Source organism: Electrona antarctica, assembly GCF_951216825.1.
Source record: "Electrona antarctica genome assembly, chromosome: 10".
In the NCBI taxonomy this organism is placed as follows: Eukaryota; Metazoa; Chordata; class Actinopteri; order Myctophiformes; family Myctophidae; genus Electrona; species Electrona antarctica.
The window spans coordinates 43,744,183-43,816,271 of NC_136791.1; the positions used below are offsets into that span (position 1 = coordinate 43,744,183).

The window sequence follows — 72,089 nt, forward strand, 5'->3', positions numbered from 1 at the left end:
GAGAATGCTTGTAAAAACAAAAATACCTTTTACAGGAAATTCATAAAATAATAACAAAGGATGCTGAGACAAGATACAAGACATACAAAAATAAACTAACTAATATTATAAGATCCAGTAAAAAAGACTATTATCAAAAACAATTAGAACAACAAAGAGGAAATATCAAAGCCACATTGAAAACCCTTAACAGCATAATTAGAAAAGGTATGGGAAAAGGTGAGTATCCAAACTACTTCAATAAAGACAACATAACCTTAGATAACAACAAAACAATAGCTAACAAATTCAATGATTCCTTTGTTAATGTTGGTCCAACTTTAGCTAACAAGATAGTAGACCTAGGAAAAAACGGTTTGGACTACAGAATTATACACCAGAATCCACATTCTATCTTTGTCAAATGTGTACAGGAACATGAGATACTGATATGGTAAAATCATTTAAAAATAAAAAGTCCATCGATAGTTCCAACATTGACATGAGACTAATCAAAAATATAATTGATATAATACTCAAACCGTTCACTCACATTTGTAACCTATCATTCTCTACAGGCATCTTCCCCACAACCATGAAAATACAAAATAGCAAAGTCATTCCCATCTACAAAAGTGGCGACAAACATCATTTCACCAACTACAGACCTATCCCCCTGCTATCTCAATTCTCAAAAATATTAGAAAAACTATTTGTTAGTATTAGACAGCTTTATTAATAAACACCAGTTACTGGGTCTTTCTTGACTTGAAGAAGGCATTCGACACAATGGATCACAATATTTGATTAAACAAAATGGAGACGTATGGTATTAAATAGAGATGTCCCGATACTGTATCGGTATCGAGAAAAGGAGTCGCTCATGCATGGTTAAGAAGCTACCTGGACGACCGACAGCAAGTTCCGCAGGGATCTGTTTTGGGTCCTAAATTATTCATAATGTACATTAACGATTATATGTAAAGCACTGACACTTCTAAATTGTGTACTTTTTGCTGATGACACAAGTCTATATAGCTCCGGGAAAGATCTCAGACAGCTCCTGCATGCAGTGGCAAGGGAACTAGAGACCCTTAAGATCTGGTTTGATGTCGACAAATTATCACTGAATATATCCAAAACAAAATATATCATTTTCTCCAACAGGAAAATCAGTTCATCGGTCAACTTAAAAATGAATGAGGTTGAAATTGTGTATATGAATACAAATTCTTGGGAATTACAATAGACAATAGACTCTGCTGGAAATCAATACCAAAACAAATCTCTAAATCTATTGCAATATTAAATAAAATGAAACACACAAACAAAATTCACTTCACATATTATTGTAGGCCTACGCCTCCCTTTAGCCCCTCCCGCTAAGTCTGTTCCACTTAAAATGGCCTTAATCAATGTGAGGTCAGTTTGCAACAAGCCTTTTGTTTTAAGATACTTTTTTAACTCTCACCACCTTGATTTTCTGTTTTTAACAGAGACGTGGCTGAAAGAAAAAGATAATGTCACAGTAAACAAGCTCTGTCCCACTGCCTGCAACATCATTAACTCCCCTAGGACCTCCAGCCGTGGAGGCAGTTTAGCCGCTGTATTCTCCAAACGGTTTACTTGTCGCTCTGTGGACATAGGTACTTTCAAAACCTTTGAAGCACTTCTACTTAGAATTGGCTCCACAAAATCCCTCTTTGTTTTATTGTGTTACCGTCCACCAGTCTCTAAAAGCGAGTTTTTAATTGAGTTCTCAGAATTGTTATCCTCGGTTGTTGTGAAAGTGGATAATTTGTCACTGATTGGTGATTTTAACTTTCATATTGACAATCCCGACGACAACTCAGCTACTGAGTTCATGAGCATCACACAATCACTCAATCTAAGTCAGCATGTTTCCGGGCCGACACATAACCAAGGCCATACACTTGACCTTGTTTTTTCACTAGGCCTGAACCTCAACATCCTAAGTGTAGGTGAGTTTTTCCTCTCTGACCACAAGTATATTGTTTTTAACATTGATTATATTGCTGAGACCCAACCCATCACACGTTTAACCTGCTCTTGTCATCTAAACAACTCCTCTGCCACAAAGTTTTCCTCTGTTTTCTTAGACCTCTCTAATGACACTTTAATTCCAACCAACACTAATGACCTCGTCTCCCACTTTAACAATCTTTGTTCATCTGCCCTAGACTTAGTTGCCCCGCTTAAAACAAAAAAGAAATGTGTTAGCTCTGTCAATTCTTCCCCATGGATCAATGACGACATCCGCAGCCTTAAAAGGGAATGTAGACGGGCAGAACGGCAATGGAAAAAATCCAGGGACACTACTCATTTTACTCATATGAAGGAACTCCTGACTGCCTTCAATCAGAAGATCGAAGATACAAGAACCTCATATTTCTCTAATTTGATCAACATTAATAAACACAAACCAAAAGCCTTTTTTCCGTCATCAACACCTTGGTCAACCGAGCCCCTCCTCCAGTTCCTGTCTTCTCTGATGAGGACTGTGAACAATTTTTAAAAATTTTCTTAGACAAAGTTGATACCATAAGGTCCAACATCATACCACCTGGCATCAACATAGCCATCCACCCTCCCCCTGTTCCCTCTCTTTCCCAGTTTAACTTGATATCATTAGATGATCTCTCACCCATTATATCGCATATGCACCCCTCCTCCAGCCCTGTAGACCCCATCCCCACTACACTTTTAAAGGATGTTTTTAGCTGCATTAGTCCCTTTATTCTGTCTATCATCAATAGCTCACTAGCCTCAGGCTGTGTCCCTGACCACTTTAAGCATGCAATTATTCAACCTTTATTAAAAAAATCACACCCGTGTGAACTAAGTGGTGCAATGTCTTATATAGCCTGATCAGCTGTGGTCTGACGTAATGTCAGTTACCATAGCAACCATGCTCGTTTTTATGGTACGAACAAACACGGGTACAAAGCCAGTTGTTGGAGTGGTTTGCACCACTCAAAAAACCAAGTCTAGATCCGTTAGTCCTCAGTAATTATAGACCTATCTCCAAACTCACCTTCATCTCCAAAGTATTAGAAAAAATTGTCAGTAACCAACTCCTGCATTTTCTCAATAACAATAACTCTTTCGATAAATTCGACACGATCGACCACTCGCTGCTGCTCGACCGGTTACAGCAGTGGTGGGTTTAACCGGGTCGGCACTAGACTGGTTTGCCTCCTATTTGTCAGGGAGAAGTGTGGCTGTCGCCCTGGACAATTATACCTCCTCCCCAGCTCCTTTGCTCTGTGGGGTCCCCCTTGGTCCAATCCTCTTCTCACTCTACATGCTCCCCCTTGGTTCCCTTATTAACAGTTTTGAAGGTATCTCATATCATTGCTACGCTGATGATACACAGCTCTATATTTCGTTCAAGCAAGACGACCTCTGTAAACTTTCAATTATGCACGACTGCCTTTCCGCTATCAACACTTGGATGGCACATAACTTTCTACAGCTCAACCCAGACAAAACTGAAATCCTCATCATTGGCCCAGAGGCTAGTTACCACACCATTCGGCAGTCCCTTGGCCCACTGGCAGCAAATGTCAAATCGACAGCCAAAAACCTGGGTGTACTTTTTGACAGTAGGATGACCCTTGAGTCCCATGCCAAAAAAGTTACCCAGGCATGTTTTTATCACTTACGCAACATTTCCAAAATAAAGTCTATTCTCACTCCCACTGACCTAGAAAAAATTATGCACGCCTTTGTCTCTTCCCGCCTTGATTATTGTAACGGACTCTATACCACTCTAAGCAGCTCCTCATTATCCAAACTTCAACTTGTACAGAACACAGCAGCCAGAATTCTCACCAACACCAACCGTCGAGCACATATCACCCCAGTGTTAGCCACACTCCATTGGCTGCCCATCAAGGCTAGAATAGATTTTAAAATCCTTTTAACTACTTTTAAAGCCCTACATGGACTGGCCCCACCCTACATTACTGATCTTCTGCCCCCTAAGGTCAATGTGAGATCCCTGCGGTCCTCTGACAAAGGCCTCCTAATAGTTCCTGGGACTAAGCGAAAGACAAAGGGTGACCGTGCTTTTGCAGTAGTTGCACCCACATTATGGAACGCCCTACCTTGCACTTTAAAAAACGCTGAGTCTGTCAAAGAGTTTGTTGAAAACGTTTTTATTTCGTAAACATTTTCCTGATTTTATTTGACCTTCTTGATTATGTGTTCTTATTGTTTGTTGTTGTACACTGACCTGTTGTAATTTTGATTGATTTTATTGTGTTCATTTTACAGCACTTTGTAACCTTGTTAAGAAAGGTGCTTTATAAATAAAATGTTACTTACTTACTTACTGCTCCCTCATACTCCCATACTTAACCTATTGTGTGGAAGTGGGGGAACACTTATAAAACCATTATCAACCCAATTTACATGCTACAGAAAAAAGCTATAAGAATTGTTAACCAAAGCGACTACCTCACACCAACCAACCCACTTTTCATGAACTCAAAAACTCTTAAATTAAATGATCTAGTGGACTTAAACACTGCAGTAATTATGTATAAGGCACACAACAAATTACTCCCTCCCTGCATGCAGGAGCTGTTCGAACCTATAGGGAGTCCAAATATCCTCTCAGTTGGGTGGCCCTATTTAAAAAAATCACACCCGTGTGAACTGAGTGGTGTAAGGTTTTATATAGCATGATCAGCTGTGGTCTGACGTAATGTCTGACGTAATGAAATAAGGTAAGGTATTATGTAGCCTGATCAGCTCTGATCTGACGTAATGAAATCACACCTGGATGTGATTTCACAACTGGCTTTTTCTGCGCAGAGAAAATGACCACGGTTGCTACGGTCATCCAGTTCACCCGGGTGTGATTTAATTACGTCAGAAATTATTTTGAACATAGCAACCATGGTCATTTTTTTATGCACACAAAAGCCAGTTGTAGGAGTGGTTTACACCACTCAAAAAAATAGGCATTAGGACTAACACTAAAGGCCTATCTGTAACAGGGGTTAACCTGTGGAACAATTTAGATAGCGAATTAAAAATGTGCTCAACGGTTACTAAATTCAAAAAAGTTGTTAAAAAATGTCTACACACATATATATATATATATATATAACCTAGAAATGTATGTATACCATATCCTGTGGTCAAATAGCCACAGGTTATGAGGCGTTGAATATGTATCTCCCCCTCTTCTTTATCTGTTCACGGCCTGTCTTTGTTTAGTTCCCTTGTGATTTACCCAAAATCATATGTTTAGTTAAACCTATGTTAGGTCTTTTTGTTTTTTCAAAATGTAGGCAAAATCTAAGCCCGGCTTCTAGAATCTAGATCTATCTGTCAGTGGAGTGGGATGTTTTGAAGCCAGATTGGAATTCGTACATTAATTTTTTTGTTGCAAGATACTTTTCAACCTGTTCATATATAGACTATCACTTTCGACATGGAGCTTAGAATAGAAATAGGGCGGTAGTTGTCGGGGTCTAATTTGCTCCCTTTCTTGTGCAGGGGGGTTTACTTTGGCCAGTTTGAAATCTTGGAAGCGACCTGTCCCTGTTTGATGGTTAGGTTTATTATGTGGGTGATGATTGAGCTATAGAGATGGCTGAGTCTCTGAGAAATTTGGAGGGAATAATGTCATGGCCAGTGGCCTTGTGGGGTTGAAGGGTACTCAGTTTTTTAAGTACCTCCTCAGTTGTTACCATTGCCAGTTTAAAATCATCTTTAAAAACACCTATGTTTTTGTAGAAGGCTTTGATATGCTCTACACCAAAAGCCCAGAGTGGGAGGGCAGTTTGTTAACCAGCGCTGCGATGTTTGTAAAGAAGATGTTTAAGTAGTTGGCGACACGACACATCTTGCCTGACCAAAATGCAATTCCTGGAAACGCCACTGCCGCAGCTATAAAACTGTTAAAAATAAGAAACAGCTTGCTCATTGATTTGGATTGGAATTTTGATTAGTTTCTGTGATTATATGTTGATATGGTGAAAGGCAGGACGTCTGCCTGCAAAGTCCATATTTGGGCAACGGTTTGTACTGCCTCTGTGTTACAGCACGCCCAAGACATGAGCCTATATAATTAAATCCAGCAGCGAGTAGAATAATGTTTACAGTGTTAATGATTATATAATTGATATACAAAAAAATATTTCTATTTAATAGTTTAGACGTTCTGTATTTTTGTATTTCAAAAAATACTAAGAGCAAATGATGGAACACTCTTTAGGTGTGAAGGTTGGAAACAAGAAAAACGACTTAACCAATAATGATGAGGTCCGTTGTGTAGACTGTGGTGAAAAGACAATAATAGACCGCTCTTTAGGTTTGGACATTGGGAGTACTCAGAGGAAAATCTATCCTTTTACCAATGATGATGTCCGTCGTATAGACTGTGAAAGGCAAATGGAGCCCTCTTCAGGTGTGAAGTTTGGAAGTACTCTCAGAAGAAACTACTCCTTTACCAATGAGGAAGTCCGTCGTATAGACAGTGAAAACCAGCGGCTGCTTACAAAATTGTCAAGCATGTCTCCCAAGTCCCCCAAACTTATGCCACGTATTTCGGGTCGGAGGACAGCACCTCCAAAAAAAGATGACAGTGAGCTATCACAGTTGATCAAGGTCCCCCAAACTGAGGACGGTACCAAGGCTTTACACGAAGAGAGCCCCACAGACGAGACAATAGAGTCTCGATCAAAAGAGCCACAAGACGGAGCAGAACCAGAGTATAAGGAAACACTGGAGAAGAGGCCTGTGAAAAGAGAAATTAAAGAAGAGGGTGAAGAGCCTATCTGGACTGACGAGAAAGACAGAATGTTACAAGAAGTGGAAGATGCGATGCATAAGATGAATGAGAAGGAAATAGCAATGCAAGAGAAAATGGACTCAACAAGAGCTGAATTAGAGTCTAGAAATTCAAAAAATAAAGAAAAGGTGAAAGACCTGAAAAGCGAGGTGGCAGATTTGAAGTCACAGCATCAGGAGGAGCTAATCAAAATGAGAGAAGAGTTCAATATCAATACGGGGGACAGCGTAGATGAGAAAGCCCAAATGCAGAAAGATTTTAAAAATAAACTGGCTAAGCAGAAGAAGAAATTGGTGGAAGACTTGTACACTGCAGAGCAAAAGATTAAACTCTTGGAGAAAGACAAAGCGGCCCTCAAAGAAACCAAACAGACATTGGCCGAGAGGGAAGAAGAGATTGCGGCCCTCAAAAACAGTATGGCTGAGCAGGAAGAAGCAAACACCACCCTCAATAAAGAGAACAAGGACCTCAAAGGGAATCTGACTAAGAGGGAGGAAGAGATCAAAGACCTTGAAGCAAATCTGGCTGAGAAGGAAGAAGAAAACACTGCCCTCACTTTAGAAGTTGCTGACCTCAATGAGAGTCTGACGAAAAAGGAGGAAGAGAACACTGAGCTCAAAGAGACTCTGTCTAAGAACAAGGTAGAAATCACCGGCCTCAAAGAGACTGTTTCTGAGAGGGACGCAGAGATCGCTTCCCTCAAAGAGTCATCTTCTAAGAAGGATGAAGAGATTCTAAAACTCAGGAAGTCTATGGATGAGAAGAAAAAGAAATGGGAACAGCACAGGAAGGAGTGGCTTGAACAGGAAAAGTTGTTGAAGGATGAGCACAAGAGGGTCCTCAGTGATAGCTATCAGAAAGAAAGGTCGCTCCAGGACGAAGTGGACCAAACCCATAATGAGCTGGGCAAAAGTAGAAAGTTAAATGAAGATTTTACTAACAGGTGTTCAGAACTCTCGAAACACCTGATGCACATCAAGGAAGTTCACAATACCCAGGCTTCGATCAGGAGAAAACAGGATGAGGAAATGAGTAACGTTTGCGAAGACGAAAAAGACGAAGAAGACATAGAAGAAGAAGAAGAAGAAGAACACGAGGATGGCGACGATTGCCCATGCTGTGTGGGAAAGCCGGCGCGGGACAAGGAACATGGACATGAGCAGGAGCAGCTAGCCTGAAAACGACAGAGGAACACGATGAGGAAAAAGACTGTCCATGCTGTCATTAGACCAAGGAAGTCCCTCCATTTATTCTTTTCCTGCATGTTTTATATTTTTTGAGGGGTGCTAGTCCGTCCCTCCAGTGCATGGCTTTGGAAGATTACGTCATATGGCAGCCAAGTCTATAGGATTTTTAAGGGGCGCTAGCCCCTCCTATGCCCAGCTTTCCCGGTTTGTGTAAAAAACATATATATATAATGGCTTGTGATTGGCTGATCACCCCATAGCGATTATTTGATTGGCTGAGCAATATTGAAGATATAAGTGAGGGCAGAAAGGTGAAGACGGAAATGTGATTGGCCAGAATGAGATGATGTATGATGATGTATGATGATAAGAGTGCGCCTCACTTCACACGTGCGATTTTTAATGTTAGTTGAGAGCACTTATGACTTAAATCGTTTGCCAGCCAAGTCTATGGACTTTGAGGTTATTACAATATTTGTTTAGAGCACTAAGTCTATGGACTTTAATGTTTGTTTAGAGCACTTAGAGTGCCAGCCAAGTCTATGGACTTTAATGTTTGTTTAGAGCACTTAGAGTGCCAGCCAAGTCTATGGACTTTAATGTTTGTTTAGAACACTTAGAGTGCCAGCCAAGTCTATGGACTTTAATGTTTGTTTAGAGCACTTAGAGTGCCAGCCAAGTCTATGGACTTTAATGTTTGTTTAGAGCACTTATGACTTTAATCGTTTGCCATCCAAGTCTATGGACTGTAATGTTTGTTTAGAGCACTAAATGACGATGTAAGATGTCATGTAGCTGATATAAATACAGTGGGTGCCCCTCACTTCACACAAGTGTGATTCTTTTAAATGTGTCACTTTATAATCTATACCAGACCTGTGCCCGTCGGCCACCGGCCTACTTGGGAACGATGCAAACTAGATGCGAGGGGCGCGTAGCAGAAGGAACCTCTAGTTTTACACAATGGAAGTCAGTTGGGAACTCACAATCGGGACCAAAATGGGAGTCATATACTGTAGATACATCACTGGCTGGCCTCATGAAGTCATATAGATACATCACTGGCTGGCCTCATGAAGTCATATAGATACATCACTGGCTGGCCTCATGAAGTCATATAGATACATCACTGGCTGGCCTCATGAAGTCATAGATACATCACTGGCTGGCCTCATGAAGTCATAGATACATCACTGGCTGGCCTCATGAAGTCCCAGATCCAAATGGGAACGACATCGTTAGATTCTATATATTAGACTCTATCTTGTTTTGTTTGTTTATTTGTTTGTTTATTATTATTAGTGTGGTTAACCGAACTATAGTTATTTGTCACACTTTATTCTCTTTCTGGAGTAACTTACCTAACTTCCGCTGTGATTGGCTGAGCTTTGCATAACGTTTGTAGTAGCTAATTGGCTGTTGTTGGTTACGTAACCAATCTGTTTTACAATCGTTTATAAAGACATAAATTCCCTTGCAGGGGCAGAAGACCAAACTATTCAAGCGTTCTCAAATGAGGGAGGGACCTATGTAAGCGACTGCGGCACAACCACACTTTTCTAGTTATTATTATTGAGATATAGAGGTTTTGTCCACACACCATTTATGTCACGTCATGTCTGTCAGTGTGTCTCTGTCTGTCCGTCCGTCAGTCCGTCCGAGCAGCTAATCTACGGCACCGTTGGCCAGATCAACGTGAAACTGTACACACCTCTGCCCGATGATATCGGCCTGTTATGGCGCCACCATGAGGCCAATATTATTCCTATGGATTTTGTCCAAACATCATGCAAATCGGTGTACAGTATCTCTGTAGTCATGTGATCAATACAGATCTGTCCGATTTCTCCTATGCCCAGTTTTGTGTGTCTGTGTGTACCCCATAGTGATGATTTGATTGGCTGAGCACGGAATTTGTTGTATGATTATAAGAGCGCCCCTAACTTCAAACAAGTATGATTTTCTAGCCCCTCCTACAGTATATACAGCTTTTGTCCACACACATCTCATATTTGCCATTGATAATGAATTGGAGAAATTAGGTCATTTTCAAATTTTCTAAATATGACATAAGTTTGTGGCAAACCAAACATTAAATGCCATTGACAATGAAGGGAAAATTTAGGTCATATTCAAATTTACGTCGTAGACGAGCAAAATCGGCTAACCAATCACATACATTCAGTTGTTCATGAGCTGATGTATGATTATGTATAATAAGAGCGCCCCTCACTTTACACATATTCCATCCTGATTGGCTAAGATTGTGCCTGTGCTTCGAGGAGCACTTTTTCTAGTTTTGGATGTTCTGTCTCATGTTATTGGTAGTATAGAACTTTGTGTCATACAAGAAACAAGCCAAGATGGATAGAGGAAAGAAACAAAGACAAAAAGGCACCCCTCACTTCACACAAGTGTGATGTTTATTATTAGATTAGAATAGATAGTATAGAGTATGGACAGGAAACCAAGGTTGAGAGAAGGGAGAGACATAATGGAATCCAGATTTGAACAGGTGTCCTGGCTGAACCACGCTTGAGTGGCTCCTCGTACTGTTAACAACAGCACTGACCTCACCTGTGTCAATATCCTCTGGACCGAAGAACGTTCTTTTCAATGGAACCATACTGCAACATCCACCGTCAGCATTTCACACAGCACCTTTCTAGTCCAGGAGAATCACTGTCCCCCCAGATTAGATTTTTTTAGATATTGTACTCATTACTCTAGCTACTAACAATATCTCTATCGACTCTATCCAATAATACATACAATTGCCTTTCCTTGTCACTTTGTGCTGTGATCGGCTGAGCTTTGTATAACGTTTTTGCCACATGAGCCTATATACTGTTAGCCATTTTGATTGTTCAAAAGAGGTGTTACTAGATGTGACCTCTAGTTGATGTCAATTGGATCTTTCCAATGCACAACATACGCAGGCTGTTCAAAGCGCATACACATGCACTTACGGCCGAGCTACACCAGGCTTTTCAAAGCGCGTGTAACTTACACACATTTAGATCCAGTCCTATTTTAAAGTCTGCTAACGGTCAAGCTACTGTACACCAGGCTTTTCAAAGCACATGTGCGTGTATAACATAGGATATACGCACACATGCACTTTCAGATCAGTCCTATTGTAAAGCCTGTGTATGCAGGGCTCGCACATCCGCACACCTGGTGTAGCTGGTATCATTGATATCAATGGAATCTTTCCAAACGCACTGTACGCGCGCAACTTATATGCACACTTTGAAAAGCCTGGTGTAGTTTGGTCGGTATGCAGGGCTTATCGACACACCTGGTCAATTCAATCAATTGGATCTTTCCATACGCACACAACATACACATGCTTTGAAATGGCTGGTGTCTCGGCTGTTAAAACCTGATTATTACATTATATAATTGAAAATGAATGGGATATGTCCGATGACGTACCTGGTGTGATCGCAGCAGGTGTGTGTGTGTGTGTGTGTGTGTGTGTGTGTGTGTGTGCACGCGCTCACATGTGTGTGTGAGAGAGACTGGGTGCAAATGTGTTTGTGTGTTCGCTCACGCGCGCGTGGGTGTGTGTGTGTGTGTGTGTGTGTGTGTGCGTGCGCGCACATGTGTGTGTGTGTGTGTGCGCATGCGGGTGTGTGTGGGTGCATGCGGGTGTGTGTGGGTGCATGCGTGTGTGTGTGTGCGCGTGCACATGTACACAACGCTGCTACTCCCCCTCCCCCACCTGCCCCGCTAATGGCCCTGCTGTAGAAGGCTTTGTCTCTGCCCAGGTGCGGAATGTTGTCACTGATGGGCTTGTTAACAGTCTATTCAACTACTAGTTGAGTTGTTGTGGATTACTCTCCTCACACTCTGATACAGCAGGACATGGAGAGGCTAACCATAGTTGTTACAGCTCAGTAGAGTTTCATTTCCCTTACCAAGTGAGGAATATAGTCTACTTACACACGATAGTCAAAGCAAAGAGATGCAAAGTGTCAGATTTCATGATGGCTACATGTCAATTTGCCATTTTGGATATTTTTGATAAAATAATGATTTTCGAGTGGTTTATTGGGTCTTTTTCCACATCTCATACCAAACGTCTTGTAGCCTGCAACTGTAATACAAATAAAGTCAATTTATGTCAATAAACAGTCTAGAAAACAAAGCCAAGTGACAACTGTGTAAGTCAACGCACGTAAGCTGCAACTGGCCGCGGCCCTCATCAAGTCACCTTTCGCGCAATGTGGCCCTTGCCCCAAAATTAGTTTGACACCCCTGCTCTAGACGCTCCAACAGAGCAGCAGTGGATGCTGACCGTGAGGACAGTAAGGACAGGGTCTGCAGAGTAGCAGTGTATCTGGACCGTCCCGCTGGGACTCTGTCCTTCTCTGACCCACCTGTACACCTTCCAGAACACGTCCACTGAACCTCTCTGTGTTGGGTTCTGGTTGGTGGACTTTGGCTCCTCAGTGTTTCTGTGTGAGCAGAGATAGAGTCTCGATGCGAGCGAGGGTCACATCAGGTCGCCACTCCACATGTCTCAGTGAGTCCAGGTTGTCATGGTTACCAACGTCGTCAGTACGTCTGACATCATGGACTCCATATTTGGAGTGACTCATCATGACATCATCCTGATGATGTTAGCCGATTCGACAGTTAACAATCTTATGGGCCCAGTATGTCCGTTTATCATGCATCTTATGGGCCCAGTATGGCCATACTGGCATACTCACCATAGCCTGGTCAAGGTTTCCCCCTGGTGGACGTGTCATTTCCAACTATTGACGGAAACTATGGGGCTACTAATATATACTATTCTCTGCCTATCGGGACGTAACTCGGACGGCGCTGAGTCGGGTCTGGTGGCCTTCGCAACGCTCGGCACGGCGACTCGCTCGGCTAGCGCCTCGCTCGGCGGTGCCTCACGTAGCTCAAGGCCACCAGACACGGCGCGCCTCCGTCAGGACATCAGTGATAATCAAGCGAAATAATCACGGAGAACTACCGACTGAGCCGTTGGGTCGGCAGAGCATGCCCATACTAGCTCGAAACAATCGTACTGATCCTAACTGATAACTGCGGTCTTGTCCATTGATACCAGTCGAAACGGGTGATGATGTATATAAGAAGCACAGTGACAATCTGTCAATCAAACCTTTATGTTCTAAAGACCTCCAGATTGATAGGGTTTGACCCCTGACCTCCAGATTGATATAGGGTTTGACCTCTGACCTCCAGATTGATGGGGTTTGACCCCTGACCTCCAGCTGAACATATTTTGTTCCAGTAGAATTGTTTCTCGCTCCAGTCCAGGGAAACAAATATATATCCTATAATAAATGCACCACGTCTCTGTGTGTGCATGTGTGTACGCACGTCTACGTCTCTGTGTGTGCACGTGTGTACGCACGTCTGTAATCCACGTAACTCGAGAACTCTTCGCCCCACTGACTTCTAATTTTGACACAGGCGTTCCACACACCCCCACAGGGAGTGCAGTGTCCGGCCTTGAGTCGGACACTGCAAATTCCGAGGCTAGGTTAGATTATTCTAGACAGATTTCCACAAACCTCCACTCCACACATTGATAATTATGTATCATAAATGACTTTCCATCAAGACTGATGATGATGATGTTTTTGATTCTTGTTTTTTTATATACTTGATTATTGTATTCTATAATTTGGCAGTTATCATACAGTCTTATTCTATTTTTCTGACGGGCGCTAGCCCCTCCCATATCCAGCGTTTGGCTTGTGTGCAATAACTTTGTCAACACAAACATTACATTCACATCGACAATGAAGGGTGAATTTAGAGTGTTTGTGTAAACACACACACTGATGACGAAGGTTAGGACGCAGATTGTGATTGGTCGGGATGAGATGATGTCCGATGATAAGAGCGCCCCTCACTTCGCACGGGTGTGATTTTTACTGTATGTATTTTTTTCATGTACTCTTTTTTATGACATGTGTAACAGATGTTCCTGTTACAGGCTGGGCCAATGATGTATTTTATTGTAGGGTGTATTGTATTCTATGGTGTATTTTATTGTAGGGTGTATTTTATTGTAGGGTGTATTTTATTTCATGGTGTATTTTATTTTAAAGTCACCGTACCAACTTTGTGGTGTTCTGAAAACGTTGTTTACTGTAAGGGCCGATTCATACTCCTAATTTAGAGCCGAATAAAAGTCGGTTTGGCTCTGTAGAGCCTACCAGAGTAATCGAATAAGAGAGTAATGACACTCCCGTTGACTCTCATTGTAACAATGGAATGCGGAAGTGCTCATTCTATCTCAATGTAATAGTTCCAGCCATAGGAGCAATGTTTGGAACTATCGCCCATAGGCACCCGCTTTGCGGCGAGATCAAAGCGTGTCACCACTCTCTTACTAGATTACTCTGGAGCCTACACTGTGACGTCATTTGAGGTTCGGGGGGGCAGACGTACTACAGACGTACTACACTGTGGGACAGTTTTCTATTAGATACAGACGTACTACACTGTGGGACATTTTTCTATTAGATACAGACGTACTACACTGTGGGACAGTTTTATATTGCTCAGATCAGAGCAATAGAATCAGTTAAATCAGTCAAATCAGTTAAATTGGATCAGTTTCTGGAGCACACGTCATAACAACATTGTGTTTTACTGATTGTTTCTCTGCCACAGCTTCTTAGTATTGTCCAACTAATTGTTTGTTTTCTTGTATTTTAATTACTTTTTTGTATTGTTTTAAAGTTTCCTGTTCTGTGTGATGTTTTACTATTATTGTTTATTTTGTAAAGCACTTTGTAACGCTGTTTTGAAAGGTGCTATATAAATAAAGCTTTATTATTATTATTATTATCATCATCAAGCTGGCTGTCGGTAACCAGTAACGTCTAATATATATGGTTTCGACGTTACAATGGATATAAATAAAGCTTTATTATTATTATTATTATCATGCTGGCTGTCGGTAACCAGTAACGTCTAATATATATGGTTTCGACGTTACAATGGATATAAATAAGTAAACATGGTGATTTTCTGGCAAACACAGACATTATATTTGAACACATACTAGAAAAACCCGTATCTTGACATGAACACATTTATCGTTAGACCAAGTGTAGCGATATTGAATGGAAAAGTACCAGCCTAATTAAATCAGATTGAATACTTATAGTGTATAGCAAAGTAGAGTCAAGTTCAATACAATACAAGATTACAGGATTTAAAACCCAATAAAGCACTATGGCTTGTTGTTTCCATTGCGGTCCTTCATATTCAATTCATCAGAACATTAATAAAGCCATACAAATGTACAGTACTAGTATTTGGATGCACTTATCATTGTGTCCAGCAGATGGTGTCAGTGAGTTGGCTCCATGGAGTTATAATATTGTAGTTCTGTTCTGGAGACTTAATTCTCTGATCTACAATAATATAATAATATAAATTAAAAACTCTAGTAGTAACTAGTTTTCAAATAATTGTAGTGGAGTAAAAAATACAAATTCAGGCACTGAGATGTAGTGGAGTAGAAGTAAGTAAGTATTTGGGAATGTTTTAAGTACAAACACCTCCAAATAGAGGGTATGTGCGTGACATCATCATCAAACCTGGAGGTTATGCAGGAATGCCTACTGAGTGGCAAAAAACTACTTTCTGGCCTTGACAAATGACAACCCATGCATCCAAACAGAAAAGTCTGATTGCATTAAACAACATTAAACAATGTTAAACTCACTTTGCATGTTGCTTTGCCACTCGATTTGCCACTCGATGTGACATTCACTTTAAGCATGCGCATACCCTCTATTGTACTTAAGTAGACCTAGGCCCTTTCTGAAACCAGTCCCTTGACTTGAAGTGCTCTTGGGAGGTTCCCTCTTCAGGAAGTGTCCCTTCCAGCTGAATCAAGTTCCCTTGATTAGGGTGCTGGGTATAAAAAACTGTTTGGAAATACACTCGCCCTCCTTGTAGAAACAGGAAACAGACACCATCCGTTGCCATGGTTACCATCATGCCATTGTGTTATGTGGATTTCATTAATATGGAAAAAGGAAATACAGCGTGACTGTCAAAAATGACATGTCATATACATCCATGGTGTTTATAAATCATTGTGTTAAAAGTTGTTTTGTTTGTGTGGTTTCATTTATAGTTTTTTCACGGTGGGGTAAATAAAGAGCCCTTGTGAACATCAGTTGGAGCGTTGTTTATTCTGCATCAGATGAAGATTGTTTAGGAGGAGTTTATTTATCATTTATTTGTGGTGGTACTTACATTTGTAGGTCACGGTTTCCATGCAGACAGAGAGCAGGGCTGCACAAGGCAATCGAGTCTAGATCGACACAGACTCGCTCTTGAGGGCTTTATAAGCCACTTCCACTCAAGGCTGCTTGGTTTCGGACGACACTTAATATGGCGCAGCATCGCGTGAACGCGCATATCAAGGGCAAGTGTGTAGGGCGAGTGGCGAGGAGCTGGTTTCAGAAAGGGGGCTACAGTGCGTGAGTAAATGCACTTAGTTAATTTACCACTGGAGCACCAATGCAGCTGGTCAGGCCGTCGTCATGGCAACGGCCCAGGTGACCAATCCGTGGTGGTTGATCAGATCCCCACGGTCAGAAGGACACGCCCACGAGACGATCAAGGTGATTACTGGCAATCAGCCCACAGCCAGATTGCATCAGGACCAAAAAGGAACACAAAGCAATAAGCAACACAATACTATGTGGCTCAGGAGGTAGAGCAGGTCATCCAATTAACCGTGGGTCGGCGGTTCGAATCCCGGCTCCTCCTGTCTACATGTCCTTGGGCAAGATACTGAACCCCTAATTGCTCCTGATGTGCTGGTTGGTGACCTGCCGTCTTACATTTCATCCAAATTCAACTTGGTCCAAAACGGCCTAAACCTCAGGTCAAATGCTTGGCTGCGGTGTGTAGTACCAGCATTCAAATCCGAGGGGGGTAAAAAATTTCTGGCCTTTTTTGGCCCCTGGTCGTGGAATGATCTACAGTCCAGACTAAAATTGGCTTTGAAAGTTCCCTTGAGAAGTTTCAAAAGGATCATCTTTGATGTACAGTCCAACACCTGCACATGTTTGGATATGTACTAGCCTATGTTCATGCCTATTTATTTATTGGTTCAGATAGTGTAGATTGTGTATTTTGCCCTGCTACTAAATAGTAGGACTGGGGACTTTTTGTATTTATTCATAGGTACTGTAAGATGTATTCTGGATGTTGTATTTGCTGGTCCAAAATGTAACATTGACGATGTGGTATTGAAGTGTAATTTTATTTCTGCCTCTTGGCCAGTTCCCACTTGTAAAAGAGATGCAGTCTCAATGTGTTTTTACTGGTTAAATAAAGGTTAAATAAAAATAAAATATTTTACTATTTTCACTACTATGTTTTGAGGAGCACACTTGTCTTTTCTACACTTTTATAATCCACCACTCCTGAATGAAGTGCCTGGTGCTGGGAATCTGGTGCAGGTCCTGGGCCTGGTGAGAGCAGGAGTGGACCTGGTGAGACGTAGGAGGGGCCGGACAGGACTCAACCCACAGAGCCTATAGTCCTTCCACGCGCCAGAATGGTACCTCCCAGTCCTGGCAGAGTAGTTCCGGAGCAACGGATTGTGTGGCCTTGCTCATTCCCTGATGGACTGATCGAGGGTAGCTACTGAGACGTAAATCGGGATTTGATCAACCCCGGCTGGGTCGCCTGAGTGAGGGATATGATGTTGGTAGACCCGAAACCCTGTTGACCTCAGGATACATCACTGAGGATACGTCCCAGGTGCATCCATGCGATGTATTTTTAGTTATAGTTCTAGTTTTGAAATAAAATAATTGACAATTGATTGATTTATTGACTGAATACTTTATTAACAGATTTGTAAATAGTACGGTCAGATATAGTACAATGGTTGTTAAAAGGATAGCCCCCAGCTGGGACTTGTTTCCATTGTGGTCCTGGGTATTAAATTCATCAACACATTTCAAGACATACATACAATAATATGAACGTACAAAAAAAACAGTTGGGGGGGGGGGGGGGGGGGGATATATACAGAACAAACAGTTGGGAATGGGACAGGGGTTTATTTCTGGGGCTCATCCTTAGTGGACATTCCTAGGTTTAGTTACAAATTGCAGACATCCCACTGACCAATTTCCGGCTCGTCTAAATGACCGTCTAAAAAATGGGGTAAAAAGTCTAAAAATGAAAGTTTTTTAGCAGTCTAGGCCAGGGGTCTGCAACCTTTTTTTAAATGAAGTGCCATGTTTTTATTTTCTAGATCGTCAGTGTGCCATATCAACATTAATTAATTGTAATGACACCACGTGAAAAGTAATTTTCTTTCACGTTGTTATAATGATCATTAGACTCGGGGCAATAACAGAGTTCAGTTTTAATGAATGTAGAATGCAGGATGTAATTTACACACAAATGTGAGGGACTTCATTTATTTTATTTTTTTAAATAGTTTATTTAAAACCAAAAATACTCTCTCACACACTTGCCGGTGTGCCAGTGATCACCCTCCTTTGTGCCAATGTTGGCACTGGTGCCTAAGGTTGCCTAACCCTGGTCTAGGCTTAGATTAGACGTTGAAACAACGTCGTGTCAACGTCTATATATAGACGGTCTACATTTAGACCTTGCTTAGCCTGGCTCAAGGTCTAAATGTAGACCGTCTATATATAGACGTTGAAACGTTGTTTAATTAGATTAGACGTTGTTTCAACGTCTAATCTAAGCCTAGAATGCTAAAAAAAAACTTTCATTTTAGACTATTTTTACCCTCGTTTTTAGACAGATTTTTTAGCCATTTAGACATCTATTAGACCACAAAAATGCTCAGTGGGATGTGCTCTTTGATGGCGATTTCGAAGGAGGATAAGGCCAGCGCTGTCACCAGCATCAACCCTTTTTGATCAATGAAGGTTGCTCCACTACTCGCGTTGCATTGTGCTACGTTCAGGGGTCAGGGGTCATCGGCATATTGGTTTGTGCTTTGTGGTGGACAATTTTGTCACGGACAAAATCATTATCATTGTCACAGACAAAAGGAGTGGACAATAATATTAACAGGCTTGATAAGCACAAACCTTATTGATAACGTTGTTTTCTTTTCACCGACCGCTCGGTGAGGAGGTTCTCGTGTTCTTGTGTGTTTTTGAGTGGTGTAAACCACTCCTACGACTGGCTTTGTTAGTCTGTCTGTCTGTCTGTCTGTCTGTCTGTCTGTCTGTGCGTAAAAAATGAGCATGGTTGCTACGGTCACCCAGTTCACCCGGGTGTGATTTCATTACGTCAGACATTACGTCAGACCACAGCTGATCAGGCTATATAAGACCTTACACCACTCAGTTCACACGGGTGTGATTTTTTTTTTACTGAGAATAAGGTTTAGGAATAAGTTTAGGGTTAGGCAGTTTTACTGGGGTATATGTTTATGAATATGGTTAGGTTCACAGGCATAGTTTTACTGAAGTTTACGACGTTTAGGAATAAGGTTCGGTTTAACCTTTTAACCCATTTTGGGCGGGAACCCCTTTTGGTATACTTTAGCTATATACTTTAGCTATTGAAAAATAGCAGACCTACAAGTGCCGCGCTACAAGCTTGTAGGTCTGCTATTTTTTTTATCGTGAAAATGTGGCCCAAATGTTTGAATATATTATTTCAGAGCGAACGTTTTAACTCAAATCTTTGCTTCTGGGGGGCTGATGGGGGTCGGCAGCCAAATACATTTTTGGGGGTCCTTGACATGAAAATGTTTGAGAACCACTGACATAGAAACATAGGGGTTTTCAGAAAACTGTCAGGATTTAGGAGACATTTGTAGAATCGACGTCAGGCCTAAATGGGTTAAGCTTAGTTTTCTTAGGTTACGTTTGGGAAATTCCAGGTTGAGCAGTTCCGCCCGGGGCGACCGTGTTTGAAGGTGAGCTGTCCAGTACTCGTCTTGACAACAAGATGAATTCCAGATCTGAGCACTCGGCAGGAGAGAGTTGGTGTCCTGAACTCTGGTACTGTTGGACCTCTTTCACTACAAAAGGATCATTCATCTCATTCAGACAGTGGAGCAGATTGATTATTTTCTCCGGAGAGAGATTCTCACGGATCTTCTTCTTGATGTGCCTGACCGTTTCCTGGTTTGTGTCGATGCTCTCTGCAGAGGGATTCTCACCGTCGTTCCCACTGGTGTACCTGACCGTTTCCTGGTTCGTGTCCAACAAATGGATGCTCTCTGGAGAGGAATTCTCACCGACGTTCCCATTGGTTTCCTGATTGGTTGGCTGGATAGGAATCAGTCTCTGTTGTAGGAGCCTCTGATTGGCCTCCAGTGAGAGGCCCAGCAGGAAACGGAGGAACCAGTGTCCAGTGTCCCAGTGTCCATTTGGACTCTGTAAGGCCTTGTCTACAGCACTCCGGAGGAACTGACCCACATCGGACGACACGGAGGGTGTTTGTGGTTCTGACAGCAGGTCGGTGCCGTCTCGGATGAATGAGACAAAGACGTAAAGAGCTGCCAGAAAGCCCTGGACGCTCTGATGGACAAAGCTGAACAAGCCGTTGTTTTCACGCATCGAGTACCCTTCTGCATCTCTGTCGATTTGAAACCTTGCCAGGTCCGTTTCGCGGATCGGTTTAGGCTCCTTCAGCCGCTCAAAAGCCAGTTTCCCCAGAGACAGAATGGCCTGGTCTGGTGCCTGAGGCGGCGCCTGGGCTCTGGCATGGTGCTTGTTCTTCTTGGGTTTGTGTTGTGACTGAACGACCATGAAGTGGATGAACATCGCCGTCGTCTTTGGCAGTGCTGCTTCCTCGTGTGTTGCCTTTGTTCTTTGCGTTTTTTGGGGGGGCGCCGAGTCTTGCAACACTTTAGCAATGGTCCAACAGAAGACTGGCATGTGACACATGAAGTGGAGGCTTTCCGATGCCTTGATGTACGAGGTCAACGAGGTGTCGCGGGCCTCGTTCTCATCGTCCCTGAACGTCTTGTCGAAGAACGCGTCTTTCTGGGCGTCGGTGAATCCCGTCACTTCTGTCACTCTGTCGACTCTGTCGTACTTGGAAAGGATCTTATTGGCCGCCGCAGGTCGTGTGATGATCCAGATCCGAGCTAAGGGAAGCAGCTCTCCCATGATGAGGTTGGTCAGCAGCCGGTCCACCGAGGTCCGCTTGGTGACATCGGTCCATTTCCGATTGTTCCGGAAGTCTAGAGAAAACCGTTCTGAGAAATGATCTAATCCATCAAGGATGAAGACGACGTTAGGACTGCAGATCGCTGCTTCGTCGATACCATCCTTGATGCCATCAACGAAGAAATTAACAAGTTCCACCATGCTGTAATTGTCATTCTCCAAATGCTTATCTCGGAAGGTGAATGGAAACACAAAGAGGACGTCATCGAATTTGTTTTCTGCCCATTCCAGAATGTACTTCTGAGCTAAGACTGTTTTACCAATGCCGGCCACTCCCGTTGTCATCACTGTTCTGATCGGGCGTTCTCCACCCTGTGATGTACCCTTAAAGATGTCTTGCCTCTTGATGTCCGTCTCTCCACTGCCGTCTTTCCACTGCCTGCCTCGGATGCAGAGGCAGAGCTCTATGAAAATACCTCCCAGATCTGTAGTCTGTCCTTGATCTGTGATCCACTCAGACAAACAAACAAACTTCTTCTTCAGTATTAACTTCAGTTGTTCTTTGGTCGTTTCTAATGTTGGTGCTACGGAAAGACAGACAGACAAAGGCAGGCATTGAAGCGCTTGACACCATGTACAATTCCATATAAAACAACATGTTATTGGCTAATCCTGTGTGTGTGTGTGTGTGTGTGTGTGTGTGTGTGTGTGTGTGTGTGCATAGACACCCGCACGCCCACACACTTTGTATGTAATGACCGCTTCTGACCGAGTCCGAGTCATTGAAAAAAGAAAAAGAAAAAATGTCTTGTGAAAGCAGGGAATCATAGCTTGTTCAGTTTGACCCACCAGTTTTGGGGATATGGCTTATAGAGTAATGTCTTGCAGAGAAACAGCGAGTTGAGAAAACAGGCTTGAAAGGTTCACTTCTGTGGGTCTCTTAACATTACACCTAGCTACATGTTTAAGCCTTTATTTCATATTCACATGTCAATTTCAGCTCTGATATTTATTTCAGACATGCTCTAGTATGTGAAGAGTCTGCCTGTGCTATTAATTATCCTCTCCTGAACGGTTAGTCTTTGTACTGTCTGTATCAAAAGGAGTCAAAAATATATACCGGTATAGAGTTAATAAATCGATTCAATACTTACTATATTGCAACTGTTTTTTACAGTAGCGACGACTTAGTACCGCTGTCAACAAGATGATCATCGTGGTAAAAATTCCTATTGCAGTCCCTCCTGCAATCGCTGCAGTGTTTCCACCCTCTTTAGGAATATCACTCTCTGAAACACAGGGAGTGAACTGTTGTCAACACCAATGTTCCCTCTAATATCACTCTCTGAAACACAGGGAGTGAACTGTTGTCAACATCAATGTTCCCTCTAATATCACTCTCTGAAACACAGGGAGTGAACTGTTGTCAACACCAATGTTCCCTCTAATATCACTCTCTGAAACACAGGAAGTGAACTGTTGTCAACACCAATGTTCCCTCTAATATCACTCTCTGAAACACAGGGAGTGAACTGTTGTCAACACCAATGTTCCCTCTAATATCACTCTCTGAAACACAGGGAGTGAACTGTTGTCAACACCAATGTTTCCTCTAATATCACTCTCTGAAACACAGGGAGTGAACTGTTGTCAACAGGATCACATTAAATGAACCAACCACACTAACTAGACTTCATTACAAAAAAGACTCTATGAGCTTGTAGATCTGCTATTTTTCAATAGCTAAAAGTATAATATAATTCTTGAAACCCCAAGAGGGATTCACGCCCAGAATGGGTTAAAAGAGACTAGAGCGGTGCCCATTGGGCACTGGCGGCTGGCCTACTTGGAACGATGCAAGTTGGAAATTGTAGTTAGTTTAGTATTCATTTGATCATTGTCTGTCATGTCGGTTTACTGTCATTATGTGAAATGTAAGTAAAAAGTATCCTGTAAGTCCATATATGGGCTGGGCTTCCTTTGAAGCATGCCACTTAACACACCAATTGCGGGAGAAGGATTTCTACGTGGTTCAAATCCCAACGGTTCGATGCGGGAAAGGGATTTCTATGTTTACCGCATGTTTTTATTGATTACTTTCAATCGTCTTTCTACACACCCGGGCACTTTACCAACTAGCATTGGATGATAGCACAACACTCCGATCACGTGATCCCAAAAAACAGGATGGCAGGCAGCCCCCGTATTGTCACGTAATGGCTGCTCGGAGACTCGCATGCAACTCCGGGCAAAAGAATGGCTTCATACCAAGCCGATCGTGTCGGTGCAACAGGGTGCACCCGGGGTGCACCTCTTCTTGTTTCTCTCTCTTTGTTGCAGGGAGGGGAGGGCTCTCTCCTCTGTGTTTCAACGGAGGGGTTTTGTGTGTAATCTGACCCGAGTGTGACTGCAGTGTCTGTCCGTCAGATTTCTGTCTCCTTTTTTCTTCATATTCAAACTAAAAACTTGTATCGTCCCTCGTCGAGCGGTTATTTCTTTATCATGATGATCAACGCCGGTCAGATAGAACATTGCAAATGTGTTGTGTTGTTACGCGAGTTGGGAAGGCTTGACAGTAATACTAACCGCCTCAGAACAGTCGTTCCACCTCGGAGGGAAAAACAGCAGGCGAACACGGCTATCCGAGTTGGAACGATACACAGCGTCTGACATAAAACCGCTTCTAATTAGGCTTTCTGTTCAAGAAGAGTATGTTACTACAAAAGCAGGTGTTACATAAAGGTGCATATCTCCAGAATGGAAGATATGCACCAGAAAAAATTAGAGTGGACAAGTTACGCTTTCTTTTGAGGTATGCTGTGTGATTCTCGCTATAAGAGAACATTTACTGTCGGCTTAGGAAAGGTTTGTTCGTCCAATGCTATCATGTAGCAGCGAGGGACATGCAGTTAATTAGAATGGTCAGCAATCACTGTGTTAAAGGTTTCATGATATTCATTTATTTTTTATTTTTCATTTTTATTTTAGGGTTTACGACCTCAATTACACCCACACAACCTGAACTTTGAACATCCAGTGGAGTTTCTGTGCCCTGGGGTTTTCTCTGTGTGTTCTGAAGCATTTTGAGCTACAATGAAAACAGGCAAAATCCCTCAACAGTGACATCTGCTGGCAAATTCTTGTCATATTATGGGATTTGTGGACTTCAGTCCACAGGCAGGCAAATCAGAGCACTTGTTTGAGCCAGAAAACCCCCAGACCACAGGAAATCTACTGAATGTTAAACGTTTTTTTTGGGTGCAATTGAGCTCAGAAAACCTAACAAGAGATGATGACAGTCTTATTTGTCAGGTGAAAGAAGCGCTGTCTCCGTTGTGTTCTTATCTCTGTTGCGGAGGAGGCGCAAGACGGAGATCACCGCCAAGTTCAAGTGCACGGTCAGTTGCCCGAGACGGAGATTGATTAATCTCCGTCCAATTAGTGCTATGCTCTACAGCCTAGGAGCGCTTGTTGCGCAATCCTCGGTGTTGCACAACAGTGACACGTCATCGAAAATGTTCCCAGCCTGTTTAGCTGACGACAACGAAAATCTTAAAACGTTCATAACTCGCGATCCAAATCATCCCGTCTAATTATGAAAAAAGATCCTGTGTTAGACGGCGCTCCAGTCGCTAGTCGCGATAGATTTATTCTTACCTCCCGTTGTTGTCGATCGACTCTAGAGTGGTGTGGCTATTGTTAGCTGCTACACACACATTCACAACAACTTCCGGTCCGCCGGTAAAAGTGGTCTGGGCGCTATAAACGATGGGCACATTTTATTAATGGATTAAATAGGCCCGAGCCCTCAAGGTGTTAACGTTAGCTTCTAGGCACTTTCTCTTTTTTAAGAAAACCTTTTTTTTACACCAACTAAACAGTGTCTGTGCGCGACAGATTTCAGATGTGCGCGAGAGCGATTGGCCATGTGCGCGCGCGCCCACGGCCGCACCTTAGGGGGAACAGTCGTGAATGATCAGATTCAGTCAGTGTTTTAGTTCGTACCTGGAGTTGTGCATTATCTCTGCTGTGCACAGCAACACAGGGGAACTGTCTTTATATCCATGGTCGTTTTCATTCGCTTTCCATGTGCGACACAAATGTACAATGTTGTTTGTTTTGTTTAGCCTATGCTGTTTCACGTACGGTAATCGCGTTGGACAAAACGAAACCAGCCGGACCAACGTTAATGGCTTAATGCACATAGGAGCATAACTGTCCACTCGTCGCGACGGACCCGATGTTGTGTGCGTGTGTGCATGGATGCCGTTGCTCGCCGTCCCATTGGCCAGAGGAGGCAGACGAGGCAGCCAATCAGGCTAGGCCGTCAGTATGACAAGGTCCTCAGAAGGTGGTCTACATTCCCTGAGCTTTCATTAGTCAGGTTTCACCTGACAAAAAGTCACATTGATTACCTGAGATGACACGTTGTGTCTCAGCGGTGCGTGTCTCAGCGGTGCGTGTCGGAGCGGTGAGGTTGAAGAGTGGCAGGTGAACTCTACAGGTCAGGATGGTTGCTCGGGTCACCGTCACGTTGCTCTGGACTTCATAACAGTGTAGAGAGGGTATGTCGGTCACTGAGGGTCCAGCAGGGATGTTGTTCCCATCAGCGTCCAGCCAAGACACCTCAGGTTGTGGAAACCAGCAGCCGGAATCACAGGTCAACGACACGCCACCGTCTGTTGGTCCATTTGGAGAGATCACTGGCTGAGACACGTTCACTGTAAAAACACAAACAACTGTAAAACAACTGTAAAAACAACTGTAAAACAACTGTAAAAACACAAACATGAACATTTCTTTCTCATTTTTATATTTGGTCCGAACTAAGGCGGCACCATTTTACATTTTACAATTTAGGCATTTAGCAGACGCTCTTAAGCAAGAACAAAAAGCTAAGAACATAACAGTGGAATATCTATATAATGAAACTATACATATAATATATATACTATACTATTCATATATACTATAAAGTGCTATGAAATGCAATTCTAGTGCTGTCTACATAACATGCTATAAGTCTGTATAAAATGCTATCTAAGTCTACATAAAGTGCTATCTAAGGGGCTAGGGCAAGTGCTACGGGCCATAATGGAGTCTGAAAAGGTGGGTTTTCAGACTACGGCAGAAGATTGGGAGTGAGTCTGCAGTTCTGACTGTGATGGGAAGTTCATTCCATAGTTTAGATTGGGAGTGTGATGGCCCCCTGGGCCTTTAGTCTACTATGGGGTTCTGTGTGTGTGTGGCTGTGCCTTTAACCATTCTAATGCAGTGCTGGATTGGAGGGCAGAGCCAGAGTGGAAGGGGAGAAACTGGCCATTGTCTCCCCAAACACTATTTAAGAGACCTGCTCTCACAGCACTTCAGATCTGCATTTCTCCACAGGCTGCAGGGGCGGCTGCAGGAGAACACTCTTGTTCATTTGTTTGTTTTTGGTTCTAAGTTTTGGGCAGCATGTTTCCCTGCCAATTTAAGTTGGAAACTTTAATTTAATTGCTTGAATTACTTATCTCTTCACAAGTATGTAATAAAATACTTATTTTTGGATTGTCCTCCGGTGTGGTTTCTGCTTTTTCGTTATGGCCCCAGAGCCAGCCATAACGAAGGCCATGAGGCTGCAGTTCTGACTGTGATGGGAAGTTCATTCCATAGTTTAGATTGGGAGTGAGGCTGCAGTTCTGATTCTAATGGGAAGTTCATTCCATATAGCAGGGGTAGGCAATTAGGTTTTTCCTGGGGCCAAGTTCTGTCCAGGACTAAGCATGAGATTCATATAGTTTGCAGATCTTAAAGCTCACAACGAGGGGCGGCACGACGCATTGTGAATTTATGAGTTTGACACACACACACACACACACACACACACACACACACACACACACACACACACACACACACACACACACACACACACACACACACACACACACACACACACACACACACACACACACACACACACACACACACACACACACACACACACACACACACACACACACACACACACACACACACTTAATAAAGATGTCACCAGAGGCATGCAGCTCTCCAGACCTGTGGAAGGGCATTCCGTATACCTTTTGGTTTTTGTTCCTTCCATCCCGTGGGGGGGAACTTCAGTACCCAGCTTGAATTTCCACTTTTTTGTGTCAAACTATCCGTGAGCAGGACCCTTAAAGGGGAATACCACTCATTTTTAACTATTTGAACTACATTGAACTATGTCATTATAATATGTTGTGTCAAAAACCAAAAATGTATGGAATGCCCCTCCACAGGTCTTGAAAGCTGCTTCCCCTGCGCACATCTTTAAGAACGGCTCTTATACGACCTGGAATAAACTCCCACGTTACCTTAGACAGGCAGCCCCTGTAGTCGTTTTTAAACCTCTGGAACTCCTTCCCCCCGGATATCAGAAACATGGACTCAATCACCACATTTCAAACCGACCTCAAAACCCACCTGTTTAGGCAGGCTTATGGCTGTCCTCTGTTTTGTGCTGCAAGCTGTACTATATATGTTTTGCTAGTGCTTTTAACTGTGTTTTTTATTAACTGTTTGTATATTGTTGTATGGCTACCTTGAGTGCCCTGAAAGGCGCCTTATAAATAAAATGTATTATTAGTAAACTTAGGGTGTCTGCCTCCTGGACCAAACCTCCGAGATGGTTCCACAGGAGAGCAGGCGGATAGTTGAAAGTTCTCTCACACACACACACACACACACACACACACACACACACACACACACACACACACACACACACACACACACACACACACACACACACACACACACACACACACACACACACACACACACACACACACACACACACACACATGTTTTTGGAAACATCTTACCAACATGGAGCTGGGCCTCCCTGGTGATGCGCTGGTGCGGATCGAAACACTGGAACGTCCCCTCGTCCGAGAACCTCACCCTGAGCAGCTTCAGCGAGAAGTCCCCGCGGGACAGGCGGTCGTGGGACAGCGACGCCCTCGTCCTGTACGACGTGTGGGCGAAGTTGAAGACGTCGCGTCCGTCCTTGAAGAGGTGCACGGCCTGCACGTCTCTCGGATCGGAGGCAGGTCTGCCGGTCCACTCCACCGTCATCTTGTCCGCGTCGCCGTCGGGTTGCTCAATGTGACAAGGAAGTGTCACGTCACTTCCCACCTTGACCCAAACGGACACGGTCTGCGATTCTCCTTAAAAAAAAAACACACAAAACACAATGGAGGATATGTGCGTGTGACATCATCATCATACCCGGACGTTATGCGGGAACGCCTACCGAGTGATTAAAAAAACTGCTTTCTGGCCTTGACAGCCCAATGAGAAACACGGGGACTGCACATTTCACGCCCCCCATGTTGCGAGACATGGCCCACAGCCATCCTAACCCACAGCCATCCTAACCCACAGCCACCCAAACCCAGCCACCCTAACCCACAGCCATCCAAACCCAGCCATCCTAACCCACAGCCATCCAAACCCACATCCATCCTAACCCACAGCCATCCAAACCCACAGCCACCCTAACCCACAGCCATCCAAACCCAGCCATCCTAACCCACAGCCATCCAAACCCACATCCATCCTAACCCACATCCATCCTAACCCACAGCCATCCAAACCCACATCCATCCTAACCCACAGCCATCCAAACCCACATCCATCCTAACCCACAGCCATCCAAACCCACATCCATCCTAACCCACAGCCATCCAAACCCACATCCATCCTAGCCCACAGCCATCCTAACCCACAGCCATCCAAACCCAGCCATCCTAACCCACAGCCATCCAAACCCAGCCATCCTAACCCACAGCCACCCTAACCCACAGCCACCCTAACCCACAGCTATCCAAACCCACAGCCATCCTAACCCACATCCATCCTAACCCACAGCCATCCTAACCCACATCCATCCTAACCCACAGCCATCCAAACCCACAGCCATCCTAACCCACATCCATCCTAACCCACAGCCATCCAAACCCACAGCCATCCTAAACCACAGCCATCCTAACCCTAACCCACAGCCACTACTTGTGGTTTTTTTTTTTTTTTACCTTTTGCACAAGTTGTCATATCTACGTTACTTGACTATGTGTAATACTAAATTTTTCTTTTGCAAAATGTACAATATGTTATTGCTAATAAAAGATAACAGCATGATTTACAAATTACACATTGCTTTCAAATGCATGCTACAATATTGTCATAACCCGGGCAATGATCGAAGCAATCACTGAGAAACACTTATAATCGTGTAACCGTGCAGGCATAAATACATTGATTGATTGATTGATGTATTTATTAACAGTTTGCAGAATTACAGTATGTATGTGTGTGTGTGTGCGCGCGCACGCGGGGGGGGGGGGGGGGGGGATTTTGTATTGCATCGCGAGAAGTCAGCGAGTGAGTGTGTGTGAGTGCGTGTGCGTGCGTGCGCGCAGTACACATACTATTTACCCAGCTTGTGCGTGTGTCTACGATGTGTAGCCATCCGTTACATGTGACACAGCTGAAACATGCAGTGGAGTCTGTCAAATCCCGCTATTTCCTTCCCATATTGAGCTGCAACGTAACTCTAGGATGAGCCGCGAAATTCTAGTATAATACATTAACATTCCTACATGCAGGTGCTGTTGATGAGAGCAAAGGAAATGCAAACACATCATCATAGAATACTAAATGAACACAGTACGTCTCCAATAAACGTTTTGCTTTAGGCTGCTTGTTATAATATTTTTTTAATATAAAACTATACACTAAACACATCAAATCACTCTGATCTGATACAAATTATTTCACTTGTTGTCAAGTGAAATCATTTGTATTTCACACACACACACACACACACACACACACACACACACACACACACACACACACACACACACACACACACACACACACACACACACACACACACACACACACACACATTTTTTCCACTTAAAAGAAATGTACTACGATTTGTTGTCCGTATAGGTCCAAAGTTCACGTGTAGAAGTTTTCGTGCATTTTGATCAAATATCCTGGGAGGAGATACATTTGAACAGTTTTTCATATAATTCAAAATGGCGGGTGATCAAAAGGTCAGAGGTCAAAAGTCAGAACACAAAAGTTGTTTGGCATGAGGAGACACATATGTGTATCAACGTTGCATTGCCAACGGTCAAGCGGTTCATGAGATATGCATGTTCAAAGTTTGCATTTTCAATTGAGTGCTATAGTGCCACCCTTTGGCCAATGGTCATGGGCTTCGCATGGTCACCGTTTGGCATGGCCTGATGGCCCTCTACCAGATTACCGCGTTTCGCGAAAACCGACTGCATGGTTCAGCCAGAACAGCTATTTTTGGCGGAAGGAGAAGAAGAAGAAGAATAAGAAGAATATAGCTGCAAGCAGCGATAAAGCGGGACCAAGATAGAAGAAGAACAATGCGCAATAAGAACAACATGCACAAATGAGACTGACGAGCTGAGTTGTCGGTACCGGGATTTGAACTCACAACCTTGTGGACCGAAGGCGGGAGCTCTACTGACTGACCTACACAGAGACAATCAGTGACTATATTGTAAACAGTAAAACCATTCAGTGATTTGGTAACAAGAAGGTGTGTCCTCATTTTAGGCATGTCTTTATCCATTACTACAGTGTGTTTTCACGCACAGTTAAAGTGTGTGTGTGTGCGTGTGCGTGTGCGTGTGCGTGCCTGCCTGCGCGTGCGTGCGTGGCTGCATGCGTGTGTGTGTTAGGCAGACAATCGTTCATAACGATGGATTTGGATTGAAGATCATCTCTTTAGTTTTTGTGGTGTTTAACATAATGTGGCTATTATCACACCAGTCTTTAAAGTTATTGATCTCACTGATATAGCCCACAGGGCGTTCAACAATATGTACAAATAAGACTGACAAGCTGAGTTGTCAGTAGCTGGATTTGAACACACAACCTTGCGGTCCAAGGGCAAGAGCTCAACTGACTGAGCTACACGGAGACAATCAGTTACTCCATTGTTAACAGGAAAATCATTCAGTGTTAGTTCAGCATAAGTACTCAAACTTTAGTGTGTGTGTGCGCGCGCAATTTTCATTGGCTCATAAAAACTTTTTTCACTTCGAAAAAATGTGCTACGATTATTTGTCCGTATAGGTCCAAAGTTCACGTGTAGAAGTTTTCGTGCATTTTGAGCAAAGATTCTGGGAGGAGTTACATTTGAACTGTTTTTCATATAATTCAAAATGGCGGGTGATCTAAAGGTCAGAGGTCAAAAGTCAGAACACGAAAGTTGTTCGGCATGAGGAGACACATATGTGTATCAAAGTGTCATTGCCAACGGTCAAACGGTTCATGAGATATGCACGTTCAAAGTTTGCAAGTTTGCAAGTTTTGCATCAATTGAGTGCTATAGCGCCACCATTTGGCCAATTATGATGGGCTTCGCATAGTCACCGTTTGGCATGGTCTTCTATCATGTTGACAAGTTTTGCGAAAACCGACTGCACGGTTCAGTCAGAACAGCTATTTTTGGCGGAAGGAGAAGGAGAAGAAGTACTGATCATATAATTCAAAATGGCGGGTGATCTAAAGGTCAGAGGTCAAAAGTCAGAACACGAAAGTTGTTCAGCATGAGGAGACGCATATGGGTATCAAAGTGTCATTGCCAACGGTCAAACGGTTCATGAGCTATGCACGTTCAAAGTTTGCAAGTTTGCAAGTTTTGCATCAATTGAGTGCTATAGCGCCACCATTTGGCCAATTATGATGGGCTTCGCATAGTCACCGTTTGGCATGGTCCTCTATCATGTTGACAAGTTTTGCGAAAACCGACTGCACGGTTCAGTCAGAACAGCTATTTTTGGCAGAAGGAGAAGAAGTACTGATCATATAATTCAAAATGGCGGGTGATCTAAAGGTCAGAGGTCAAAAGTCAGAACACAAAAGTTGTTCAGCATGAGGAGACGCATATGGGTATCAAAGTGTCATTGCCAACGGTCAAACGGTTCATGAGCTATGCACGTTCAAAGTTAGCATTTTCAATTGAGCGCTATAGCGCCACCATTTGGCCAATCGTCTTGGGCTTCGCATATTCACCGTTTGGCATGGCCCTCTACCAGATTACCGCGTTTCGCGAAAACCGACTGCACCATTCAGTCAGAACAGCTATTTTTGGCGGAAGAAGAAGAAGAAGAAGAAGAAGAAGGAGAAGAAAAATAAACACAAAAACAATAAGTGACCAAAGTCACTGCGTGACTTCTTGGTCCCTAATAAGTGACCAAAGTGACTTTGTGACTTCTTGGTCCCTTAATAAAGATGTCACCAGAGGCATGCAGCTCTCCAGACCTGTGGAAGGGCATTCCGTATACCTTTTGGTTAGTTCTCAGCCCAGCTTGAATTCCCACATTTTTGTGTCAAACTATCCGTGAGCAGGTCCCTTAAAGGGGAATACCACTCATTTTCAACATTGAACTATGTCATTATAATATGTTGTGTCAAAAACCAAAAAGGTATGGAATGCCCCTCCACAGGTCTTGAAAGCTGCTTCCCGTGCATACATCTTTAAGAACCGGCTCTTATACGACCTGGAATAAACTCCCACGTGACGTTACCTTAGACAGGCAGCCCCTGTAGTCGTTTTTAAACCTCTGGAACGCCTTCCCCCCTGATATCAAAAACATGGACTCCATCACCACATTTCAAACCCACCTCAAAACCCACCTGTTTAGGCAGGCTTATGGCTGTCCTCTGTTTTGTGCTGCAAGCTGTACTATATATGTTTTGCTAGTGCTTTTAACTGTGTTTTTTATTAACTGTTTGTATATTGTTGTATGGCTACCTTGAGTGCCCTGAAAGGCGCCTTATAAATAAAATGTATTGTTAGTAAACTTAGGGTGTCTGCCTCCTGGACCAAACCTCTGAGATGGTTCCACAGGAGAGCAGGCGGATAGTTGAAAGTTCTCTCTTGCACACACACACACACACACACACACACACACACACACACACACACACACACACACACACACACACACACACACACACACACACACACACACACACACACACACACACACACACACACACACACACACACACACACACACACACACACACACACACACACACACACACACACACACACACACACACACACACACACACACACACACACACCCCGAGCGTGTGTGAAAGCGAACAGATCAAGAGCAACACACACACCACATTTACACTCATCATTATGTAACATCATAATTACATAATATAGCGATAAGGCGGGACCAAGAAAGAAGACAATACGCAACAAGAACAATATGCACAAATAAGACTCACAGGCTGAGTTATAGGTACCCGGATTTGAACACACGACCTTGTGGTCCGAAGGCGAGAGCTCAACCAACTGATCTATCTGGACACAGTCAGTTGATGCATTCTTAACAGTAACATCATGCAGTGTTTTTGGTAACAAGTATGTGTCCTTGTTTTGGGAATGTCACTATCCATTACTACAGTATGTTTTGCTGTAAATCTTTTCATGTACAAACTTCTCGAGTTATGAGTCAAAAAATTGCTATAGCACCACCCTTTGGCCTATTGCAGTAAGACTGGTTTCAGTGCTATTTGGCATGACCCTCTACCATACTGTAAAGTGTCATAAGCAAATGACGCTGCATGTATGCATTAGAGGCAGAAGAAGAATCTTCACAAACAAGCAATTTTCATTGGCTCATAAAAACTTCGATTGTTGTCCGTATAGGTCCAAAGTTCACGTGTAGAAGTTTTCGTGCATTTTGATCAAAGATCCTGGGAGGAGATACATTTTAACTGTTTTTCATATAATTCAAAATGGCGGGTGATCTAAAGGTCAGAGGTCAAAAGTCAGAACACGAAAGTTGTTCGGCATGAGGAGACACATATGTATCAACGTTGCATTGCCAACGGTCAAGCGGTTCATGAGATATTCATGTTCAAAGTTTGCATTTTCAATTGAGTGCTATAGCGCCACCCTTTGGCCAATGGTCATGGGCTTCGCATAGTCACCGTTTGGCATGGCCCACTTCGTGACTTCTTGGTCCCTTAATAACAACAATAACAATAGTAATAGTGTAGTTTAATAATAGCCACATGGTTCACATGGAGCTGGTCTGTGTCTGTCTCGAGTGTCATGGCGGAACTTCAACCAGATTTACGCACTTCCTCCATTTAGAATTTCTACATGTACATTAACAGTCCTGTTTCAGATATACAGGTCTCTCCTCAGAGCTACAGATGTTAGGATTCTCCTTGAGTTGGTAGAAGTAACATTAACTTCACTGTTGTTACATAAAATACATTTTAATCACATCCGTGGACGTTTGTCTCATAGAGTTATAATGCAATCAGAGGTGCAATACACATCTCAACCGATAGGGGGCGTAGTTGAAAGCATATGGAGGAAAAACAGAGAAAACGTCCACGGATGTGATTAAAAAGTGTTTTTATGTAACAACAGTGAAGATAATGTTACTTCTACCAACCCGAAGAGAATCCTAACATCTGTAGCTCTGAGGAGAGACCTTTATATCTGAAACAGGACCGTTTATGTACATGTAAAGGTTATAAACGTATTAGTGCAAACAGCAGGTTGAAGGTCCGCCATGACAGTCCTGTTTCAGGTCTAGAGTTTATAAGAGCAAAGAGAATTACAGTTCTTGGCGGTCATAAATGTATAATGTTACCTGACAGTGCAGTAAGTATTATAAATGTATAATGTTACCTGACACAGTGCAGTAAGTATTGATTGATTGATTGATTGATTGATTGATTGAAGAATTTATTAACAGTTTGCAGAATTACAGTACATTTCAAGTATATAAATGTATATAAATTATAATGTTACCTGACACAGTGCAGTAACAGCTCGTCCACAGCAGAACTCCAAGGAACAACAGGTTGAATTTAAACCACTCCATGGTTTTAAAGGGACGACCATAGAGTTCAAACACAAACATTTCACCAAGACGAGAAGAAAAGATTTGGAAAGAAACGCTGCGGTTTCCTGTTACTTCCTTGTCCTGGAGGAGGAGGGAGGGGGGAGGAGCTTATTCACACTGGATAGGATAGACATGGTTTTCTGTATACTGTTAAAATAGTCCTGCAGAGAAAAATGCTGCTGTATGTGCCAAAGTGACTGGGAAAAAAAGCGTTATACCAGCTGTTATAACATGTATATAACGATGCAATGTGACATAGCTCTGTTTACAAAATGCTGTACCTCCTCCAACTGTATAGGTATACTTTCCCCATTTTCAACTGTTTGTATTGTATTGTGACACTTTTCTTCATTGCTCTGTAAAGCACTTTGAGCTGCATTTCATATCATGAAAGGTGCTATACAAATAACGTTTTATTATTGTCTCCACCAGGCCGAAGGCATGGTGAGAGAGTATGTTTTGCACTCCGTCCGTGTGTGTGTCCGTCCGTGTGTGTGTCCGTCCGTGTGTCCTTCCGTCCGTCCGTTACCAGCTAATCTCCGGCACCGTTAACCCGGTCGATGCCAAACTTTGCACACACACTCCCTAGATGCCAACGATGAACCTCTGCCCCGCATTTTCCAGAACGGCCTGTTATAGCGCCACCATGAGGCAGCTTTTCACATTTGTTACCTAAAACTGCACCGATCTGCGTGAAACGTTGCATGCACACTCCCTAGAGGCCAAGGACAAACCTTTGACCTGCATTTTCCGCATCTGCCTTTTATAGCGCCACCAGGAGGCCGACTTTTGTTCAACACATTTTTGGATATTACTCCTCCAGATTCTGTCCAAAACTCTCACAAATCGTTACACAGTATCTCTATGGTCATGTGCTCAAGTCGGATCTGTCCGATATTTCATATTCCACCCTAATTGGCTACAATTGCCTTTCACAGTTTGCAAGATTGCCCCGTTTTGAACAAAAGCCTCAAATCATGAACACAGCATGCAATTTACGTGAAATCTTTCACACATTTTCTTACTAGGCTGAGGAATATATCCCACCCTTTTCACATTGGCCTGTTATAGCGCCACCAACAGGTTGATTTTAGCAAAACAGGTTGATTGGAACAAAATGCCTCAAATCATCCAATTGCCATACAAGGCAAACATGTTTAGATTACTACTAAACATTTTGCCAAACATCTCACACAGTCCTATCCTCCTGGTGGAGACCTGTGCCCAGAAGGGCACTTTTTCTAGTTATTACTTGCTTTGGCAATGTAAACAGGGTATCTGCATGTGGGGGGGATGAGCGGGGGGGGGGGGGGTCACTGCCCTCTTGCCAAATTTGGCTTATTTTTTGTCTCCACCAGGCCGAAGGCATGGGGAGAGAGTATGTGTTGCACTCCGTCCGTGTGTGTGTGTGTGTGTGTGTGTGTGTGTCCGTCCGTCCGTCCGTCCGTCCGTCCGTCCTTCCGTCCGTCCGTTACCAGCTAATCTCCGGCACCGTTAACCTGGTCAATGCCAAACTTTGCACACACACTCCCTGGATGCCAACGATGAACCTCTGCCCCGCATTTTCCAGAACGGCCTGTTATAGCGCCACCATGAGGCAGCTTCTCACATGTTTTACCTAAAACTGCACCGATCTGCGTGAAACGTTGCATGCACACTCCCTAGAGACCAAGGACAAACCTTTGACCTGCATTTTCCGCATCTGCCTTTTATAGCGCCACCAGGAGGCCGACTTTTGTAAAACACATTTTTTGATATTACTCCTCCAGATTCTGTCCAAAAATCTCACAAATCGTTACACAGTATCTCTATGGTCATGTGCTCAAGTCGAATCTGTCCGATATTTCATATTCTATCCTAATTGGCTATAATTGGCTTTCACAGTTTGCAAGATTGCCCCGTTTTGAACAAAAGCCTCAAATCATGAACGCAGCATGCAATTTACGTGAAATCTTTCACACATTTTCTTACTAGGCTGAGGAATATATCCCACCCTTTTCACATTGGCCTGTTATAGCGCCACCAACAGGTTGATTTTTGCAAAACACATTTTTGGAACAAAATGCCTCAAGTCATCCAATTGCCATCAAAGGCAAACATGTTTATATTACTCCTAAACATTTTGCCAAACATCTCACACAGTCCTATCCTCCTGGTGGAGACCTGTGCCCAGAAGGGCACTTTTTCTAGTTTGTTCTATTTTTAGCCTATATTCCCGTCCAAAATTCCCAGGTAGGCCTACATTCAATCAATCTTAAATGGGCCAATAGGCTTTCATATAGAGGAAACAGTTGCTGCTGACGTCAAGTGAAAAAAGAAAATATATTTTAAAAAGAAAGAAAAAAGTGGGTCAAAAGTGGGGGTGAAATCGGATATCTGTGAGAGTGGGGGTGTCGAGATGTACTTTTGATTGATTTAAATATTTATTAACAGTTTGCAGAATGACAGTACATTTCAAGCACAAACTCAATACAAAGACTGTTAACTGTGAGTGGACGACCCAATTAAGCATTACACTTGTTTACAAGAGGGTCCACCTTGTTCAATTCATCAAAACATTTAGAGACGTACAAATATACACTTCTATATAGCCAAAGAACAGAACAGGAATTCATCATAAAGGAGGTAAAAAGGGAAAAGAAACATGCAGTGAGGGGCAAAAGGGGTTGGTGGGTGGGGGAGGGGATTCAGATTTTACGGGGGCCAGTTTCGAATTGCAGCCGTCCGTAGGTGCCCTTTGAGAGCGGTTTTGAAGGAGTCAAGGGATTTGCATGTCTTAATGACTGTTGGTAGGGCGTTCCACATTTTGGTGGCATAGGAGCGAAAATAATTTAGTCCCTTGTTTGTGCGGAATCTGGGTTGCACATGGTTTGTTGAACTCCCTCTGGTGTTGTGGGTGTGGAATTCGTTAACATTAAGGAAGTATCTAGACAGGTACATGGGTATCTTGGTGGTGTATCGAATCTTGTGGACCAGACCCATTGCAAGATGCTGTACTTAGTGTACTCTGTCGTCAACCCTAAGCCATTCCAGCCTGTCAAAGTGGGCAGGGGTGAGGCAGATTACCAGAGAGAGAGAGAGAGAGAGAGAGAGAGAGAGAGAGAGAGAGAGAGAGAGAGAGAGAGAAAATAATAATAATGGACAAAAAATAAAAATAATAATAATAATAATAACTAGAAACAGCGATAAGGCAGGACCAAGCAGGAAGGCAATAAGCAATAAGAATAATATGCACAAGAAACATGGAAGACTAAACTTGAGAAAAAGACCATGGAATTGTGACAGGGTCGGTTTTTTATAGTGGGGGGCAGGTAAGGGTCCTTGAAGACTCATACACAGAGTTGGCGGTGCCCAGATTTGAAACCATGACCTTGTGTTGCAAAGGCAAGAGCTCTACCTACCGAGCTAACAAGCAAAATCAGTGTTTTTGTAGCAAGTTGTGCAAGGATAACTTACTAATGATAAGGTGGGTATAACGATTTATGTATTGACTGCGTATATACCAGAAAATATACCAGATTCGGATGAGGAGCTCAATGAGCGAAAACTAATGAAATGAGTCTGAAACAGGGATTAAAGGTTAACTGAAAAATTATTATTAAACTTCAGGGAAAATAAACAGCTTTGAACATTCCTGATGTTTGAGAGATATTAAGAGTGGACAATAAGTGCCAATAAGATGCTGTGATTTGCTGTTGTTGCACAGACATGAAGCACTTTTTCATAAGCTCAGCTGCACTACAAATGTGTTTTTTGTTCAAGTGTTGGTGTTAGAATGTTCAGATGCACATCATGCACTTGTTTATTTTTTATTTTATTTTTATATTGAAATGTTGAAGAGGAGATGTTGCAGTTGCACATAAATGAAGCACTTTTTCATACGCTCAGCTGCACTATAAATGTGTTTTTTGTTCAAGTGTTGGTGTTAGAATGTTCAGATGCACATCATGCACTTGTTTATTTTATTTTTACATTGAAATGTTGAAGAGGAGATGTTGCAGTTGCACATAAATGAAGTACTTTTTTTGAAAAGTATACTACTTTTGCAATGTAGTTAAATAAAAGTTGTGAAAATGTGGTTGCGTGTTGTGTCAAGTGTACATATATTCATAGCATGGGGGAGGCGCCGTGGCAGTCCGGCCCCTTGGGTTTCTGACAATGTGGCCCCCTGAACAATTTAGTTGAATAGCCCTGCTGTACTCTGTCGTCAACCCTAAGCCATTCCAGCCTGTCAAAGTGGGCAGGGGTGAGGTGGGTTCGGGGGGTGAGGCCAGTGAATGGTGGTGACGCGCCTGGTCTGGGAACTGATTTAATTTAATGTTTTGCCTTAAGTAGGCCTACTGTAAGGAGTTATAACTTATAGCGTGATAATGCAGAGCTCTGGTTCGGACCAGATGTTACCAGACATTATACTGTTGTCAGTTCCGCCAGCAGATGGCGCCAGCTTACCAGAGAGAGAGACAGAGAGAGAGAGAGATAGAGAGAGAGAGGGGGGGGGGGGGGGGGGGGGGGAATAACTAGAAAATAATAATAATGGACAAAGAATAATAATAATAACTAGAATCAGCGATAAGGCAGGACCAAGCAGGAAGGCAATAAGCAATAAGAATAATATGCACAAGAAACATGGAAGACTAAACTTGAGAAAAAGACCATGGAATTGTGACATGGTCGGTTTTTTATAGTGGGGGGCAGGTAAGGGTCCTTGAAGACTCATACACAGAGTTGGCGGTGCCCAGATTTGAACCCATGACCTTGTGCAAGAGCTCTACCTACCGACAAGCAAAATCAGTGTTTTTGTAGCAAGTTGCGCAAGGATAACTAATGATAAGGTGGGTATAAAGATGTATGTATTGACTGCGTATAAACCAGAAAATATACCAGATTCGGATGAGGAGCTCAATGAGTGAAAACTAATGAAATGAGTCTGAAACAGGGATTAAAGGTTAACTGAAAAAGTATTATTAAACTTCAGAGAAAATAAACATAAACATTCATGAAAAACAAACAAATGCGGCCCACTTTAAGTTGTTGACTTGAAAAGTCCCAGTTCAGTTCCTATTCAGTTCAGGAAAAGCAGTCTCTTTCTCCAATTTGGAGAACAAGATTACCACATTTGTGGGTGAAGGGGAGGTTCAGAGTTCCGCATCAGCTCGCCAGGTCTGGGTACCAGTGACGTAGAGTCTGTGGGGCCCCATGAGGAATTGGACCAGGGATCTCGGCCCCCAGGAATTGGACCTGAATATATATTCGCCTCGGTTCGTCCCGTTTGTGCCGCATCAGGTCGCGCCCGTTCGCGCAATTCTCGTCTTGCATTGACTTTGTATGTAATCGCGCCGCTCTAACCATCCAAGTCTGGCACCTTAACACGTCTGTTTTCCTCACTGTCCGGGGCGGGGGGTGGTGGGGGGTGGACCGCGTTGCGTGTCCCCTTGTACACATCCAGATCAGGCATTGAAATGCTAATCTGGGTGACTGGGTGCTTAACCTGCCAGGTAGGTAAGGCATGCATACAGTAGGCTACTGTACTCTGCTTCTTAGGCTACTTGTTCACAATAAAATGAAACCACCACCAGCAAGAACACCCTGGCTGCTAGCCTGCCGTTGAAACCTTCCGCCGTCCCAGCGACAAAACACAGAACCTGCCGAGGCGGACAGGACTAGCCTGCAATCATGGCATTTAAACATGCTCTTCTGTTTATAAACTATACACTGTGACACGTTTAAAAAGTGTTACAAATAAGTGTTTAGAGTGAATTTAGTGTGAATTTGAAACGAAGGAAAACAATTATTTTTTTCCCCGGGGGGGAAAAAAAACAAATCAGTTTCTAGCATTGTTATGGCCCTTTAAACTTGGCTCAACCAAGGGCTAACATAAAAGCACACAAAGTCAGATCAAAAGTTTACAAAGATATTACACATTCATTTAAAATCCTGCATTGCAAAACAGGGACTGATGGACACCCAATAGAATACTTACGACCAGCCCATCTGAAACTAATAACAGCAACAAAAAGGGAACACAACTGTTCAGTCTGGGTGTTTGGGAGACAATGAGCTGCTGGCCACAGCTCCTCTTATATAGCCTGCAACTAATCAAGAACAGCTGACACAGGGTGTGGCAGCCAGAACTCTCAGGTGATTGACAGGTGAGGCACTTTAGACCAGCAGAGGTCAGCAAAGCCACAGGCACTACAACAGAACAAAGTAAAGACAACATTTCACAAAACGGAAATTTTCATTGGCTCATAAAACCTTCATTTTTTTCACTTAAAAAAACGTACTATACTTTCCCATGTCCGTATAGGTCCAAAGTTCACATGTAGAAGTTTTCGTGCATTTTGATCAAAGATCCTAAGAGGAGATACATTTTAATTGATTTTCATATAATTAAAATGGCGGGTGATCTAGAGGTCAGAGGTCAAAAGTAAGAGCACGACACTTGTTCGGCATAAGGAGACGCATATGTGTGTCGAGGTTTCATTGCTGACGGTCAAACGGTTCATGAGCTATGCGTGGTCAAAGTTTGCATTTTCAATATAGCGCCACCCTTTGGCCAATGGTTGTGGGCTTCACATCCTCACCGTTTGGCATGGCCCTCTACCATATCTCTAAATTTCGTGAAAACCGACTGCATGGTTCAGCCAGAACTGCTATTTTTGGCGGAAGAACAAAAACTACAAAAACAATAAAGGACCAAGTCCTTTCAGGACTGCTTGGTCCTTTAATAATAGACAAAATAGACAAAATCCAGATTCTGCAATGTCCTCCTTAACCTTGACCTTTATTCATTTCATTTAGTATTCCATCTACACCACAAGTGACTGTGATGGACTCATCATGAAGGTGAGGGTGATACAGGCCAGGGCCCGGGGTGTCCAAACCTTTATCAAAGGGGGCCATGATATTAGAACATATTAACTATAGGGCCTACAGGGCCATGATATTAGAACATATTAACATAGGGCCTACAGGGCCATGATATTAGAACATATTAACATAGGGCCTACAGGGCCATGATATTAGAACATATTAACATAGGGCCTACAGGGCCATGATATTAGAACATATTAACATAGGGCCTGAAGGGCCAACTACATGATTTAGCTTCAGATTTAAACGATTCAACGATTCTATTTAACTATCATCAGTCATCAATATTTAATATCAATGGTCTTTTGTCAGGTGTGTGCTGTGAACAAAAAGTGTATCTCAGCCTTTTTCAGCCTTATGTCACATTTCCTAAGGTAACCAAACAAGCAAGCAAGCAAAAAAAATTGAACACTACAATACAATACAGGAAATGGGCGTTTTATCCTCAAAGAGCAAAGCGGTCCTCAGCCAGTCAGTCAGTCAGCCAGTCAGTCAGTCAGTCAGTCAGTCAGTCAGTCGGTTGGTTCTACGCAGATCTCCATGATGACATTTGCACCAACCTGTCTAGTATCGTGTGAGTAGACCTACTATTATATTTCAATCTCACTTTAGTTATTTGACTTGACTATCAATTCTTTAAATGAGACAGAGATCACAATTAACCTTTGAAGTAGAGAGAGAGAGAGAGAGAGAGAGAGAGAGAGAGAGACCAAGGTCTCATAACACCGCTCCACAAAAGCGGAGACAAATTCGACCCCAATAATTACAGTGGGATCTGTGTTAACAGCAACCTCGGGAAAATACTCTGCATGATCATCAATCACAGAATTATACATTTCCTCACAGAAACCAATGCCCTGAGCAAAACTCAAATTGGCTTCCTACCAAACTATCGTACAACAGACCATATTTTCACCCTCAACACCCTAATTGACAACCAAATAAACAAAAAGAATCGCAGATGATCTGGTGTTGCTATCTCCAACCAAAGAAGGACTACACAGCAACTTGATCTCCTGCACACTTTCTCCCAGACATGGGCCTTGACCATTAACCTAAAGAAAACTAAAGTTATGATATTCCAAAAAAGATCTAGTCCCCAACACCAACAATTTGTACTAAATACAACCATACTAGAACATGCAAAGAACTATACTGTACCTATCTCGGCCTAAACATCAGCAGCACAGGTAACTTCAAACAAGCTGTAAATTACCTGAGGGACAAGGCAAGAAGAGCTTTATATGCCATCAAAAGAAACTAAGTTAAACATCCCAATACAAACCTGGCTAAAGATACTAGACTCTGTTATAGAACCCATTTCCCTCTATGGTTGTGAAGTCTGTGGCCCACTTGCCGATCAAGAACCGGAAAATTGGATAAACACCAAATTGAAACTCTGCATGCAGAATTCTGCAAATCCATTCTCCGCATCCAACGGAAAACACCAAATTAGGACGATACCCACTAATTATCAAAACCCAAAAGAGAGCATTGAAATTCTATAAACACCTAAAAAGGCCCTCACACACAGTGAATCCTTGGAAAAATGTGTGAGCTGCTGTGACAGGAGAAGGATGTCAAATGGAATACAAGCACCTTAAGGAATACAAACCATATGTGTACACTGTTTATCAAAAGTATAAAGCTAACGTATTCTATATGGATGTATATTGTATAACTATCTCTGACAGAAAATGCTTTTTATAGTTTCACAAGATAGTATTACCCAAAGGGATAATATAACACAGCTCTGTTTACACCTTTATTTAATTCCTATTTATATCCAATATTTATTTGTAAATACATTGTTCTGTTTTGATTGTCTTGTTCCACTTCTGCTTTGGCAATGTAAACGTATGTTTTCTCATGCCAATAAAGCTCCTTTGAATTGAATTGAATTGAATTGAATTGAATTGAATTGAATTGAATTGAATTGAATTGAATTGAATTGAGAGAGAGAGAGAGAGAGAGAGAGAGAGAGAGAGAGAGAGAGAGAGAGAGAGAGAGAGAGAGCACACTTAGACACATTGCTGAATTCATTGTTGAACAGGGTTGAACTTAGATTGTTGCCCTGCATACTCCTCTACTTTGGGGGAAGAAATCTGTTCTTTTGTTGCCAATTTTTACTGCACATTTATTATTTTGATACATTGTTTTAGGGTCCTCATGCCAAATCGAGTCAAATGCCTTTTCAAAATCTACAAAGCAGGAGACAATTTTGCATTTGTTTTGATTAACATGTTTTTCTACGAGGGTGTGAAGTGTGTAAATGTGGTCGGTGGTTCGATGTTTTGGTATGAATCCAATTTGGCTTTTCCTCAGGATGCCATGGTTACTGAGAAAGTTCTGTAATCGGTTGTTAATGATTGAACAGAAGATCTTCCCCAGGTTGCTGCTGACACAAATGCCTCTATAATTGTTCGGGTCAAATTTATCACCATTTTTAAAGATGGGTGTTATTAGTCCTTGGTTCCAGATGTCAGGGAAATAACCTATACTCAGAACCATGTTTCAACAAGGCAGTGTGAACTTTATGGTCAGCATGTTTAATCATTATTTTAATTTAGTATTCCATCTACACCACAAGAGTTTTTGGTTTGCAGAATCTGGATTTTGTCTAGTACCTGGGACTTTTGACCGGGAATAGGCTAAAAATAGAACAAGAAAATTATAAAATGCCAAATTCGGCAAGCGGGCATCACCCCTCCCCACGCTCATCCCCCCCACCTGCAGATACCCTGTGACACCCCTGTCAATTCAATTCAAAGGAGCTTTATTGACATGAGAAAACAACGTTTACATTGCCAAAGCAAGTAATAATAGCCTAATAATAATACAACTTTATTTGTATAGCACCTTTCATGACATGAAATGCAGCTCAAAGTGCTTTACAGAGCAATGGAGAAGTGTCACAGTACAATACAATCTCTCTCTCTCTCTCTCTCTCTCTCTATGTCTCTCCCCCACAGTGGTGTATTTCCTCATCTGCTGTGGTCCTGCTCAACCAGAAGGTGAGAGGACTTTGTTGCATTGTTGCATTGCATCATGTATTGTTAAACACCAGCTGCATTACTTCATTTACAAGAAGTCTACACAATTGCCAACAGCATGAAATTGTAGACTAAATCTTATCTAACGTCAACAAAATATTCTTAAGTGTTGGGTCTACTGAATGCATCTCTCCTCTCGTCCATGTGCTCTCTCTCAATTCAATTCAATTAGCTTTATTGGCATGAATGTAATAACTACAGTATTGCCAAAGCATACAATGGAGCAAAAAATAAAATAAAATAAAAAATATAACAGAAATCAATATCAAACATACAAATAGAACAGTAACTTACACAATACAATATGCAAATGATCAAAATGTACAGTATTAAAGTGTATGTGGTGTGTGTGTGTGTGTGTGTGTGTGTGTGTGTGTGTGTGTGTGTGTGTGTGTGTGTGTGTGTGTGTGTGTGTCAAGATAATGGTCACATTTAGTGTTGTTTTTTATTTGTCCCTCATTAGGGGAGCCTATCAATTTCCGTGATTTTGGAATGTTAATTTTTGGAGACATGCATATCTTGATTCTTGGAGTTACCAGAATGCCAAAAACACATGTCTCCAATTTTTTATGTCAGGTTTAGCATGTTTAATTAGCATAATTAGCTAATTAATTGCCAAAAACCGGAAATGGCAATAACTTTGCTTCTAGATAACTTATAAAGGTGATCTAAGAATCTAAGTCCATGTTTGTGATGTCCAGAAATGCATCTGTTACCATCTTGAAGTCATACAACCTTTCCCAATTAGCATAAACTATGCAAAAACGAGGTGAAAATCAGCAAATTGCGGCATTTTTGTTACTTTTAGTAAACTTTGAAAGCTTCTCACAGACTTAATTTGCATATATATATATATATTAAGCTAATAAAGGAAATCAGTCATATAAAATAACGAACAATATGAGAAATGGTCACAGAATTATCATGTTGTTTATTCTAATATTTACAGAAATGTTGAATCAATAAACCAGTGGAGCCGAGTTTTTCATACCAGTGTTGCGGACTCTATTTATTCCTCTTGTACTGCCATTTGTCCAGCACCTGGGCTAGAGTGGAGGACGAGGTGCATGCTCTATTAGACTATTACCTTTGTTGTTTACATTACCACACACCTCTAATCATCTGCCCTACACATGCACATCTCAGAGCAGTTAAAAAATTGAGATCGACAAGAATAATGTCATGTGATATGCACTGGGATTTCTTGCAGACACATTTGATCAGTTGGGTAATGGTGGCTGGGGCGTGGGTATCCTGTGTTGTGACTGGCAGCAGTTGAGCTCCCTCAGCGATGCGTCTCATCCATATTCAGTTGCTGGTGGCATCTGTGGGTTAGGTACATGGTCCTGATCCCATACCATTGCCTGATGATGTGAGAGGGCAATGGCTTGATTTAATGCTGCTTGTGTAGGTGGCAGCTTCTCTGCTTATAATTGTTTGAGCTCACCAACATCCACAGGATTTGTACCGGGCTCGTACAGCTGGCAAACAAATGCTTCAATCTTTTTTGACAGTTGTCCCCTGCCTGACCACTTCATAGCCACACTGGACAGGGAGACCAAAGAACATAGTGAGATCCATGTAGTATTTGACCGACACCAGGGTGGCAAGCCCCGAGCCCCTACCACTTATGGGCCCGGGGCAACACAGCTCTACATTGAGTCCCCTGACACTGATGTCTTTGTTTTTACAATCCGACGGTACCATCAGCTGTGCAAGGACATCTATTTCATCACCGGTGTGGGGAACAAAAAACGTATCATCGCTGGAGCCAGTAGTGTAGGCACTTGGTAAAACGACGACTTCAGCCTTACCAGGGTTCCATGGCGTCTCTGGAGCTGACCAGACAGGCCATTTTGCTGGCAAGGGAATTTAACCTGTTGGCCAGGCCTAAACAGGTGTGGAGGTGGTATCTGCAGTTGCTATATACTCTATGAGCTACAAAAAGGCTCAGTTCTGACGCAGCACATACCTAACCCACAGATGCCACCAGCAACTGAATATGGATGGGACGCTGAGGGAGCTCAACTGGTGCCAGTCACAACACAGGATACCCACGCCCCAGCCACCATTACCCAACTGATCAAATGTGTCTGCAGTGCATGTCATATTGTTCTTGTCAATCTCAAATTTGTAACTGCTCTGAGATGTGCATGTGTAGGGCAGATGATAGAGGTGTGTGGTAATGTAAACAAGGCACATCTGTTGGGGATTGACGCTGACGACGACAAGGATGAAGGCCCTTCAATTAAATGTGTTTTCAAAACTTTCTGTAAATATTAGAATAAACAATCTGATAATTCTGTGATAATTTCCCATATTGTTCTTTATTGCGACCACAGGTCGCATTTACTAGGCTATGAAATTATGCATTTCTTGTCAGTTGTTTGGTCATGCCTCGTGACATCACGTGACATCATCAGGGATGGAGATCCCTGATGTCATCAATATTGGCAAGCAACTGTACATCTGACCTCAAACCTCAAACCCTTAGATCTCCATATATGGAGCTGACCTGTTCTGACATTCCGGACATTATGCTGATCCTTCCCCATCCATCCTTCCTCTTTGATGTCTCCCTTTTGACTGATACCTGTCCATTTAAACTCTAGACGGGTGCAGTACTTACTACTTAGTTTAGACAGTACTTGGTTTAGACTAGTCATTGGTTAGACCAGTCATTAGTCCTACAACTACAACCTATCTCAAACCCTCACCCTAACCTCCCACGGGGCAGCACACCTAAACCTGTGCTTTCTTGGGTTATAAAATCCTCTTAGCAGACCTTGTATTGAACTGTAGGCTACGTTCCTGTGCTTTTTCTGCAAACTGTTTATAAAGTAATCAATGTATGGAGGTATATGCACCTAAAGGCTGGGCTCTCAACAGTTGCACGATTAATTTAGAGCCAAATCAAAAGCAGTTGAGTTGCTTATAAGTTGTAAAAATAAGTGCAGACAAATTGATTTTTATTTAATTCATGGCTGATTGATTTTGAGATGTTTCCTCAATGTGGATGTGGTGCAACTGGTGCAAGTTGCAACAACATTTGCAGGAAACTATGGCATCGCATTTATTGCACTTTGCGTGGTCAGCCTCAGTCATTTCCTTCTCTGTTAACCACACTCGCTCCGCGGCGGTGACCGCTCGCTGAATGCACAGAACAGTGGTATCCGCCCCACTCACTCACTCATCGCAAAGTGCAATAAATGTGATGCCATAGTTTCCTGCAAAGGGTGTTGCAACTTGCACCAGTTGCACGTCCACATTGAGGAAATATCTCAAAATCAATACGCCTACACGAGTCACAAGATGAATCTACTCATGTCAAGTAGTAGACGTCACCCCAGTAACTTGGCTCTGCATGCATGCATGCACAGACACAGCGGAGCTAAATGACGACTGATGAGAACCGTTTGGGGAACCATTAATAATAAAACGTTGGAACTGGCTCCGGATCCGCAATGTCGGAACCGGGTCTGAAATGGACCCGGTTCCGAATCCCAACCCTACCAATGACTAGTCTAAACTAAGTATGCACCCCCTCTAGACAGAGTTCTCAACAGGCCCGAAAATTAAGGTCCGGCCCAACCTGGGCCCTCATCAGACCCTGTACACTCAAGACACTGCCACCCTTAGATCTCTATAGCTGACCTGTTCTGACATTCCATATGTTGATCTGACCTCATCAAACCCTGTACACTCAAGACACGCTCCATATATGGCCAGTACATAATTCACTCCATATGTTGATCTGACCCCCCCCATGCCAAAGCACCAGCGCTTGCCCAGCAGTCTGCCATCACCCAGGTGGATATGTTGATCTGATCCCCCCCATTCCAAAGCACCAGCGCTCGCCATGCAGCCCTTATAGTGCGAGGTCGCTTCTCGCCCTCAGGCGTCTTACTGGATTTATATGAGGGATATATATATATATATATGCAAATTACACTAATAAGGAGGTTGCATATCCTAGCATGCAAACAGACTTACACTGTCTATAAGATCATGAGTATTAATTAACTTAAAGCAAAGAAATATAGCCATTTCTGGTTTTGGTGTGATTATTACATAATTATTATTAGACAAAAGGTTGCATGATTTATTTATAAGATGATAATAATTCCTGGAGTTATAAACATACACTTAGAGTCTGTGGGAAGCTTTCAAAGTTGACTAAAAGTAAAACATGCAGCAATTTGCTGATGTTTTTGCATATTTCTGGACATCACAAACACGGACTTAAACTCTTAGATCACCTTTATAAGTTACCTAGAAGCAAAGTTATTGCCATTTCCGTTTTTGACAATTTATTAACTAATTATGCTAATTGCACATGCTAAACTCAACAGAAAAAATTGGAGACATGTTTTTTTGGCATTCTGGTAACCCCAAGAATCAAGATATACCCGTCTCCAAAAATTAACATTCCAAAATCACGGGCATCAGAATCTGATTGATAGGCTCCCCTACTACATTGTGTGACATGCAGTCACATACTGTGCAGCCAGATGTGCTGCAGGTCCCTCTCCCAACAGAATGAGTTGTTTGTCATTGTCATCTAGTTCCTTAAAATGTCGGATCAACAACTCAAATTTCCTAAAATATTCTGCTCTTACATTATCATATTTATTGCATTTTAATAGGAAGTGTGTCTCAGTCTCCACCTCAGCTGTGCTACAGTGACCACAGGTAGATAGGACTTCTTGTGTCGTCCTTTCTCTATGGCCAGACTGTGGTCACTCACTCTGTATTTGGTCAAGATCTGTCTTTGCTTTTTATCTTTGACCGAAAACAGATACTCAGCCAGTTTATATTCATGTTTTAGGGCCAGATAGCAATTAAGTTTGTTTTGAGTTTTGGTTTGATTAGTCCAATGTTCCAGATATGTGTCTTTTATTAGTTTACTAATTTGGTTGACTCTAATTAGTGGCTGTAAAGCAGTGCTGGTCTGAGGTTGAGGCTGGACACTGTTGTTGGGTTGTGAGTGATCAATAAATCCAAGGACCAGTTGGCAGAAGGGACTATTTTGGGGTTTCATCTCCTGGGATTGCAGGGCCTGGAATCCCAGGCAGTCTTGGGGGCTAGATTTAACAGGATGGATGCCGTAGGCGTTAAGACGAGTAAGTCCTCACTTTGTCCGCGGTGCCAGAGCCGCTAAGACGTAAGATCGCTTTTTTTTATCTAGCACCGAACGATTCTCACGTAAAAACGGCCAAAAATCCCATGTGCACGCCCGTGCACGCACACAAGCCGTGTCTATATGTATTATGGCTCATAATATGCAAAAAATGCAATATTCGGCGCTTGATTACACCTTAGATTGACTTAGTTATGATAATAACATCTTACTGCGGCCGATATGGACCTCAGTAAGATGGCCGACTTTCACCTGCGGTTCATGCCTTGTTTACATCGACTAGCTGAACTTTGACCTTTTTCCAAATGCGGCTGGCACTGGTCAATCTCCTGGCCAAATAGTAGTATGGCACTTAAACTGGTGTAACCAAAATTTTAGTGTTCTTTTCCTGATGCTAATAATTGTCGTGTATTCTAAAACTTGGAAGCAAAGGTTCTCTACGAGGAGGTTATATCAGTAGGCTTTTATTAACGCTTTGTTTGTTTGTCACATGTCAATCAATTCCTAGTATCAATCTGATCTGTCCGTATCTCCGCCTCCGGGCGATACCATTCTACAGGAGGGGTGTGTAAGCTAAACCAGTATCCAAGGATACACCACAATAATTAATGGGTAACGGCCTAATTCTGCCCTGCATGCGTTGGTTGGTGTTTTTCTTTGGATGTTTAATATGGACCTACAGAATTCTGCATGCAGGTTTTCTGTGGGATGTTTGTCCCATCTAGTGTAGTCCTGGTGACTGAGTGGACTCCAAATCTCACTGCCATACAGTGCAATTGGTTGGATTATGCTGTCAAATATTTTTATCCAAATTATAATAGGGTTATCAATTTTGTCGAATTTTCTTTTAATAGCATAACATGCTCTGCATGCTTTCTCTTTCAGTGCACTCACTGCCAGACCAAAATTACCTGAGGCACTAATCTTTAGTCCCAGGTAATCATAATACAGGGTATGATCTAACTGTGTATTTCCTAATTTAAATTGATATTTGGTTTCCTGAGATCTGGCCTTCTGTTGGAAAATCATGACTTTGGATTTGTTCAAATTGACGGTCAGGGCCCAGTTCTGACAGTTCTCTCTCTCTCTCTCTCTCTCTCTCTCTCTCTCTCTCTCTCTCTCTCTCTCTCTCTCTCTCTCTCTCTCTCTCTCTCTCCAGTGTCTATCAGAGTTAGTCCTGACAGATCTCAGTTCTTCAAACATGAGTCCATCTCAGTGAAGTGTCAGGAAGACATCAGGAACTCTACTACGGTGAAGTGGTCTGTGAAAAGACAGGCCAGTGATATGAACGAAACCTGTGGCAGTCACTTTGGATACATCAAAGGTATGAATAGCGAGACAGACAGACAGACAGACAGACAGACGGGCGGGCGGGCGGGCGGGCGGGCGGGCAGGCAGGCAGCCTGGGCACACTTTAGATTCCATGCGCGGACAGAAGAAGCTGTGTTTTGCGTAATTTCCGTTTTTTTAGACAGCTGGTGGATGGAAAAGAAGCTCCACCCACGCAGCTTCTTTTCCATCCACCAGCTGTCTAAAAACCCGGAAAAGACGTCGGGAGTCAGCTTCCTTTGGCCGCGCATGGAATCTTAGATGTGCCCATACCCAGAGGAGGGGTTAGTGCCTCTCAATATCAAACTTTATTTATAGCACCTTTCATGACATGGAATGCAGCTCAAAGTTTATTTACAGATCAATAAAGAATAAAAATCACACTTGTGTGAAGTGAGGGGCACCCACTGTATTTATATCGGGCACATGGCGTCTTACGTCGTCATTGGCTGGCACACTATTTATGTCATAAGAGCTCCAAACAAACATTAACAAGTCCATAGACTTGGCTGCCATATGAGGTAATCTTCAAAAAGCGCCCCTCAAAAAATACAAGAAAAATCATAAAACAACAGTAGAATAATATTATTAGCGAAAAGGGCAGTGAATAAGTCAAAACAGTGAGGACATGAATAACAACACAGAACATCAACTATCATCAACTAAAAGCAAGTGTGAAAAGACAGACAGACAGACAGACAGACAGACAGACAGACAGACAGACAGACAGACAGACAGACAGACAGACAGACAGACAGACAGACAACTGACCACTGATGTTTCTTTGTGTATGGGTTGTGATCGTGTGTATAGGAGCATCCTGTATGATAACCCTGTACGGTCTGGATGCTGGACTTTACTGGTGTCAGTCCGAGTCAGGAGAACACAGTCCTGGACCTGGACCTGCATCCATCAGGATCACAGTCTCAGGTAGAAGAACAGAACACAGTCCTGGACCTGCATCCATCAGCATTAGAGTCTCAGGTAGGCCTCACTCACACGGTCACAACAGATTGCTGTATGCTTGTTGTATACAAAGGGTGTGACACAGCTTGCCCCAATGCATTTCCAATGGGAGTCACATGGTTTGACACAACATTTGTGTTGTATGAGGGGGAGGGGCGCAGTCGAAACACAGCCGAAAGCCATACAACAGCTTGTAGTCCAAAATGTGGACTACAAACCATTGGAAATGCATTGGGGCGGCATTCATACAACAAGCATGCATCAATGTTGTATGCTAGATCGAAAGGTGTGAGTGAGGCCGTAGGAGAACACATGCAGGGGGTGCATACTTAGTTTAGACTAGTCATTGGTTAGACAAGGGTTAAGCTTAGGTTTGGGTGTGCTGCTCCGTGGGAGGTTAGGTTTAGGGTGAGGGTTTGAGATAGGTTGTAGTTGTAGGACTAATGACTGGTCTAACCAATGACTAGTCTAAACCAAGTACTGTCTAAACTAAGTCATTCAGTGTTGGAAAGTAACGAAGTAATTTTACTTAGGTACTGTACAATTTTGAGGTATTTGTACTTTACTTGAGTATTTCCAATTTCCAGTACTTTTTACTTCTACTCCACTAAATCTCGGAGACAAAATTTGTACTTTTACTCCACTACAATTATTTGAAAACTTTAGTTACTAGTTACTTTGGCGGTTTTAATTTTGAATAGAAAACATACATTAACCACTTCAACGCTATACATTTCGGCCATTTGAAAATAGCCGATCTACAAGCTCACAATGCGTCGCAATACGACGCATTGTGAGCTTGTAGATCGGCTATTTTCAATAGATTCTCTACACATTGACGACCAGCTGGGTCAATGTTTTGCCACTCAGTCTAGATGAGGGCGGCGTGTCCTGATGGGAAAATCATGCATGTGCATACTCTCCATTGCTTCTAGGTGGAGATGTGATCCTACAGAGTCCTGTACTTCCTGTGCCAGAGGGAGGTAACACCACGCTCCGCTGCCTGTCCAAAGACCAGACGACTGGTCAACCGTCCTCCGACCTCCGTGCTGCCGACTTCTACAAAAACGGATCCTTCATCAGCGCTGAGTCTACAGGACAGATGACCATCCTCCGCGTCAACAAGTCTGACGGAGGATTCTACAAGTGCTCCATCTCTGGCCTCGGAGAGTCCCCAGAGAGCTGGATGGAGGTGACAAGTGAGTCGTCGTCAGATGATTCTCGACCGTCCTCACCACGAGAAGACCAGACCCAGTGTTTGGATAACACTAAAGCTTTGGTTGTCTTTCACAGATTCCTCCTCTTCCTCCTCCGACCCGAGCTCCGAGTCAGCAGAACCTCTCATGACTCTGACCCAGCTGGTCGTCAAGATACTGGTGTTCACTCCCTACGTCATCTCTACCTTCCTCTACTTCTCTATCCGGAAGGACAGAGCCAGAGCTAGAGGTGAGAACACACTTCTCTATCGACTTCTAGTTTCTATCCTGAAGGACAGAGCCAGAGCTAGAGGTGAGGAAACACTTCTCTATCTACAGGTACTTCTAGTTCTATCCTGTATCTCTGGGGTCCTACTGTACGCCCTGTATCTCTGGGGTCCTACTGTACGCCCTGTATCTCTGGGTCCTACTGTATGCCCTGTATCTCTGGGTCCTACTGTACACCCTGTATCTCTGGAGTCCTACTGTACGCCCTGTATCTCTGGGGTCCTACTGTACACCCTGTATCTCTGGGGTCCTACTGTACACCCTGTATCTCTGGAGTCCTACTGTACGCCCTGTATCTCTAGGGTCCTACTGTACGCCCTGTATCTCTGGGGTCCTACTGTATGCCCTGTATCTCTGGGTCCTACTGTACACCCTGTATCTCTGGAGTCCTACTGTACGCCCTGTATCTCTGGGGTCCTACTGTACGCCCTGTATCTCTGGGGTCCTACTGTACGCCCTGTATCTCTGGGTCCTACTGTATGCCCTGTATCTCTGGGGTCCTACTGTACCAACAACCAACACAGTTGTAATCCTTTTTTTGCCCCCTCACTGGGATAATCTTCATTACTGACGGTAAATGTCTCCTCTGTGCACTGATGGCCGTTGTTGTCCTTAAAATGAGATGTGGTGTGGCTGCTGGCACTGGAGCCGGGCCCTCGCCTGGCCCGGGTCTGTGGAGTTCAGCCCAGGCCCTCACCCAGCCCGGGTCTGTGGAGTTCAGCCCAGGCCCTCACCCAGCCCAGGTCTGTGGAGTTCAGCCCAGGCCCTCACCCAGCCCAGGTCTGTGGAGTTCAGCCCAGGCCCTCACCCAGCCCAGGTCTGTGGAGTTCAGCCCAGGCCCTCACCCAGCCCGGGTCTGTGGAGTTCAGCCCAGGCCCTCACCCAGCCCAGGTCTGTGGAGTTCAGCCCAGGCCCGGCCCGGGTCTGTGGAGTTCAGCCCAGGCCCGGCCCGGGTCTGTGGAGTTCAGCCCAGGCCCTCGCCCAGCCCAGGTCTGTGGAGTTCAGCCCAGGCCCTCACCCAGCCCAGGTCTGTGGAGTTCAGCCCAGGCCCGGCCCGGGTCTGTGGAGTTCAGCCCAGGCCCGGCCCGGGTCTGTGCAGTTCAGCCCAGGCCCTCGCCCAGCCCGGGTCTGTGGAGTTCAGCCCAGGCCCTCGCCCGGGTCTGTGGAGACCCGGGACCCGTTGCCATGTTTGTACCTCACTTTAACTGCTTTATTAACTTTATCTGTCTGTCTGTCTGTCTGTCTGTCTGTCTGTCTCTCTCTCTGTCTGTCTGTCTGTCTGTCTGTCTCAGCTGCAGCAGCCAATGCGAGGAGGAGAAGAGACAATGATGTCATCATGGAGGTAGCTGTGTAGCCAATCAGAAGTGTTGACGGTGATGCAGCATTATTCCATTAGACCCATTCTAACCCCCTTTTTGAAACTAGCCCCGCCTTGCCACTCACCCTACACACTTCCACTAGCTCCTTACCACTCGCCCTACACACTTCCACTAGCTCCTTACCACTCGCCCTACACACTTCCACTAGATATATAAATAATTGAGATGGCACTGGATGGGAGGGGAATCCCGGTGCCGTTTTATTAAATAAATGCTTAAACATGTAACTATAGGTGTAATGTTAGAGTCCACAGAAGACATGTACAGTAAATATGAAATAAATGCTTAAACATGTTAGTTAGTTAGTTAGTTGCTGCGAGAGTGAGGTCTAGCCAACACCAACTCGGGATTCCTGGATCGCTGCCCTCCACAAATTCCTATCCAACATCAGGTTCTTGAGCTCTGCAGTGTTGTCAGCCAAGCTGTCGCGCCGCAGCACGTCTACATAGGTGGTACGCTTCTTTCCCCTCCTGGCTTTGCCCTGGGTTGGCTCCCATAGGGTCAATTTACTTGCTTCAAGTTCTGGGTGCCTGACGCAGTGCTCTGCCAGCCTCATCCTTTTCTCTCTGACTTTGTCCGTGACGCGTGGTAGGTTCCCATAGAGGTCCACATTTCTGATCCGTCCATGTGACACCTAGTGCCCTTCGTAGCATTCTTGTGTAGCCTCCATTGAGGGCTTTTTCCTGTAACCTTTTTCCTTAAACATGTAGCTATAGGTGTAATGTTAGAGACAGTCCACAGAAGACATGTAAATATGAAATAAATGCTTAAACATGTAGCTATAGGTGTAATTTTAGAGTCCACAGAAGTGAACCTTTCAAGCCTGTTTTCTCAACTCGCTGTTTCTCTGCAAGACATTACTCTATAAGCCATATCTCCAAAACTGGTGGGTCAAACTGAACAACCAATATGTCAATTTGAAGCAATGATTCCCTCATTTCCCTGCTTTCACATGACATGAGAAAACGAAAATTCAAAGAAATCCAATGGCAGTCCCTCAGTCAAATTTGGCCACATTTGTGACTAAATTTGACTGAGGGACTGCCATTGGATTTTTCTGAATTTTTGTTTGTTCATGTCATATGAAAGCAGGGAATCATAGCTTCAAATTGACATATTGGTTGTTCAGTTTGACCCACCAGTTTTGGAGATCAGCGAGTTGAGAAAACAGGCTTGAAAGGTTCACTTCTGTGGTCTCTAACATTACACCTAGCTACATGTTTAAGCATTTATTTCATATTTACATGTCTTCTGTGGTCTCTAACATTATACCTAGCTACATGTTTAAGCATTTATTTCACATTTGCATGTCTTCTGTGGTCTCTAACATTACACCTAGCTACATGTTTAAGCATTTATTTCATATTTACATGTCTTCTGTGGTCTCTAACATTACACCTAGCTGCATGTTTAAGCATTCATTTCATATTTACATGTATTCTGTGGTCTCTAATATTACACCTAGCTACATGTTTAAGCATTTATTTCATATTTACATGTCGATGTCAGCTCTGACACTTATTTCAGACATGCTCTAGTATGTGAAGAGTCTGCCTATGCTATTAACTCATTTTGGAGAAAAAAAAATATATAGCCTATTCTCCTCTGGTGAAAAGCTGCAATTTGCGCGATGGCAGGCTCTCCGTCAAATCTGGTCACATTTGTTGGAGGAATCTCTTGTTGTCTACTGCAGCAGGGGGTGGGCAACCTTGACAGTTTTGCAGTGCGGCGGGTTTTGAGCTTGTAGATCTGCTATTTTTTTTTCATATTTGAATTGAAATCCTGAATTATTCTTTGATGTGACACTCCGTTGTCACAGGCCATGAACTGATTGTATGATTTGTTTTTTAAATATAATGTGGTTTTGATGACTTTGGCTGTAAATGATGCTCGTATGTGTATGTATGTACATCACACACTGCTTCTGCAAGCCTCAATAATGTTAATCTGGATTTTTAAACTATTAAAGTAAGAACTGATGTTTGTCAACTACACTCAATGTGCAGAGGTACACAGCTACACAGTACTTGTAAACACGCCCGCTCGCACAGTCAGTCGCACACACACACACACACACACACACACACGCACGCGCACACACACGCACGCACACACGCACACACACACACACGCACACACGCACAAACACGCAAACACACGCAGGGACGGGCCTGAGCGGTGAGTGGGAGGGAGTCCCCCCCCGTTCAGCTCTGCTCTGACGAGGCTGGGGGAGGTGAACCGCGGTAAACCTTCTGATTCCCAGAATGACAATCAGCCTTATTGTCACATCACAGCTTTACAGAAGTATTAAATAAAAAAAAATAATAATAAAAAAGTTGGTGAAATTCTGTTTCATCCCAGCTTTATCGTAGCCTATTGTTATTTCCATAGAAGAAAACATAAATAAATAAACAATATCACTTTAAGGTTTAATTTAAAGCGGTTCACAAAGTCCTGCATGAAAAGTGTCCTTTATTTCACGTAATATAGTTAATTACAATATATTAATTCAGTGGTTTTCAACCGGTGGTCCGGGGACCACCAGTGGTCCTTGAGGGGGTTCCAGGTGGTCCCCAGAGAGTTGGTAACCAAATGGACCCTTAATAGATGTTTAACTCTTGAGAGAGTTACATTATTGTTAAACATCTGCCTTGCTTAATTTACAACTAGTCTACACAATTTAGAGAATATAAAATAATTGTTGTTTTGATCAACATTTCATTGCCTGTTATCTCTTCTAATGGTACCGTACCGACATGATGGAATTGTGGACAAAATATTATCCAAAGTTAATAAAATATTCTTTAGTTTTGTATCTTGAGATGCTAAGTGTCATCATAAGTTTGATGACACTTAGCGAGAGTCCATTTGGTTCCATTTAATGGTGGTCCGTGGGCCTAAGTCAGTGGTTCCCAAACTTTGTCATGTCAAGGAGTTGACACTAATTAGCTCACGGACCCCCATTTGAAAAGATATGCCAATGCATGGAGATGCATTCCATGAGAGAAGATTTTTACGGCCGCTCTAGCAGTGATTCTCAACGCGTTTAATTTCAAGAACCCCCCAGTTTGACATGCATTAGTCTACGCACCCCCATTTAATGGCATTTCTATCTCTGGGACCCCCATGCAATTTATATAGTAAAATCAATGTTAATTTAACTCTGAGAGTGTACACTCTCGGAGTTACAGACCCATAAGGGTCCATTTGGTTCCATTTATACACTCTCGGAGTTACAGACCCAGTCCATTTGGTTCCAAACTATCATTTAGCTGGGGGACCCCCTGGAACTCCCTCAAGGACCCCGTGGGGGTCCCCGGACCCCACTTTGGGAACCACTGTTCTGAGTAATAGAAGGTAGCGTCTTCCGGAAGCTGAGCCCATTGTCAGGTACCCAGAGTCACTTGGCTTTGTGAGAACACAGAGTCACTTGGCTTTGTGTCTTGTGAGAACACAGAGGGGTGAAAACCACACACAGCTCAGATAAAGGAAGTGCAGGCCTTTCGCACATCCTTCAGGTGTCTTTAGAGGCAGAGCCCATATAGAAACTTTCCAACCGCAAATGCATGCAGCAGTGTTGATGTTACTGACATGTTGCTGCACTCTACTTATAGTGGATAATAGATTCACCATTTAACATTAGGTATAGTGGGGGAGGAGGCACTGTATGTGTATTTGATGTATTACCATGTTTTTGTCCTTGCGTTTAAGGCTTCGTACACACATATCAGACGAACATGCTCTGTGCTGTCCGTGTTTCATGGCCGCCTCAATGCTTTTACAATGGAAGTCACATGGTTTGACCAAACATTTTTGTTTGATGGGGGGGAGAGGGGCACAACACAGCCATCAAACAAAAATGTTTGGTCAAACCATTCGACTTCCATTGGAAATGCATTGGGGCGGCCATTAAACACGGACAAGATACAAGACACGGACAAGACAACTCAATAGTGTGATTGAGGCCTACGTCGCTCTGGAGAAATGACTACATTGTAAATTGAGGCAAACAAAGTTTAATGTTAAAGAGAACAAGTTCAGCCAATGAAAATATAGCACATGGATCACATTAGCAATATTTCTAACTCCTGATTGGGTGGTCAGCCTACATACAGCCTGCCTCCAAAGTCTCCCACTACGCACGCACACACACAGAGAGAGAGAGATAATCATATGTTCAGTGTCCTCTTCTGCCCTCTGCAGGTTGTAAAATGTGGTGTTTTCTCTGCCATACAGATTAACAGTGAAAACAGTGACACACTAACACTGTCTATAGACTCACTCAGTCCTTTTCATGTTATTGATAATAGAGAGTATGTGCGTGACATCATCACCATACCCGTAAGTTATGCGGGAACGCCTACTGAGTGACAAAAAACTGCTTTCTGACCTTGATTGACAGCCCATACATGCAAACAGAAAGGTCCTATCTGGTTGACAGCCCATACATCCAAACAGAAAAGTCCTATCTGATTGACAGCCCCATACATGCAAACAGAAAAGTCCTATCTGATTGACAGCCTCATACATGCAAACAGAAAGGTCCTATCTGATTGACAGCCCCATACATGCAAACAGAAAGGTCCTATCTGATTGACAGCCCATACATGCAAACAGAAAGGTCCTATCTGATTGACAGTCCATTCATCCAATCAGAAAAGTCCTATTAATTAACCTTGTCTCAGGGTCTGGGCAAGGTTAATTAAATAAGGTTAGAAAGCGAAGACCGTACGGTGGACTCCATGTTGCTCCCTGGAAGGAAAGAAGACCGTACGGTGGACTCCATGTTGCTCCCTGGAAGGAAAGAAGACCGTACGGTGGACTCCATGTTGCTCCCTGGAAGGAAAGAAACATGCGCAGTTGAGACCAAGGAAGAAGTGTTGGCTGCATATCCCATTGCGCATGTTTCTTTCCTTCCAGGGAGCAACATGGAGTCCACCGTACGGTCTTCTTTCCTTCCAGGGAGCAACATGGAGTCCACCGTACGGTCTTTGCTTCCTAACCTTATTTAATTAACCTTGGGTCTGAGCACACTTAAGATTCCATGCGCGGACAGAAGAAGCTGTCTTTTGCGTCATTTCCGGGTTTTTAGACAGCTGGTGGTTCGAAAAGAAGCTCCACCCACGCGGCAGAATGCCGCTGGGGCAAGCTTTTCTCGGGAATCTGGCCATCGCGGCATCCTGCCGCGTGGGTGGAGCTTCTTCTGTCCGCATGGAAGTTCAAGTGTGCACAGGCTGACTGTCAGGCACTGTCAACAGCCCAGCTTTAATGTCGATCTTAAATCCCTTTATTGTCTCCACCAGGCCGAAGGCATGGGGAGAGAGTATGTTTTGCACTCCGTCCGTGTGTGTGTGTGTGTGTCCGTCCGTGTGTGTGTGTGTCCGTCTGTCCGTCCTTCCGTCCGTCTGTTACCAGCTAATCTCCGGCACCGTTAACCTGGTCGATGCCAAACTTTGCACACACACTCCCTGGATGCCAACGATGAACCTCTGCCCCGCATTTTCCAGAACGGCCTGTTATAGCGCCACCATGAGGCAGCTTTTCACATTTTTTACCTAAAACTGCACCGATCTGCGTGAAACGTTGCATGCACACTCCCTAGAGGCCAAGGACAAACCTTTGACCTGCATTTTCCCCATCTGCCTTTTATAGCGCCACCAGGAATGTGTTGTAAAACACATTTTTTTATATTACTCCTCCAGATTCTGTCCAAAAATCTCACAAATCGTTACACAGTATCGCTATGGTCATGTGCTCAAGTCGGATCTGTCCCATATTTCATATTCCATCCTAATTGGCTATAATTGGCTTTCACAGTTTGCAAGATTGCCCCGTTTTGAACAAAAGCCTCAAATCATGAACGCAGCATGCAATTTACGTGAAATCTTTCACACATTTTCTTACTAGGCTGAGGAATATATCCCACCCTTTTCACATTGGCCTGTTATAGCGCCACCAACAGGTTGATTTTTGCAAAACACATTTTTGGAACAAAATGCCTCAAGTCATCCAATTGCCATCAAAGGCAAACATGTTTATATTACTCCTAAACATTTTGCCAAACATCTCACACAGTCCTATCCTCCTGGTGGAGACCTGTGCCCAGAAGGGCACTTTTTCTAGTTTTAGATTGTTTTTAGTAATAGTACAACATAAACATTATGACTTTAGTTGTCACTGTACACTACAGTACTTTAAAACAGTTGTCATGTTAATAGTACAACATAAACATTACAGAGACTTTAGTTGTCACTGTACAACACTTTAAAACAGTTTATGTTAATTAGTACAACATAAACATTAGCCTATGACTTTAGTTGTCACTGTACAGTACTTTAAAACAGTTGTCATGTTAATAGTACAACATAAACATTATGACTTTAGTTGTCACTGTACAGTACTTTAAAACAGTTGTCATGTTAATAGTACAACATAAACATTATGACTTTAGTTGTCACTGTACAGTACTTTAAAACAGTTGTCATGTTAATAGTACAACATAAACAGTATGACTTTAGTTGTCACTGTACAGTACTTTAAAACAGTTGTCATGTTAATAGTACAACATAAACAGTATGACTTTAGTTGTCACTGTACAGTACTTTAAAACAGTTGTCATGTTAATAGTACAACATAAACATTATGACTTTAGTTGTCACTGTACAGTACTTTAAAACAGTTGTCATGTTAATAGTACAACATAAACAGTATGACTTTAGTTGTCACTGTAGGCTACAATACTTTAAAACAGTTGTCATGTTGCACACATGACATGCCTAAAATTGCCGATATTTGCGCCGCCCTCGTTGAAAACAATGTACAACTCCAGCTTGTCCCTCTCCAGGCTGCACTTGACCATAGAGTGTCGCATTCCCGCCAAATAATTAGAAGAAAAACAACAAAAAAGTGTTGTACCCTGGCCCTGCAGTACAACAATAAATGACAACAACATGATTTGTCAACTCGGCTGTTGTCAACATAATAATAATAATAATAATAATAAACTTTATTTATATAGCACCTTTTTTGACAGTGTCACAAAGTGCTTAACAATATACAAACAACAGTGTTACATAACAATCAAACAGCAATAAAATGACATTATCAAGGGAATTAAAAGCAAACATTGGTTATCGGTTTAAAAAGGCTTTCCTATAAAAGTGGGTCTTTAATTTAGTTTTAAAAATAGCCAAGGAGCTAATAGACTCAGGTCAGATGGCAGGCTGTTCCAGAGCCTGGGAGCCCTGCTTGAAAAGGCCCTATCCCCCTTTGTCACCATTTTAGTTCTAGGCACCTCTAGTAGGGCTAAGGTAGAGGACCTTAATTGGCGGACAGGCTGGTGGGGTTTAATAAGATCCGCTAAGTATTGCGGTGCCAGGCCATTCTGAGCTTTAAAAGTCAGTATTAAAATCTTAAAATCTATTCTAAAATGTACAGGGAGCCAGTGTAGTGAGGCCAGTACCGGGGTGATATGTTCTGATTTCCTTGTTCCAGTGATGAGTCTTGCTGCTGCGTTCTGTATTAACTGTAGGCGGTGTATGGATCCTTTGCTGAGTGATGAATAGAGGGCGTTACAGTAGTCCAAACGGGATGAAATGAGTGCATTGACAACTTTATGAAGGTTAGGGGTGGAAAGGACTGGTCGGATTCTGTAGATGTTGCGTAAATGAAAAAAACAAGTGCGAACCACGGATTTAACCTGGGCCTCAAGACAGAGGTCAGAGTCCATAGTACATAGACATATAGCCTATCTATGGTTGTCAACCACCCCCTCGTGAGTGTTCCTTGTTTTTTCTTCTATAGCTCCTCCTCCTGGACAAGGAACAGGAACCTCAGCATTTCTTTCCAAATATTTTGTTCTCGTACTTGAAATGTTTGTGTTTGAACTCTATGGTCGTCACTTTAAAACCATGGAGTGGTTTAAATTCAACCTGTTGTTCCTTGGAGTTCTGCTGTGGACGAGCTGTTTATACTGCACTGTGTCGGGTAACATTATAATTTATATACATTTATAATACCTACTGCACTGTGTCAGGTAACATTATACATTTATAATACTTACTGCACTGTGTCAGGTAACATTATACATTTATAATACTTACTGCACTGTGTCAGGTAACATACATACATTTATGACCGTCAAGAACTCTGTAATTCTCTTAATAAACTCTAGACCTGAAACAGGACTGTCATGGCGGACTTTCAACCTGCTGTTTGCTCTAATCCATTTATAACCTTTACATGTATATAAACGGTCCTGTTTCAGATATAAAGGTCTCTCCTCAGAGCTACAGATGTTAGGATTCTCGTCGGGTTGATAGAAGTAACATTATCTTCACTGTTGTTACATAAAAACACGTTTTAATCACATCCGTGGACGTTTTCTCTGTTTTTCCTCCATATGCTTTTAACCACGGCCCCTATTGGTTGAGATGTGTATTGCACCTCTGATTACATTATAACTCTATGAGACAAACGTCCACAGATGTGATTAAAAAGTGTTTTTATGTAACAACAGTGATGATAATGTTACTTCTACCAATCCGAGGAGAATCCTAACATCTGTAGCTCTGAGGAGAAACCTTATATCTGATACAGGATTGTTTATGTACGTGTAAAGGTTATAAATGGAGGAAGTGCGTAAACCAAGTTGAAGTTCCGCCATGACACTCGAGACAGACACAGACCAGCTCCATGTGAACCATGTGGCTATTATTAAACTACACTATTACTATTGTTATTGTTGTTATATGGAATTATGATGTTACATTAATGATGAGTGTAAATGTGGTGCGTGTGTTGCTCTTGATCTGTTGGTCAACTTGTAAAAACATTAACATTTATCGTATTGTCTTCTAGACAGAATGAAGGGAATCAGGGCTGATAGAAATACTGAATATATACTTATATAGGCTACACATTTACTGTAAACATTAGTTTGATGTCTTTCTTGTGGACATTATTGTGTATCTGATGCTGAAAAAACGAAGGGGAAAAAACAACTTTTATTGAACTCATGCTTTCACGCACGCTCGACTCTGGCAGTGTTCTTTTGGCAAAGAGAGAGAGAGAGAGAGAGAAAACTCACTTGCACATTCAAACTATAAATTGAGCATTTGAACATGCTTACAACACACATTATGTTTGTGTAAAAAACAAGGAATTAAATATGTAAATGTACATCTGTAGTATCTAATCTAAAGTCATATAACTAACATACCTAACATCTGTGGACAATTGGGTTCAAGGTTCAACTTTATTGTCAACAATACCAGTTACAGGGTAAAAGGCACGTGCAATTCATTGTGCGTTAAAAGACCATACAACAGCTACAGTCTAGTGTCAAATAATCTGTTTAAAGAACTAAGTGCAGGTTAAAACTAACATCTCTAAAGTACACAACTACTGAAAGTGCAAGATCACAGTTGCAAAAATGCAGAAGGCCTTAGGCATATTGCCATATAGTCCGGGCCTTGTAAGTGCCTACTGAAACTACAAGCAAACGGCATGTACATCTGTATAGTCTAAAGTAATTTGGGTCCTCTCAGTCATATAAACCAGTGGTTCCCAAAGTGGGGTCCGGGGACCCCTAGGGGTCCTTGAGGGAGTTTCAGAGGGTCCCCAGCTAAATGATAGGTTGGAACCAAATGGACCCTTATGGGTCTGTAACTCAAAGTTAAAGGTAGTGAAATGAAAAATACATACGTTTTAAACTTAGGGCCACTTCACGCCTTTTGCAACCAGATCTTATTTTAATGATGTTTGGGAGTTAAGAAACACTTTCCTGGGGTTTTTATGTGAGTAATTTGTGTTTTTAGGTATTTCAAAGTGTCCGAGAGAGAGACCTGGTACTCCAGCTGCTCATTGTTAAGCAATTAAGGCGCTCAGGAAGGGAGGGGGGAGGAGGAGATCGAAGAACCTGTTTGTTCACAGTAGCATAGAGAAGCAAGCAATGGTGTCGTATGTCGCTTAGAGGTAGTGTTAATTCACTCACTTTTAAACATGTCGCAAAATGCCCGCGGATCGCCAGTTTGACACCCCTGATCTAATCTAAAGTAATATAAGTGATTTTTGTTTTTTTAAGGACAACAACACCAGGTGATCGGGTCTTCTCAGCCTGTGCTGGCCAGAGTGGGAGACGACGTGATCCTTCCGTGTCACGTTGAGCCGGCTCTCGATGTCGCCGACATGACGGTGGAGTGGACCAGAGCCGACCTGACGCCAGAGCACGTGTACCTCCTCCAGGACGGACGTTACAGGTTCAACTATAGCCACCCGTGGTACAAACAGAGGGCGTTCCTGTACCACGAGGAGCTGTCTGGTGGTAACGTCTCTCTGAAGCTGTACAGGGCGGAGCTCTCGGACCAGGGAACCTACCAGTGCTCTGTTCCTACCCTGAACAGCGGCAGGACTTTGATCCAGCTCCGTGTTGGTAAGACGAAATGTAACACCGGTGTTATTATGGGCTTGTTACTAAAAATAAATAAATAAATAAATAAATAGACAAATACGATTCTTTCTCATCAATGGGAACGGGTCATCTTTTTTTTTTTTTAACAATATATTTATTGCATTTTTCTTTTTTTTGTACAAACGGACAACACAACAGAACAATACATAATACATCAGACAATACAATTACTTAAAAAACCAAACAACAAAACAAAAACAACAAAACAAACATACAGTACATACATTTTTATTTTTTTTAAAAGGTTTTTCAAAATAGTAAAACAATTGCAAATAAATGTATGGATAAGGGTAAGGAAGATTCTGATTCAAAGGAAGCAAATGGCAGAGGGTGCTGTTTTTCCTTTTCTTTGCAGATGGGTTCCCAGTTTGGTTTGTACTAGAATCCTGAAATTCACCTTTAGCAAAGCCCCGCCCTCTACCACTTAGACACTCCCACTTGGACACTTTCCAGTCGGGCTCATTCATTCCAATGTAAATATCATGGATTTTACACATTAAATACTGGCTCATTTTTGGAACCAGACCTTCAAAATATCTTCCAAATCCGTCAACAAGGCCTGCCACTGGAAAAATATGTGCGTGACATTTCTTTTTTAAAACAATGTTTTATCATATAGGAAAACTATTGGTGGAGAGGTTTGTCTAACCCATGATATGCTTAGCTGTGATTGGACCATAGCAGTTTGGGGAGGGGCTTAGCTATAGGTCAATAAGGGCCTTTCTCGGCCCCACCTCTCTCCCTTTGTTTAAATTGTGTTTTAGGATCCAAGATGGCCGCAGCACCAGGAGGGGGTGGGGCGGAGGTGAGCGGGCAGGGTCAACATATGCCCTCACTGAGCTGCATTCAAGACACTTGCCTTGTGTCTGACACCTGACTTGTGTCTGAACACAGCTTTGATGGATGTGTTCTGCCCCCCTCCCCCCATCAAACAAAAAAACCATATGGGCTTCCATTGGAAATGCATTGGAGGCGGCCATTATACACAGACACAAGACAGGTGTCTTGAATGTGTGAACGCAGCCCAGTAAGGGCATATGTCGACCCCACCTGCTCACCTCCGCCCCCCCCCCCCCCCCCCCTCCTGGTGCTGCGGCCATCTTGGATCCTAAAACACAATACAAACAAAGGGAGAGAGGTGGGGCCGAGAAAGGCCCTTTTTACTCGTCAACACTTTTTACAAACTGGATTTTATATTTGATTGGATTTGCACTAGTCTGTAAATAGTTTCTGATGACAGACAGACAGACAGACAGACAGACAGACAGACAGACATGTGTATTCTTTCTTGTAGGGTCGGTGTCTCAACCAGTGATCTCTTCAAATGGCCTGTGGTTGACCTGTGATTCCGGCTGCTGGTTTCCACAACCTGAGGTGTCTTGGCTGGACGCTGATGGAACCGTCCTCCCTGCTGGACCCTCAGTGACCGAGAGACCTTCTCCACACTGTTATGAAGTCCAGAGCAACGTGACGGTGAGGCCACCTGGTCGGGTGACCTGTAGAGTTCACCTGCCACTCTTCAACCTCACCGCTGAGACACAACGTGTCATCTCAGGTAATCAATGTTTACATCTCTGTTTCACACACTGAAACACCTGTCAGCCGTGGTGGAGAAAAAAATAAGTAGCCACGTATTGGTATCAAAGTGTACTTGACACAATATTTGCCAGCCCCGCGATTTCTCGGGAGTCGTGCTTGCAACCTCGTGTGCCAACCTGAGAAATCTCGGGATTCTGTAATGTCATTTAATCCAGAATTAATAGTCTTTTATTTACCGTCCATTAGCTGCTTATAGCATCCATCTTTAGCCTCCGGGGGCTCCCATGGTATGACATTTTTAGGGCTCAGATTGAGATAAAGAACCATGTTTAAAGCTTGATAAAACATTAATTTGAGGTCCTGCTATAAATAATAGTCCGGGCGACAGATCGGGACTAACTCTTTTGCAGAGCCTGGGTTTCGATGGGCGCTGATGGGACGCTTGTTTTACCGCTCCGGCTACCCGTTTCCCAGAAATATGAACCCTGAAGGCAAATCGTGTTAATTTATTATACATACATGTTTTCTAGGGGTATTAAGGTCTACTGAATCCAAATCTGCTGTATGTATAACTCAAAAATGGCCGCTAAGCCCTCAAAATGGACCATTTAAAGATGGCGGCCACCACTGTGCTGAAACATAATAAAACTATATATGTTTGACTAAATAAGGTAGAAAATAGACTGAAATGTCACTTTTATATCATTTATATTGTGAAAATTGGCACCAACTGACCATTCAGGACTCAGTTAAAGATCTATAAGGGTCCATATGGTTACTCTCTATCATTTAGCTGGGGACCACCTGGAACCCCCTCAAGGACCACTGGTTGAAAACTATCGCTATAGTGTATCCTGAAGTACTAGAATAGGCTGAGACCAAGTCTCACACAGGAAGAGGTTGAGTTAATTGTTTTTTAATGCAGCAAAAATGTGTCTGACAGAGTGGTAACCAATTCGGTTTACCATTTCAACAACGAGTCAATTCAAAGTTCTTTACATTAACACATTAAGCATGAACACATTGAGAGGCAGAACACTAGACACATTATAAAAGGACATTTTAGTACCGTTTTAAAACATAAGAAAAGAAAAACACATATTAAAAGACAAAATAAGGGGGGAATACAATTACAATTATTACAATTATTTTTTGGGCAATTGAGCCACCAAAATGTAAGATGGGCGGCTGTGGCTCAGGAGGTAGAGCAGGTCGTCCAATGATCCATGGGTCGGCGGTTCGAATCCCAGCTCCTCCTGTCTACATGTCGAAGTGTCCTTGGGCAAGACACTGAACCCCAAATTGCTCCCGATGTGCTGGCTGGTACCTTGCATGGCTTCCGCCGCAATCGGTGTATGAATGTGTGTGAATGGGTGAATGTAATGCACAATCTATGTAAAGCGCCTTGGATAAAGGCGCTATATAAATGCACCATTTACCATTTACCATTTACAGTGCCCAATAAATTCCAATAAAACTCAATAAAGGTTAACGGCCGACAGAAGGTCTTCAGCAGCATTGCTGTGTCTACCTGTTATTACTTCATAAAAGATAACAAACACTTTCAGTTTCATGATGTGGTGTCCTGAGTCTCCTGACCTCCCACCTCTCTCTGTATCACTCTGAACTGATAGCAGGGTGAAACCTTATCTATATATTGTTTTATCATTTTAATCACATGAATGAAAAGCAGTTTTATTAGTTTCAAAGTTGATCCCAATGTCCCTTTGTAAGTTATCTAGAGTGATAAGATCCATGCGCTGCACAAGGTGCCCTTTTTTCACTTGAGCACCTGCCCCTCAAAATGTCTGTGCACGCCACTGCATCCAGTCCTAGTATTTCAGAAATAACAGACCTCACATCCAGTCCTAGTATTTCAGAAATAACAGACCTCACTCTTGGTTATCTGAACTGACTGTATATTACACATGGAGAAAATGTGTTATGTTATGATGGATAATTCAAACAAGTTCCATGCGATTTGGCAGCAATTCTTAGAACACATTGCTCAAATACTGATCCCACCATATGATATATTCTAGTCTCTAGCAGTGTAACTCATTGATTTGAAATCATACCCTGTTCTCTCTTTTGTTGTTTATGCTTTTTTTATTTTTTTTCTCTCTCTCTTTTTATTTTCAATTCCTTTGTCTGTTCTTTTTTTTTGCAAAACCTTAATACAAATATTAAATGCTGATGGTATATTCTCCATAGTCTCGTTGTACTATAGGGCAGTGGTTTTCAACCTTTTTCATGTCAAGGCCCATTATTTTTTGGGCAATTGAGCCACCAAAATGTAAGATTTTGTCCACAATTCCATGCTGTATTTGATGTTGGTACCATTAGGAGAGAACAGGAAAGACAATGCGTCTACATTCTCTAATTGTGTAGACTTCTTGTAAATGTAGTAATGCAGATGTTTAACAATAATGTAACTCTTGAGAGCTTAAAATGAAACCAAATTTCGTTTCATTTTATGCTCAAGAGTTAAAGATCTAAGGGTCAATTTGGTTACTCTCTATCATTTAGCTGGGGACCACCTGGAACCCCCTCAAGGACCATTGGTATCACTAATATCCACTAATATGTATGGCATGGTGTAGTACAGTTGAGTTTGGGTTTTGCACCCCAGCCTACTGCTGAGCTGTGTATCGGACGGTTATTCTCTTGAAACCACATGGTTTCATGGAAATCATCCACCCACATTTCTTATCTCTTTACACAACTAACAGTAATACAACAGGGGAGTAAATTATGCCACTCAGTCACACATCATGATGATATCAGATTATCAGATGTAATTGTGAAAGTACAACAGAGGTTAACGTTATGCGACAACATATATGAGTTTTACGCAATTTACTCACACTTTATTTGAAATCTGAATATTTAATTGGATTCCCCATATATGAAAACCTAAAAAAAAAAAAAAAAGTTTCTATACCTTTTTTGGTCAAAAAGATGCAATGTAATATATTTCAGTATAGTGGTGGCCGCCATCTTTAAATGGTCAATTTTGAGGGCTTAGCATCCATTTTTGAGTTATACATACAGCAGATTTGGATTCAGCAGCCCTTAATACCCCTAGAAAACATGCCTAGTCTATACTACTAGTAGGGCAACATAGATATAATATAAATAATGCAACAGAAACAACATCATTAATTGTACAGCATTTCATGATACATGGTATTAGTGCCTTGGAAGTTTGTGGTTTAGAACACAACAAAACTTGGACGGAGGGGGAACGCACATTTACAGAGAAGCAGTGGATAATAAAATGAAACGCCACATTTCCACAAGGCCTAAACAATACCAATCCTTAAATGGTAAACAGGGAAGCAAACAAACCATTGAATCCTATCCTAGCTATTTTTCAACAGCTAAAGTATAACATAATCCTTAAAACACCAAAAGGGGTTCCCGTCCTGAATGGGTTAAATAACCAAAAGTAAAAGTACTCATTATGTAAACTGTCACACATTCCAGGAGCAGCACTGCCCGGCTTGGGATCAAAATGTGGACCTACTAATGCATGTTGATTGTTGATTCGTGGGAGTAATAAAAAAAAGTGACATAATATCCAGTCTCCAACCTAATTTGGAAGAGTATGACATCACGTCCCTATAACATTATACTCTATTATTGTATCGAGTATCAGTTAGTCCTAATGCAGTCACTGTAGTTATCATTGTATCGAGTATCGGGTAGTATTAGTTAGTCCTAATGCAGTCACTGTATTTATCATTGTATTAAGTATCGGGTAGTATTAGTTAGTCCTAATGCAGTCACTGTAGTTATCATTGTATTGAGTATCAGGTAGTATTAGTTAGTCCTAATGCAGTCACTGTAGTTATCATTGTATTGAGTATCCGGTAGTATTAGTTAGTCCTAATGCAGTCACTGTAGTTATCATTGTATTGAGTATCAGGTAGTATTAGTTAGTCCTAATGCAGTCACTGTAGTTATCATTGTATTGAGTATTGGGTAGTATTTCGCTACTAATTAAAAGACGGGCGTTGAGTATAGCCTTTTTCTATATTGCTTTTTTGCTTTTATGGCTTTCCCCTCACCAACCTTAATCCGGTCGTTTTAACGCACCCCTCACCAACCTTAATCCGGTCGTTTTAACGCACCCCTCACCAACCTTAATCCGGTCGTTTTAACGCACCCCTCACCAACCTTAATCCGGTCGTTTTAACGCACCCCTCACCAACCAGCTCAGTGGCCTTGTGGTTAGAGTGTCCGCCCTGAGACTGGGAGGTCGGGGTTCGATCCCCGGCCGGGTCATACCAAAGACTCTAAACATGGGACTCAGTGCCTCCCTGCTTGACACTCAGCATCAAGGGTTGGATTGGGGGTAAGTCCCTGCAACATACTAGCGTCATGTCCAGGGGGTGTACTTGTACATCAAGCTGCCTCACGCTACAGAAACAGGAGATAGGCTCCTGACCTATGGGCCTCATGGCTCGGCAAGGTTTTAACGTACCCCTCACCAACCTTATGTCTAAACAATGACTAGTCTAAACTAAGTATGCCTCCCCAGCTGGAGGATCAACCTATGTTTAATATTATTTCTATGTCTTTCAGAGGGTGACACGGGCAGAGGCAGACCAGGTGTTATTGTTACTGTCGTCATGTACACGGTAGCACTGGTGGCTTTATACTGGAACAAGAAACCTTGTAAGTCTTTAATTTATTTTTGTGGGGCTACTAGCCCC

At 42.8% G+C, this 72,089-nt stretch overlaps 1 protein-coding gene across 1 annotated transcript; it reads right to left on the reverse strand.

The window, feature by feature from the left end:
- Positions 1–18,724: 18,724 nt before the first annotated feature.
- LOC306931316 (NACHT, LRR and PYD domains-containing protein 3-like) lies at positions 18,725–34,926 on the reverse strand. Its single transcript, XM_079512661.1, has 5 exons — positions 34,918–34,926; positions 28,013–28,357; positions 25,559–25,864; positions 22,298–22,432; positions 18,725–21,727 (listed from the first exon to the last, which is right to left on the reverse strand). Exons 2-5 carry the CDS (start codon positions 28,263–28,265, stop codon positions 19,887–19,889), a joined length of 2,535 nt encoding a protein of 844 aa, XP_079368787.1. The 5' UTR covers positions 28,266–28,357; positions 34,918–34,926; the 3' UTR covers positions 18,725–19,886.
- Positions 34,927–72,089: the final 37,163 nt, after the last annotated feature.

Coding starts and splice junctions, on each gene's coding strand:
- LOC306931316 (XM_079512661.1), bottom strand. CDS start 28,265: ATGACGGTGGAGTGGACCGGCAGACCTGCCTCCGATCCGAGAGACGTG. Junction 22,433..25,558: donor GACACAACGTGTCATCTCAG/GTAATCAATGTG, acceptor CCTGTGTTTCAG/AGAGTGATATTCCTAAAGAG. Junction 21,728..22,297: donor TAAAAAACAGTTGCAATATA/GTAAGTATTGAA, acceptor GTCTTTCCGTAG/CACCAACATTAGAAACGACC.